We start from the raw sequence: 72,089 nt of genomic DNA on the forward strand, positions 1-72,089 counted from the left end.
ATGGGCAGGTCAGAATTATGAAATTTCTGTGAATAATGGAAAACTGTAAGACGTGAATAACGACGTATCGAAATATATCGATGTAACGCCAGTTAATGGAGTACGATAGATCGCACGAGTCGCTTACGAAAGATGTGGAAGAGAAAGCATTCCAAGCCGAAAAGTTAAACGCCAGCGTGCCCCTACCACGACTCCTTCAAGTTGACGGCAAGTAGCTTTTCGTCCAATCAGAATAATTCGTTGTGAGGGCGTGGTGCGGTCTCCTGCTACCCCCACCACGGGCCTAGGAGGGGCGACGTTGCCGCAGGCTACCGTGCTCCCGGCTCTCCAGCAGTTGCTACTTGTTGCTCGGCGCAGGAAGACGGAAGACGGACCACCAGCTGCCATCGGCTTCACTTTTGGCGTTGGCCTTGACAGCCTCTCGGCCGTTGCTGACTTTCAGCTCGTTTCCTGGGTAAGTTCACCACCTTGTTGGTACGCTAGGCTGAGTATCTTCTGTCAAATATTTTTTATTCAGCTGCAAACAGGAAGTACTGAAAACAGTTTCTGGTGTACAGAAACTGAAGGAGAAAGTCTTCTAGCATTCAGTCGTAGTATAGTGATACGTTTTCTGCGGGTAATGCTTCGAGAAATCTGAAAACGTAGCTTTCTAAACCTTTAGTTATTGTTGTTCTCTGAAAACCCCGAAGGTTTTATAGTAACAGTTTCTTATCCATGACATGTAAAGTGCTAAAAAAATTATGAAAAATATTTGGCTACAGCTCGATCTTTTTATTTGACTACATTTGCTGCTCTAGTCCTAGAATTTAGATACTCTACAGAAGGTATTGTTAATAAAATACGATTTGAAATTTCTCTTCAATTTACAGGTATTCCTAATTTCTTGGTTTACGCCGACCAGCAGCTGCTTAAATACACTTGCATCGGAATATAGAACTGCAAATCTAGACAGCAAGGTGTGTATGCCATGTAGTTTGCATTGTGGGTGTGTTCATTTTTATTGTATGTTTAAGGAGAAAATGTAACGGTGAGTACAAACATTTCAGAATCTTTGAAGAGATCTCAGAAATGTACAGTTTGCTACTTTACACAGTCTTCTTATTGCTAGTTTGTGTTGAGTAAATATTTTATTAACATTTGCTAAGCTCCTCCAGAGAATAATTCCATGGGCAGGAGGGAGTGAATCTATGCAAAACTATCTATCATTGTATAAAGACGAACAGAATGAGTGTCACTTCTATGTTCAGAGCATGCCAATTAACGATTAACTTGATGAATTTGTTAACTTTCCCAAGTATTGACTCGATTTTAACCTTTTTTCTGATAGACGCCATAGAAATTTTTGGCATGGTGCTCTATTTAGTGTGTGGATGTTAATGACCTTTTCTAGTACAAGCAGGTTATTTTTAATCGATTGAAACTAAGACCTAAATTATTTACTATAGACCAAATGTATGGTCGATTAGCTATCGTCTCTACTGCATCTGGTATGTTTGTGTTGTAGTCAGCAAATTTTGCTTCATTTGGGCAAATTAAGGGCATAAAGGAGAGCGGCATCAAAATTTGTGAGGCTTCCTGTTTTAGATTTGTCGTTTTTGGTGTGGCGAATTTCCTTAGCTGACCGTCTTGTCCTCTGTTACACATGTAAGAATGCATCCATGCAAATAGCCCCTTTAATTGTTGACCGGTTTTGTGTCCTGAGTACAGTTTCGTGTTTTATACAGTCTGAAGGATTTGGCAAGATCATGGATTATATCAAAACGAAAATCTTTTAATCTTTTAATTTTGCTAAGAGGTAATATGTGAGCCTTGTATCGTTTTCTTCATGCAGAGCTTTTTCCAAAGACGAAATGAGGGGAAGTGAAAGTGGGTCAATATTTCGCTATAGATATTTTTATCAAAAAGTTTTGAAAAAATAGTGAATTGAAATTTTAAGTACAAGTCATTTGCTCATCAAACTTTTACATCTTTTAGTATTTCATTAAAAATGCTTTGGTCCAGTGATTGATTATAAATGAATCTCAAATATTGTCTCATCCAGCCAATATTAAATTATTGTAGTCTGCTATGAATACCACTTAACTGAACATACTTAAATTGTTGCATACATTTTATTGATTGGAGCAAGTATGCAAGGGTGCAGTTACTGACTGATTATGAAGGAATTTGAAATGTTGTCATATCAAGTCAACAAAAAATTATTGTACTTTGCTAAGAGCACTACCTAATTAAACATAATTAAGTGGTATAATGATTAATAAATGAAACTTAACCCGTTGCCTACATTTCATCTATTGATTGGAGAAAACGTGCAAGGAAGCAGGTGCTGACTAGATAAGCTGAAGCATTTATCAGATCATCATAAAAGTGATACATGAAAGAAAATAATTTACGGATGATGCGAAGTACTTCTGATATATCTTAGAGAAGAATGGATGGATCCCTGTTTTTATCAGGTGCAGATCCTTTTGCAATTGATTGGTATTTTACATCTGCTATTGTACAGGCACTGAAAATGTATGCACAGTACAGTAGCCCATTGTAGTTTTAATAACGTTTCTTTTTACACAAACATTGTTTGTCTTTGGCCGAGTATTATGTGGCACGTGCGCTTTTTCCTGTCGCAGATTTCTACTGCAACTGTTCAGAGTCCAGCTCCACTATTTGACATCTGACCTTGCAGCAGTGTGACTGGTGGCCACTGGCCACTTTGACTGCAGTCATGGAGCAACACCAGCGAAGCCAGTAAGTAGACCAAGCAAATTTCTAAATATTTATTTATATTATTCTTTAATTTAGTATTGTTAATGATTTGTGCTCCAAAATAACTTTTTAAGTTTATATGGATGAATTCTGCACTGACACTTGAATCTTCTCTGAACAGTAGCAGATATGGATTACGTGCATTTCATGTGCACTGCCTTTGCGTGTTTCAGTGAGCAGAATGACTTTAGGTCCATATCTCATAATGAATCTCTGGATAAGCTGCAAGAGAGATGAATGGAGGCTTGTATTCCATGCCTGGCTTCTTATTCAGACAGAAAATTAGTTGTAGATCTTGAACGTTTTGTCTACTTGAAACCAATTTGGCTTTCTGAGGAATGGCTAGAATTGGCCTCTGTATTGCCATTGCTGACTTTTAGGTAGAATATTTTAAATGCAGCGCAACTAACCAAGAATACAGTGGAGAAACACTGTTGCATTGTAATTTTTCACTGGCTCAAATTCAAATAGTCAGTTTCCAGAACCTTCCTGATATCATCTTCATGAGGACAAGGTACCTAAATGAAAAGAAAAACTGCACAAGGACAGAAGATGATGCATGATTAGTGTCAACACTGTGAAAAGGCTAGATACTTGTATGAGGTGCCTAGCCACCACTGTGTGTCTGACAGTTTTTTTTTTTTTTACTTCTGTCGTGTATTAGTAGACCAACTGCACATTCAATAATAAAAGGCATAAACAAGAATATTCAACTTCGTTTCACTTTTTTACGCTCTAGGACTATTGTATCAATGTCAGTGATAATGAATCACATTACTATATTAAATATCTATACACAATAAAGCTAAATATAATAATAATTGGTATAATACGATAATTCAATGGTGGTAATCAACAGAAAGGAACAGATAAAGTGTTGACAATAGCCTGTTGTTAGAAGCCATCATTATCATTTGAATGACTTGGGTAGAAAACTGAAAAATAAACCTTGATGGCTGTCTCACTTAAAAATTCAAGAGTTACTGTTGGAGTCAAAATTTCAGTAATACCAGTCACATTTAAATGGGCACTATTTTGTAATGCATTTGACACACCAATTCCATAACTTATATTTTATTTATAAATATTAGGACCACATAGCACATTCAAATACTTTTTCGATTTGTTTCTGAAAGTTTCATTTTTGACTCACATAGCTGTTTCTCTCAGACTCTCTGACAGAATTACATGACATTAAGAGTATGGAACCACCTTAATACAACTCACCTATGCTGATGATTTCACACATTATATTCTTCTTTGAACTTCAGTGTGACAGTACATATTCTACAGACATAGTTGATTCTTTGAGCCTACCAAATAGCATTTCAATGGACAATGGATGTAGTCTCCCTACTAAAATGTTTTATGCTACTGACTTGATGCACTTCATTTCCTTTGAATTTTATTCTGAGAGTTATGTTCTTACTGACATAGCGAATTCCATCAGCCTCCCTCATAACATTTCTGAAAATGACATTTATAGCCTTTGAAATGAAATATGTTACCGGTAACACACATCTTGGGCTCCTTACAGTTGATTCTCAGAGTTCATTTTGTACTGATTTGGTGGATTCCCTCGACATCAGTAACAGAATTTCTTATGGTGATGATTACTACCTCTGGGAGTTATATATCCATCTCTCACAGCTGCATCTACAAGCCTTCATAATAGCATTTCTTGATAAAATGGACATTTAACACATTCTATTTCCTTTGGATCTGATTTTGAGTTACATTTTCCACCATCAGGTTCTGTAATAGAATTTATTGGGCTGATGGACTTATGTGCTTAAGAAAATGTGTTTTGCCCAGTAATTTTACACATTGCATTCAATTTGAATTTGGTCATTACTTATCAACCTGGTATAGATGATTCTATCAGCGATCCTCAAATAAAGTCTTGGAATGATTGATGTAGCCTTCCTATTGATATGTGTTATCGTAGCGATATGACACAATGCATTCCCTTTAGACTCAATTCTATGAATTCTACTGACCCAGTGGATTCCCTCATCTTCTCTAATGACATTTCTTGTGATGCTGGACATAATTTCCACGAAAAGTGTTAGCCCCACTATCTGACACATATTATTGTCTTTAGATTTATGTCTTGGAGCTACATTTCCTATTGTTATTGGTGATTCTCTCTGTCCCATCAACTGTTTTATCTGAGATGAGAAATATATTTCCTACTGACATTGCGGATTCTCTCAGCCTCAAAACTGCATTTCCTAAGAATATGGCTATTGCCTCTGAAATAAAAATCTATTAAAACCATTGGGCTGCCATATTCTAATACCTTCAGATTCGATTCTGAACTGACACTTCCTTTTGTCATAGCTGACTCTCTTAGCCTTCTTAATAGCATTTCATTGACTGTTGGACATAGTCTTCGTAATATAGTGTATTAAGACACTGATCTGACACATTCTCTTTTCTTTGTGTTTGATTTTGACAGTTACATGTTCTTCTGTCATAGCTGATTGTCTCATCCTTCGTAATATCATTTCTAAAGATGATGGACACAGTCTTCCTGATAAAATCTGTTAAGCCGCAGATTTAATATTTTCCATTCTACTATTAATTTTATTCTGAGAGTTACGATTCTTAATGACATACACGATTCTAAAGACTCTTCTAATAGAATGTATTAAGGTGAAGGAAGTAGATACCTTTCAAAATATGATACTACCACAGATTTTTTTGGACTTGATTCTGAGATTTATATTTCCACTGAGATGGTGATTCCTCTCAGCCTCTCTAACAGTATTCTGTAAAGCGATACACATAGGTTTGAAAATTGTGTTAGCATGACTCAGTGGGCACATACCGTAGTACTTAGATTTTATTATGACAGTTACATAGACAACTGACATATCCAATTCTCTGTCTTCATAATATCATTTCCTGAGATAATGGCCTAGTCCAAATCAAATGTAGTAGGACCACTGATGTGGTACATTTTGTTCCTTTCTTTGAAAAACCATAGGTGGCACACAGCTGCATCTTCACTTGATTAAACAATCAGGTTTAATCATAAACCAACCATTCTCATGTATACTGTGGCATCATAACCAGATGTATGACAAACCATAACTATTAATCAACATCATGCCATAAATGAACATGTTAATCTCTGTACATAAAAGGCTATGTCCTGACTGACTGACTAATCATTGCCCAGCCCAAACCGCTGAAGACACAGACTTGAAATGTGGAGAAGGTGTGGATTTTATACTGTAGGCGTCATTTAAGAAGGGATTTTTGGGAATTCCAACCCTAAGGAGGTGAAATAGGGGATGAAGTGTTCTTCTGAAAAAGTCGCTGTTAAGGCCATTTTGAAGCCAGATGTACGAAAATTGGTATTTGGTTTCTTGGTCAGAAATAAAGAAAAACATGTTTCAGTGTCTTCGGAAATTCTGCCCTATTGGGGTGCAATAGTGGGTAAATCTGCTTTTGAAAATATGTCATTATTAAAAAATTGTTTTTAAAGCTATATCTGTGAACATTGACATTTGACTTCTCGGTTACAAATAAAAAAAAATACTGTTTCAGTGGGTTTGGAAACTGAACCACAATGAGGGTGAAATAGAGCATCAGATTTTTTGGGAAAATATTTTATTATGAAAACATTATTAAAGTAAAATGTATGAAATTTTAAATTTGACTTCTCAGTTAAAAATAAAAAGTATGTGTTTCACTGTTTGTGGAATTTCAACCTCCAATAGGGGTGAAATAGGCCAGACTGATTCACTGACTCATCATCCATCAGCCCAAACCGCTAATGATGGAAACATTCAATTTGGAGAGGGTGTTGATCTCAAGATGTAGGGGTCATTTAACAATGGCTGTTTCGAAATTACACCCCTAAGGGATGAAGTAGGAAAGGAAATGTTTTGTGAAAATGTCGCTATTAAGGCAGTTTTGAAGCCAGTCATACGAAAATAATTGTTTGGTTTCTTGGTCGTAAATAGAGAAATAAGTGATTCAGAATTTTTGAAAATTTAAACCATATTCGTGTGAAATAGTGGGTGGATGTTTTTGAAAATAAATCATTATTACAGAACTAGTAAAGTATTTTTAAAACTACTTCTATGAAAATTGGAATTTGACTTCTTGTCTGTTTTTGGAAATTCAATTCTTATGGGGGTGAAATGAAAGACTTCATTATGGACGCATTTTCAAAGTTAAATCTATGATAATTTGCATTTGGCTTCTCAGTTATAAATAAATAATGATGTGTTACTGTTTTTGAAAATTCAGTCCGTGTGGGGGAGAAATAGGGGCTGAAAGTCTTTTTAGAAATAATTCATTATGCAAGCATTTTTGAAGCTAAAGGAATGAAAATTTGTAATTTGCTTCTTTTTTAGAAATAAAAAGACACTTTTCATCATTTTTGGGAAGTCAACCCCTAATTCGGTGAAACAGAGGATAAAATGTTCAAAGAAAATATTTCACTTTGAAAACATTTTTAAACCTAAATCTCTGAAAGTTGGTATTTGACTTCTTGGTTGGAAATGAAAGAGATACTTATTTAACTGTTTTTGGTAATTCAACCCCTAAGGAGGGTGAAACAGTGCCAGACTGATTCATTGATTCATCAACACCCATTCAAAACCGATAAGGATAGAAACTTGAAGTTTGGAAATTGTGTAAATCTTATACTGTAGGTGTCATTTAAGAAGAGATTGTTCGAAATTAGTGTGCTAAGGGGGTAAAATAGGGCATGATTGACTATTTGAAAAATGTTGCTATTAAGGCAATCTTAGATAGAACTACAAAAATTGCTTTCTGCTTTCCCAGCCAGAAATAAAAGAAATATGTGTTTTAGTATTTTTTGGAAATTCAACCATTTAGGGAATAAAATAGAGGGTGAAGGTTTTTTGGGAATAACTGATTATTAAAGAACTACTCAAGCAGTTTAAAACTATATATATGAAAATTGTTATTTAAATTCCCAGTAAGAAATAAAAATAAGTGTTTCAGTGTTTTTGGAACTTCAGTCCCCTGAGGAAGTGAAATATGTGATGAGGAGTCTTAAGAAATTGTTTAATTAAGAAACCATTATCAAATCAAAAACTATGGAAATGTGTATTTTGCTTCTTCGTTACAAATTTAAAAAAAAACACATGTTTCACTGTTTTTGGAAATTCAACCACCTTATGTGGGGAAATGTGGGTTGAAAATTTTCATATTAAAAAAATATTTGCAGCTAAATCTATGAAAATTTGTATTCCAAATCTCTGTTAGATCTAAAGAAATAAGTGTAAGAGGATGAATGTTCTCATGGAAATATCACCAGAAGAACGTAAAAGGCATGATTAGCAGAAATTTTGGACTGCAGCTTCTAGAATCGGTTTTTGGTCAGAAGTACATTTGGGGAAGACCATGATTCTGTGGTCTTAATTAGAGCAGAAAATTAATAAGGTGTTGCAATTTGTGAACAACACAAAAATTTGATTAAAGAAAAACAAAAAAATTGCCAGATTGACTCATTGATTCAGCATCAACCAGCCGAAACCGCTAAGGATAGAAACTTGAAGTTTGGAGGTCGTGTGAATCTTATACTCGGTGTCGGTTGAGAATAGATTGTTCGAAATTCAAGTGCTAAGGGGGTGAAATAGGACCTGACTGTCTGTTTGAAAAGTGTTGCTATTAAAACAATTTTGAAGATGGAACTACAAAAATTGCTTTCTGGTTTCTCAGTCAGAAATAAAAGAAATATGTGTTTCAGTATTTTTGTTAAATTCAACCATTTGGGGGATGAAAAATACAGACTAAGAGTATGAGGCAGTAGGCACTATGCTAGTTCATCTGTAATCCTGGAGAGATATGGCAAGATGTTTCACCCACATTACATTTGTTTCTGAGAGTTACACTTCGTACTGATACTACAAGTTCTTTTACAGACCTTAATAGCATTTCCTTACATGATAGATGTAACGTTCCAAATAAAACGTCTCAGGGCCACTTACCTGATAATTTCATGTTTAATTGTTCTGACAGGTTACATTTCTCACTGGCATAATGAATTTTCTCTGCTTCTCTAATAGCATTGTTCAGATAATGTGCATACCCTTCCTCATAAAATACGATAGGACCACTCATTTAAGACATTGGATTCTGTTTCTGGCTGATTCCGAGAGTTACATATCCTACTGAAATAATTCCTTCTGTCAGCCTTACTAATCTTGAGATGGTGGACTGAGCCTCCTTAATAAAATGTGTTATTTTAAAATTACGAAACAGAATGTTTTGGGATGTTGACATAGTACCCCTATCTACTTTGACTCTTTACATTCCTTTCATATTTTATTTTAAGTGTTTTATTTTAAGAAATTTGTACTAGCCTGCCTGATGTCTCTTCATTTCAGTGACATAGTTTTCATAAGAAAATATGTGAGGATTACTCTACAATCTCTTAATGTAATTCTTAGTGTTCCACTTCATACTATGACAGCCAATTCTTTGACTCTTGCGAGCTGCATTTCTTGAGACAATGTATGTAACCACCATAATAAATAGTGTAGGGACATTAATATAACACATTTCATTCCTTGAAGTTTTGATCATAAAAAGGAAATCTAGGTATGATTGACGAAACCTCCCTATTGAAATAGACTGAACTACTATGTGGCACATTTGTTCCTTTACATTTCATTCTGATTTTTATTTTTCATTGTGGATTCTCTCACCTTCCCTAACAGCTTCCAAATGTTAGACATAGCCTCTGTAATAAAATGTGTTAGAATCACTGATCATAGACGTTCTATTTCTTGGGATTTTATTCTGAGAGCTACATAGTCTTCTGTTATAGATGGTTCTCTTGGTTTCCCTTACAGAATTTATTCACATGATGGACAAAGCCTCTCTGATAAAATATAACAGGACCACTGATTTACCAAATTCTGCTTTCGTTGTATTTGTTCATTATACATCCAACTGACCAATCTTAGTGTGTGTCTATCTGTAGTAGTATTTAGTGAAAGGAACGACGAATTTCTGCTACTAAACCGTGTTTGTACATCGATTTAACACATTCCATTGTCTTTGGGTTTGATTCTGAGAATTATGAATCTTATTGATATAGCTTACTCTCTCTGCTTCCATAACACCGTTTCTATGGATGATGGGCACAACCTTTCTATAAAAATGTGTTGTGCCACTGACATTTCCCCTTTCACTATCTTTTATTTTGTACAGATAACTTTGTAGACAGGGCAGCAACAGCTATGAGTAATTATCATGGGTATTAATAAACAGCTTCAGCTGTATTTAGTCCTTTATTTTTAGATCACTACCGGTTTCATGGCACTAAAAGCCACATCTTCAGGTGAACACATAACAAATACATTAGAGCTAAAAAGCCTCGAACTTTGTACCCAACATTCATTGTCTTTCAAGGCAAAACACCATGAATTGAAAAAATACAGCTGGATAACAATCCAATCAGGTGGATAAGTCCACTTCTCTGGTCTACACTTATACTGAACAGGGGATGCAGCCATGTGTTGTGTCTTACTTGATGAAGCCTCCCTATTGAAACTGGCTAAACTGCATATTTTGCATATTTATTCCTTTACATTTCATTCTAAGGTTCATTTTCCATAGTGCATTCTCGCAGACTCCCTAAAAGCATATGTATGAACGACATAGTCTCTCTAATAAAATGTGTTGCACAGCACACGACTGTGTCCACTATTTGCAACTGCATATAGTCCAAAGAATAGGACTCATCCACCATAATGGATTGTAATCCAGCTGTTTTCATTCAATAACATACCACCTTCGTTCTGATGGAAAGTGAATGTTGGGTACAAAGTTACAGCTTTTTAACACTAATGTTTTAGTTATATGTTTACCTGAAGTCGTGGCTTTTACTACACGAAACTGGCGATGATCTAAAATTAAAGGACTAAAAACTGCTGAAGCGGTGTATTAATGCCTTTTGTTTTGTTTCTGAAAGTTGTGTTTCCTAAGAATATTGCAGATTCTCTCAGATTCCCTAATAACGCTTCATAGGATCAATACATAGGGTATATCAAAAAGGACTTCACAAATTTCAAAATCTGTATAAACATATGACTTACAGATTTAATGTTGGTGTCATCTTTAAGGAAAATACATCAGATTTTGACTGTTTGGTAAGGAATCTGGGATTTCCTAAGTATCAATTTTCCATATAAATGAACAGACCGAGGTGCGCCAATTGCATGAGCCTCATGTTCACTGACCTGACACCTCTTGAGTTTTTCTTTCGGGGAATCATCAACGGTACCTAATTTGTTCCATTCTTATCACCTATTCTATCAGGTCTTAGAGCTAGAACCTGATTCACAACTGAGCATGTCACCTGATGTGCTGCAGTGAGTTTGTTAAGAAATCGACTTAAGATGGGATGTTCGCCACATAACCAGTCGAAGTCACTTTTAACTTGTTTAAGTAGATACTAAAACACTTACTATATTTTTCTGTAAAATAATATAAAAATAATGTCTGTAAGTTAAATGACTAAGTCAGTGTGAGGTTCCAAAACTGTAACGTCTTTTGATACAATCTCTGTAGATCCCTAAATAAAACTTGTTAGAGCCTCTGCTTTGAAATAATTCATTTCCTTGGAGTATCTTCAGACAGACACATTTTCTATTGACAGTGTGGTTGTATCAGTTTATTAATAGGATTCTTGAGATGATGGACATAGCCTCTAATATAATAAGCCAGAAGCACTGACACATTCCTCTGCGTTACCTAAGAATTCATCATTATGTATGTGATTGATATACCTAGCTCAGTCTCCCAGCCTTCTAATACAATTTGTAGGTATGATTAATACAGATATCTCACGAAATTCACTCATATTTTAACACAGTGTGTTACATTCCTTAATGTCACAGCATTCTGTGTCATTCTCTCAGCATACCTAATATAATTATTGGAGTGCCTGACACAGTGTCAATTTCATATGTATTAATACCAGTGAATGGCAAAAGTCCATTGGTTTAGGATTTGATTAGGAGATTTATATATTCTTCTGTAATAACTTGTACTCCCAGTCTCCCAAAAAGGACTCATTGGATGTATCCTTGATAATAAAATGTCTCAGAACCACTGAATTGAGATATTTTATTTTATTCACTTAGTAAGTGGCCATTATGTGTCCAACTGATGGACCTAAATCTCTCAGCCTCCTAATACAATCCCGAGGAATGACTGACTTACAGACTCAATTGAAACATGTTGAGAATCTAATTTGATACATTCTGTTGCCTTTTAATTTAATTTGAATTGTTACCTTTCCAGCTGTCATAGAGGATTCCCTTATCCTCTCAAACTATCAAGAATAATTTTTTGTGGTGCCTGACATACTTCAGTTGTAAAATGTGCTAGGACTAGTGATATCACGCATTATGTTTTCTTTGATTTGATACAAAGGCTTGCACATTTTGCTATCATATCTGATGAACTCAGTCTCTCTTACAAAATTTCTTGAGTAATTGTCACTATCTCTCTAATAAACTGACAGGATCACTAATTGGACACATTCCATTCTGTTCTCCTAGGATCTGAACATATGTATCCCTGCCAACTAAGATAGACAAACTGTGAAACACATTATAAATCTGGTTTGATACATATTGTTCCCTTTGAATTTGATTCAGTGAGTTACAATCTGTTTCTTGACATGATTGAGGACACTTCACTAGCAAAATGTGTTAGGATCATTGAAGTGGCACATTCTACTTTCTTTGGTTTGATTCAGAGATTTACACATCACTCAGTCATATCTTATGCTCTCAGTCTCCTCAATAGCATTTCTTGAAATACTGGATACAGCCTTTCTAATAAAGTGAATGTGATATGTCACATCGCCTTCTCTTCTCTTTCGAGTTTTGACCATTACTTGTCCAATTCACACAGCTGAATCTCTCAGTCTCATAATACAATTTCTATATATGACCGATATGGATGCCAAACAGAAATGCATTAAAAATCTTGTTTGAAACATTCCATTCCTTCTTTATTTGATTCATGAGGTATGAACCTTAATGCTATAGCCTATTCTTCCAACCTCCCTAATATTATTTTTGAGATGTTTGAGGTAGCTCCAATACAAGAAAAGAGTTAGCAACTATTATGTTGCACATCCTATGTTTTCATTTCATTTGGAGATTAGTATTTGGATCTGTCATACCCAATATGCTAAGTCATCTCAGTAGCATTTGATGAACTGATGGTCATAGCATCTTAAGTAAATTATGTCACAATCACTGATTTCACAGATTGCTCTCTGTTCTCTTAGGACATTCCAATTGACATAGCTGAATATCTTAGCTTTCTGATGCAGTTTATAGGTATTATAGGTGTGACAGTGAACCTAAATGTATTAGGAATCGTCATACCTGCTGAATTGTCATTATGGATAGTGTGAATTGTCATTATGGATAGTGTGAAGCTCTCTAATGGAACTTCTTGACATGACTGATGAAGCTTGAGTAGCAAAATATTTTTGGACCACTTGTACAGCAATTCTGTTTTCTTTGGATCTGAAAAGAATTTTACATGTATTTTTGTCCTACCTCATCCTCTAAAGCTCCCTAATAGCATTCTGTGAGGTGATTGAAAACACCATCTGTATTAAAATTTTTTGAACTTCTGATCTGACATTCCATTGTATTCTATTAGGATTTGACAGTTACATGACCAGGGGACATAGCCTGCTAATATAATTTCTAGGTATGAGTGAAATAGGCGTCAACTGAAATCTGTTGAGTATCTGAATTGATATAATTCATTCCTTTTCTGTTGATTCAGAGTCTTACACTATCTACTGATTTTCTGATTTGGATATTAACATTTACTTTTGCATACCTAAAACTCTCAGCCTCCCCAACACTATTTCTTAAAATGATAGACATAATCTTTTTTTATAAAAAGTATCAGTACTAATCATTTGACAATTGCATTTATGATTTGGCCAATAGTTATTCAGTTGATATGGCTAAATCTCTCAATGTCCTGATATGATTAGGCTTCCCCCATAAAATGTATAAGGACTTCTAACTAGGAACCTTTTTTTTGATTCTATTTCCTTTGAATTTGATTCAGATGTTTACATATACTTATGTCACACTCCATTATCCATTATCTCTAATAGTATTTCTTGAGATGATGGTCATAGCCAGTCTAATAAAATATGTCAGGAACACTGATTTGACACATTGTATTCTACTCTATTAGGATGTAACTGATATCTGACTAGTTGCTATAGCCTCCTAATGTAATTCTAGGAATGATTGACATTGGAACAAAACTGAAGTGTATTAAAAGTCTCATTTGCCACAGTAGATTCCTTTTGAATTTTTTCAGAGTCTTATGTTGCCTAATGTTATAGAGGATTCTGTCAACTTCTCAAATAGAATTTGTTGAGATATATGGTATAACGTCACTAGAAATGATATGTTAGTAACTCCAATGTGGAACATCTTACACCTCTTTATTCCATACTCTCATATTTGGAGTTTTGCAACTTCCCTAATTCAGTTTCTTCAGATTGCTTGAGATACCGTCACTAGCAAACTATTTTACGACTATTGACATTGCACACCCTGTTTTGTTTTTATTGTGATTGGAGCTTTGCATATCCTTCTGTCATATGCTCTTAGTCTATATAAAGGTTTTCTTGAGGTAATGGATGGAGCCTTGCTAACGTTATGTGTCAGAACCAGTGATTTCACATATTCCATTCCATTCTCTTTGGATTTCACAATTATGTGTACAGCTGATATATCTGAATCTCTCAGGCTCATAATAGCATTTCTATTTATGATTGACACTAAAGTAAAATGTGATAAGAATCTGATTCCAGACGTTCCATGCCCTTTGAATTTGATTAACAGAATTACATTTCGTGCAGTCATAGTGGGTTCTCTTATTCTCTCAGCCAGCCTTATAGAATTTCTTGGGATGACCACTGTACTTCACTAGTAAACCGCGTAGGGCTAGTGGCGTCAACTTCACTTGCACAGTGTCATTGCCTGTCTAATAAACTGACAGGATTGCAGATGACACACTTCATTCCCCTCTCCTAGGGTTTGATCATTATGCATCCCATTGACATGGCTATTGAATTAGGCACCATGTGAAGTATGATAAGAATCTGATTCTATGAATACAATTCCCTTTGAATTTGGTCAGAGAGTTACATTTGCTGTTGTGTACATCAATGTGTGATCTCTGTTCTTTCGGGCATATCCGAAAGAACGAACACCGCACAGAATCCGCAGCTGTGATACATTGTATGTAAATCGGAAATGGAGGGAGAAGAGAGAAAAGGAAAGGGATTATTGATGTCAGGTGCATCGTAACTTACGAAGAATCAATGGCGACAAGCGCGTGTGGTGGACAGGGTTTTGAACCCAGTATCTCCTGCTAACTAGGCAGTTGAGTTAACTGCCGCACAACCCAGACACATTTTCGCGGAATATATTGACAATCCTCCCCCGTGCCTCTCAGGCGATACTGGGTTCGAATGCCAGTCTGACACACATTTTCACTCGTCGCTACTGATTCCACGTGAGTTCCGATGCAGCTGACATCATTAATTCTTTTCCTTTATTTTCCTTTCTTCTCCAACCAGATCCGATTCACGTAAAATTTGCTGTTGTCTTAGTGTGTTCTCTCAATATCTGTGATAGAATTTCGTGAGATGACTGAGGAAGTTTCACTAGTAAACATGTTGGGGTCACTGATGTGATACTTTCTAATTTCTTCAGATTTGATTGACAAATTTATATAAATACATTTAGTATCCTGGATAGGATCTCTTGAAGTGTTATAGTCTCTCTCTTAGTATCTGACCGTTACATAACTAACTGTTGCAACCAAATTTCTCAACCTCCTAATATAGTTTCTAGGTATTTGATTGGACATAGAAGAATTTGTTTGGACATAACCTCTGTAATAAAATGTAGCAGGACCTCTTATTCGAGACATTAATTTCTATTCTCTTAGTATTTGACTATTATGTATACAAATGAGGTGGTTGAGTCTCTCAGCCTACTAATACAATATCTAGGTATGAAGTGAAATAGACAGCAAACTGAAATGTATTAAGAATCAGATTTGGCCCAGTCCATTCCCATTTAATTTGATTTGGAAAGCTACAGTTCCTACTTCCATAGTACATCCTTTCCATGTCTTTAATAGTATTTGCTGAGATAATGGACGTAGCCCCATAACAAAAGTGTTAGAACACCTGTCCAGTAAACTGTTTTCTCTTCATACTTTATTTGGAAATTTACAAATCCTTTTGTCATGACTTCATAGGTGAGTATCTGGACCTCCGTGATAGTGTTTCTTGAGAAGAATGATGTTGCTTCCATAATAAAGAGCGTTGGGAACACTGATTTCCCACATTTAATTATTTTAGGATTTGATCATTACATATCTAATGGTAAAAGCTGAACCAGTCTGTGTTGTTAATACAGTTCCTTGTGTTAGGACCTCTAATTTAATACATACCATTTTATTTGGATTTATTCCTGAGAGCTACATTTCCTACAGACATTGCAGTTCTCTCATCTTCTCAAACAGCGTTTCTTGAGATGATGTATACAACCCCTAACATAATATGTTAGGACCACTGATCTGACACATGCTATTTCTTAGGATTGATTATAGTAGTTACATATTATTCCGTTACTGGTGAATCTCTCAGTCTCCCTAATAACATTTCATAATTATATGAGGTGTTCCAGATAAGATTTTTCTCCTTATAACTTACAAAATCAAAGCGAAAGAAATATTTATTTAGATAATTAACTGTAAGAAACATAACTCTTTCACAAATTTATGAATATTCTTTATTAGATATTTTACAATGATTTACAATAACGTATTTTAATTTTTAAATGCAAACTTTTTATATAATGCAGCTGACATATTTTTTCGAAAAATGTAGAAATCATTTGAAATTTCTATCAGTTTTACTTAGAAAGCTAGAAACATTCTAAGCTTTAGGGGAAGATGCAACTTGTTGTATGTAACTTGCCGTTTTCATATGGGTCTTCTAGTGGCGGAATGCTCATTTAAGTGAGGTGTACAAATGAAAGGTATATTTTTTCTGAATGCGCAACTGAATGCACCTTCTAAATTATCTGTGTACGAGGTGTAAGGCTGCTGTGTGAGGAATACGAAACCTTCCTCGATTCTCTGTCTTTAGACATCCCCACAAAAAGAAATTTATTGGAGTTAATCTTGGTAAACGAGAGAGCCCATCTAAACAAATATTTCGTTCTCTTTGGTTTGGGTTCTGAGAATTACTTTGTCAACTGATATTACTGATATTACGGTTTTAACTGGCTTCCTAAGAGCTCTTTTTAAGCTGATGGAGATAGCCTCCCAAACTAAATATTTTAGGACCTCCTACCTGGAACATATAGTTGCCTTTGGAATTGATTTTGTTAGTCAGAACTATATATCCATCTGAGATTTTATTGAGTTGAATGATATAGGCATCCCAATAACATTCGTTAGGAAACACTGTTCTGAGACTTGCGTTATTTTTGGAATCGATCATTATGTATCCGTTTGATATTGCTGAATCTGACTTTCAAATATAGGTTTGTATGCAGCAACGCACGTATCCACACGGACGCTTCGACGATGGCCGGTGAACCACAGTCTGTTAGAATGGCGACCATTGGTTCGTTTTCCCTTGATGTGTCCGCAGAGAGAGACGTAACGACAGCAATGCGTCTAACGACAACAGTAGACACAGGAAAGCCGTCTGTTTCTGCATTCAGCATCACGATGAACTTAAATGTGTGTGTAGACTCTGAGAAGAACGAAAGCTGGCAAACTGCAAGCGTCATCACCATAAGCGCCTAATGTCTGTCGTGATGGAATGGCATTGTGTATATTAAGCGATCACCTCTGGTCCAGACAGATTGCGGTTGGAGTAGCAGTCGTTATATTTCTTATGTGGTAGGGTCGGTGCGTGTGCCTTATGTTCATCGACCCATGGCGTCACATTTCAACAAAATATTTCAAGACCGAATATTGCCAGCGTACCTCAGCACAGAGTGTTTTAGACCTACTGTCATATTCCTCGCTGTTAGGAGTTCTGGGTTCCCGTTCTGCACGAATGCAAGTAGACTTCAGTGGATATTAAGTAAAGTTTTACCTTTTTTCTCGTTGTAGTCGCCTTGTTCTTGGCAGCAAACATTCGGTCATCTTCAGCTGTTTGCTAGTGCTAAAACTTTAAGACTATTGAATTTCACTTAGACCGTGATTGTAGAATTTGTAATTGGTAAATACATTGCCGGAAAAAAATTGTACAGCCTTTTAGAGTTTTCCAATTCACTCAAGGTTTATTGTTGCAACAGTGCATATGAAGTACATGTTCTGAGGTACCAGGTATCGAACTATTGCTGAAACACCCATATTAGTACGTGGTGTAGGGTCCACGGGCGGTGCTGCAAGAATTGACTGTGGCATCCAGTCGATCGTGCAGCTGGTGAACACTGCCCTGGGATACGTTATGTCACGCCTGCTCGTATTGTTCACGTAGTACTGTGAGAGTTGTTAGATAACGAATCACACTTCTCGCCCCATCACATCCCACACATGCTCGATTATAGGCAAGTCCAGAGATAGTGCTGCCCAGGGAGTTTGCTGTACATCTTGCAGAGCACGTTGAGTTTCAAGGCAGTGTGTGGACGAGAATTATCCTCTTGGAACAACACATCAAGAACAGCAAAAGAACGGGTCTAACAACATTCTGCACGTACCGAGCGCTGGTTAGGGTCCCCTCCAGAAACACCATAGCTGAACGAGGGTTGTAGTTTATCGCATCCCAGACCATAAGGCCTGGGACGGGCCCGTGTGTCCTGGACGAATGCACTCTACGAGACAGCGCTTCCCAGGTCAACGTCGTACACGAATACCACCGCTTCTTGCATGCACGCAGAACCAGCTTTCATCACTGAAGACCCCGGCGCGTCATTTCATCTTCCAAACAATCCTCTAGTGGCACGAGTCGAGCCATGCACGTCGATGCTGTCACGTGAGTGGAGGACAGGCTAGACCTGTCCATGCGCGCAGTCCCACTGCTAATAACCGGTTCGCAATAGTACGTATTGACCTGTCTGGGCTCTCAAGCTCTCTTATATGTGCTGTGTTAGCTGAACAATCTGCCACTGCAGACCTTACAGTATCACGTCACTGGCGGGTGCGTGTGCTCTGTGGGTGTGCACAAACCCGTCTACAGGTGTGAGAATGTTCACGTGACCACTGATAGCAGAATCGTGGCATAAATGACGCAGCGCGTTCAGATTAGGTGCCAATACTCCCAATGGACAATTCGGCTACTAGGAAGGGCACGACTTGACCCCTTTCAGACTCGCTGAGTCGGTTGTAGGAAGCACGAGTGCGTCTCTGTGGCAAGGTTGTCTGCTTGCTTTCCACGGGTGCACTAAAATGAGCCTTCTGGCATTCAGCATTCCTGATTAAAAGGTAGACACCAATGATGATCTGGTAGCTATGGCACTACGCTACTTGTTGGCGGATGACGTTGAAACTATTCTCAGTAAGGCGGCCGGAGTGGCCGAGTGGTTCTAGGCGCTACAGTCTGGAACCGTGCTACCGCGACGGTTGCAGGTTCGAATCCTGCCTCGGGCATGGATGTATGTGATGACCTTAGGTTAGTTAGGTTTACTTGGTTCTAAGTTCTAGGGGACTGATGACCTCAGAAGTTAAGTCCCATAGTGCTCAGAGACATTTCAACCAGTTTTTATTTTCTCAGTACGTATATTATCCACCAAGTGGCGTATGCCGTCATTTAATGAAAATCGACGTCGTCTTTCCAGGTGTACTACTTATTTCCAGAAATATAGCAAAAATTCGTACTATCACGTTGTTTGAACGACCATAAAAGCTTCTCACCGTAATAATACGTCGCCTGATGCTAGAGCACGCCGAATAACCGAGAGTGATAACCGGTCTGTAAGCACCGTCTTTTAAAGAAATAAAAGTTAAAAATATTTAATCGAGCAAGGAGGTGCAGTGGTTAGCACACTGGACTCGCATTCGGAAGGACGACGGTTCAAATCCGGGTCCGACCTACCTGATCTAGGTTTTCCGCTTCAGGCAAAAAAGTACACGGCAACTTCTTTCCCCATCCTTAGTTAATGCGATGGGACCGATGACCTCGCTGTTTGGTCCCTTCCTCAAATCAACCAACCAAAAATGTTAATATCAAGACTGAACGATGCTGCACTCATGTCTTTGCATCACTATAAAGTTAAAAATATTTGCTATCTGGGGACGTTATACTTTGCCCTGACTAGCACGTTCTTAGGCATTTCGTCCATTGAAAACGTCTTATAATAGCTTGCTGAGAAACTGACACGCCACACTAGCCAGCCACCATAGTTGAATGACATATCCCTACCTGCCATCCAAGAAGGTTTCGACTCGGTATCCAGCCAGGTGAGAACCACTGTTGCTGTCGAAGTTGCCGGCTGTGTGTACTACATTTTGCTCTCAATATACCCCAATTCACTTATAAATTTAATCACGTATTCTTTGTACTATACTGTATACATATACAGGGTGGTCCATTGATCGTGACCGCGCCAAATATCTCACGAAATAAGCGTCAAACGAAAAAACTACAAAGAACGAAACTTGTCTAGCTTGAAGGGAGAAACCAGATGGCGCTATGGTAGGCCCGCTAGATGGCGCTGCCATAGTTCAAACGGATATCAACTGCGTTTTTAAAAATAGGAACCCCTATTTTTCACTACATATTCGTGTAGTACGTAAAGAAATATGAATGTTTTAGTTGGACCACTTTTTTCACTTTGTGGTACATGGCGCTGTAATAGTCACAAACATATGGCTCACAATTTTAGACGAACAGTTGATAACATGTAGGTTTTTTAAATTAAAAAACAGAGCGTACGTAAGTTTGAACAATTTAATTTCGGTTGTTCCAATGTGCTACATGTACCTTTATGAACTTATCATTTCTGAGAACGCATGCTGTTAAACGTTATTACCTGTAAATACCACATTAATGCAATAAATGCTCAAAATGAAGTCCTTAAACCTCAATGCATTTGGCAATAAATTAACGAATTCCTCTGAACAGCGAGTAGTTCGCCTTCCGTAATGCTCGCACATGCATTGACATTGCGCTGACGCATGTTGTCAGGCGTTGTCGATGGATCACGATTGCGAATATCCTTCAACTTTCCCCACAGAAAGAAATCCGGGGACGTCAGATCCGGTGAACGTGCGGGCCATGGTATGGTGCTTCGACGACCAATCCATCTGTCATGAAATATGCTATTCAATACCGCTTCAACCGCAAGCGAGCTACGTGCCGGACATCCATCATGTTGGAAGTACATCGCCATTCTGTCATGCAGTGAAACATCTTGTAGTAGCATGGGTAGAACATTACGTAGGAAATCAGCATACATTGCACCATTTAGAATGCCATCGATAAAATGGGGGCCAATTATCCTTCCTCCCATAATGCCGCACCATACATTAACCCGCCAAGGTCGCTGACGTTTCACTTGTCGCAGCCATCGTGGATTTTCCGTTGCCCAATAGTGCATATTATGCCGGTTTACGTTACCGCTGTTGGTGAATGACGCTACGTCGCTAAATAGAACGCGTGCAAAAAATCTGTCATCGTCCAGTAATTTTTCTTGTGCCCAGTGACAGAACTGCACACGGCGTTCAGAGTTGTCGCCATGCAATTGCTGCCGCATTGAAATATGGTACGGGTGCAATCGATGTTGGTGTAGCATTCTCAACACCGACGTTTTTGAGGTTCTCGATTCTCGAGCAATTTGTCTGCTACCGATGTGCGGATTAGCTGCGACACCTACTTGGGTATCATCATTTGTTGCAGGTCGTGGTTGACGTTCCACACGTGGCTGAACGCTTCCTGTTTCCTTAAATAACGTAAACATCCGGAGAACGGTCCGGACACTTTGATGATTTCGTCCAGGGTATCGAGCAGCATACGTAGCACACGCCCGTTGGGCATTTTGATCACAATGGCCATACATCAAAACAATATCGACATTTTCCGCAATTGGTAAACGGTCCATTTTAACACGGGTGATGTATCACGGAGCAAATATCGTCCGCACTGGCGGAATGTTAAGTGATACCAAGTACTTATACGTTTGTGACTATTACAGCGGCCACTATCAGAAAGCGAAAAAAGTGGTCCAACTAAAACATTCATATTTCTTTACGTACTACACGAATATGTATTAAAAATGGGGGTTCCGATTAAAAAAAAAAAGAAGAGACGGAGTTAATATCCGTTTGACCTAAGGCAGCGCCATCTAGCGCGCCAGCCATATCGCCATCTGGTTTCCCCCTTGAAGCTTTTTCATTTCATGCTTATTTCGTGAGATATTTTGCTCGGTCACTATCAATGGACCACCCTGTATGAGTAGAATTGCATTATATTCTATCATTCTTGGCGTTCAAGTTTTGATGGCCAACAGTGTATCAGTATTTTCTGTTGGCGACGTATCCATGTGAACTGAATAGCCATCCTGCGTACACAGACAAGCTGCATCTCAGCCGGCCAGCCCTCCATTGCTGTCAACAAGCGCCTGCACTGTCTCTGACGAACATCTGACGACCAGTGAATGGCTGTATGTAGCCCTGTGTGGAGGTGCTGGGAGACTATTCAGTCTGCTGCGACCGCCCGCTCCTCTTCTTCTGTGGTGTCAGGTGTTGCAGCGTGCGGTGTTTTTGCAGGCAGCGATACGAGCGCCTCCTAAGGGAGCGAGCAGCCGCCTCCCTGATGAGAGAGGCTGCCGGTGCCTTGGCACATGTCTCGGGCCACGAGGCGACGTGCGGGGTCACCACCATCCCACAGGGGTGAGTCCAGCTGCTGGCGCTTCTGGGCTACCAGTTAACGCCAGCTCCCATTATAGGCTGCCTCGCGGGAACGTTAGCGGCAGCGGCAGGTATGCCGTGGAAACGCCCTCAATGACACGTTGTGGCAAGCTTCACGTAGTGGTTTGTACATTCTAAACTGACACTGTGCCCTATGCCCCAAGTCCACACCACTAACCACAGAGCGCTGGGTATGAGGTCAGGTGTGCCCTTCTGAGAATTCTCAGTGACCTGCTGGGTGGACATGCTGGCTGCTAAGAAATATATGTACCGGGTGATCAAGAAGTCACTATAAATTTGAAAACTTAATAAACCACGGAGTAATGTAGATAGAGAAGTAAAAATTCACACACATACTTGGAATGACATGGGGTTTTACTAGAACCAAATAAAAACAAAGTTCACAAAATGTCCGACAGATGGCGCTGGACAGCAAAACTGCTACCGTGACGGGTGAGAGGTACGCCGATATGTTACAGAATCGCATCATCCCCAGCTTGGCTGATAAACACCTGCTGGAACGTGCGATGCTTATGCAGGATGGCGCTCCACCCCATATTGCTAGATGCGTGAAAGATCTCTTGTGCGCGTCGTTTGGTGATGATCGTGTGCTCAGCCGCCAATTTCGTCATGCTTGGCCACCCAGGTCCACAGACACCACAGTCCGTGCGATTATTGGCTTTGGCGTTACCTGAAGTCGCAAGTTTATCGTGATCGACCGACATCTCTAGGGAACCTGAAAGACAACATCCGACGTCAATGCCTCACCATAACTCCGGACATGCTTTACAGTGCTGTTCACAACATTATTCCGCGACTACAGCTATTGTTGAGGAATGATGGTGGAGATATTGAGCATTTCCTCTAAAGATCATCATCTTTGCTTTGTCTTACTTTGTTATGCTAATTATTGCTATTCTGATCAGATGAAGCGCCATCTATCGGACATTTTTTGAACTTTTTTTTTGGTTCTAATAAAACCCCATGTCTTTCCAAGCATGTGTGTGAATTTGTACCTTTCTATCTACGGTATTCCGTGATTTGTTCAGTTTTCAAATTATACTGACTTTTTGATCACCCGGTATATACAGGGAGATTTCTCCACCGTGTACAAATTCTAGGAATTGACCGATGAGGGGATACCGAACAAAAGAGGTCTAATGAACTTACGTAGGGAAATGCGTGGTTTCCGTGCTAGAGACCATTCATTCCATCATTCTCTGTTACACAGACTGCGGTCTAATATGTGCTAGACCATGCAGCCACAGTTATAGTATACATTGTTTCCTGCTAGAGGCTGGTACTGTTCTTGATACGTCATGCTCTAGCCCCAATCCTGCCATTGTAATTGGTAATGTTGTGTCCGATTCGCTTCTCTTGCTGGCTCATCTTAAAGTGGATGTGGGACAGCGTTGTTCACAAGGTTCCATATTCGAATCGAGAGCTTTCCGATATGGTGTTTGCTTACCGAAAGGCAAATGGCAACGGGTGGTGGGCAGCAAGGTTGTATCAGGAGACCTATTCCCTCCAAGAACCTCAGCATTCAATGTTTGGAACAGTGTTTCGCCGTTTCTCTGAAACACTGTCGTTTCAGGAAGTAGGAAATCATGAAGGATGTACCTGTGTGATTAATACTGTGTAAGACGACCACTTGATTAACTCTCTACAATAAGTTGATTCCTTAGGATGGATAGGATGTGTGACTGTTGTGTACGGACGCAGGAGGAGCTGGCCACTGTTCGCGAACAGCTGAGCGTGTTGATGGCCACGGTCAGCCGTCTTCAGGCTGCTGCCTCGGAGTGTAGCGGCAATGGGGAGTCTGGTGCGTCGCATGGTACACCCCAGGTGTTACATGCTTCACCCACTGTCCCTGCTGTCGAGACATCTTCGCGTATACCGGGTGCGGTTGGGCCACTCTCTCCCCAAGGGGAGTGGCGGGTTCCCCGCCGTTCGCGGCGCACGAGGCGGAGGGTAAATGTGGAGGCTGGCCGTGTGGCATCGCCCGCTCTGCCTGTGAGTGGACGTGTGTCTGCTCCTTCAGCAAGGTCCGAGCAGGCACACGGGGGGAGGGGTTTATTAGTTATTGAGAGCTCCAACGTTAGGCGGGTGATGGAGCCCCTTAGGGCTTCCCCGACATTCCCAACTAGTGGCATGTATTTGCTGTCTCCGTCCATGTCTTCCATGCTCGCTAATTTTAGGTTCACACCGGAGGTGGAAAGGTATTTTTCATCGGCGCTGAAGGTTGTGGATTCATTGGCCATCAAGGCGAAAAGGCGAATAACCTTGTTAGAAAACTGCTTCGTAAACAACGAAAACTTCGTCTCATATTGAAGAGAAGCAAAAACGAAACTAACCAAAAAAAAAAAAAAAAAAAAAAAATCCTAAACGAAACGAAAGAAAGTGTAACGAGAGCAATGAGAGAAGCGTTCAATGACTCTGAAAGTAAGACTTTGTCAACCGATAGGAGTAAAATCCCTAAGAGGTTTTTGTCGCATGTGAAACTGGTATGTGTGTCAAAATCATGAAGCCATTCACTCAGTGACCATACTGGCACCGAAACGGAAGATAACAAAGACAAGGCCAAAATACTGAGTTCGGTCTTCCGAAATTGTTTCACCTGTTAAGATCGTAACACTCTCCATCCTTTCAGCCGTCCCACGAAAGCCCAAATGACAGATACTGAGATAAACAATCGCGGAACAGAAAAACAACTACAATCGCTTAGTAGTTGAAAGGCGTCAGGACCAGATGAGACACCTATAATATTGTACAAAGATCATCGAAAGAACATACTCCCCTTCTAAAGTAATTTATCGTAGATAGCTTGAGCAACAGAGGGCACCTAGCCACTAGAAGAAGGCGCAGGTCATTCCCGTTTTTAAGAAGAGTCGTAGGGCAGATGTACACAATTATAGACCTATATCGTGACGTTAGTCTGTTGTAGAATTATGGAACATGTTTTATGCCATGAATTATGAAGTTTTTGGAGAAATAAAATTTCCTCTATAAGAGTCAACATGGATTCGGCAAACAGGGATCTTGTGAAATTCAGCTCGCACTGTTCCTCGATGAGATCCATAGAATGCGCGCTCAGGTTGATTCCTTCACACCAGGAAAGCATTTGACGTCTTCCCGCACTGCCGTTCAGTGAAAAAAATACGAGGTTATGGAGTGTCAGAGAAGATTTGCGACTGGATTCAAGACTTCCTTGCAGATAGAACTCAACATGTCGCTCTTAATCTCTTAATGGAACAAATCGACAGATGTAAAGGTAATATCCAGATTGGCACAGGGAAGTGTGATAGGACCATTATGTAAAGGGGTCGGAGAGATATAGTCATAAGCCACATCCAACTAGCTTTGAGATACAGCGACTTTAGAGTTTCATGGAAGTATAAAAACGTTGAAGAGAAAATAGACATTTCATTGCACCAAAGGTGGAAAACTCTTTCTATTCTGGTGTACGTAACTTGATTTCTCTTGTCTTCTTGGTCCTTACGCGATATCTATGTTGGTGGCAGGAGGATCGGTCTTCAGTCTGTCGCAAAAGCCGACTCTCTAAACTTATTTAACAGCATTTCGCGAAAAGAACGTCTTTACCACTCCAAGGATTTCCATCCGAGTTGACGTAGCATTTCCGTAACAGTGCAACGTTGATTGACCTTACCGATAACAAATCTAGCGGCACGCCTCTGAACTGATACGATCTCTCATCTTATAGGACCAGGTGGAGTTCCCAAACACTCAAGCAGTACTCAAGAATGGGTCGCGTAAGTGTTCTGTACACGGTCTCGTTTGTAGATCAGTTACACTTTTCTAGAATTTTCCTAATAAACGGAAGTGGACCTTTCACGCTCCCTATAATCTGCCTCCCGTGCTAGTTAAATTTCATGTCGCTTTCCAGCGTTTCAGCTACACAGTTAATCGACATGACTGGTCAAGCAGCACACCACTAATTCTGTATTCGAACATTGTGGGATTGCTTTTCCTACTCATCTGTATCAACTTTCATTTTTCCACATTTAGTGAAAGTGCCCGATCATCAAACCGAGTAGCAATTCTGTTCAAGTCATCTTAGAACATAGAATATGCTGGAGAACTCAGTCACAAACAGATGTTAAGGATACTGGTCTGTAATTTGCTTGTCTGTTCTTTTACCGTTTTTATACACGGCAGCCACTCGCGTAATTTTCCAGTCGCTTGACACATTCCGGTTTAAAACGATAGACCAGCCCCCCAGCCTCTTACCTCCTTGATAGGTACACTAGCATTTGTTAGAAGAAATGATGGTCTACCTTTAAGATAAGAACTATTTTTCATAAAATCCACTGTTGCAGTTTCCGCTGTGTGGCCATACTGAAGTGGAATGCTGCGAATATTGTCTAGTACTAGGTTTCTTAATGGCCGCGCGGTGCAAACTACAATAGTGGATTTTACGAAATATAGTTTATTATAGTAAACGAAGACCATGCTGTCTTTTTTAAAAAGTTTTCATGACCTTGAACCCCAGCAACGAAAAGTTAATCAGACTATACTTTCCAGAACGCTTCCAGTAGAACTAAGTGTGCCATTCGCCTTCCTCACTACAGATTTCAAGCGTTCATTCTACTTCTTGCTGCTTCATAGGTTTAAACAGTTTAATAGACTGCTAAAGCTTTCCCCTATGTTGTAACTCATAAATAGTTCAAATGACTCTGAGCACTATAGGACTTAACTTCTGAGGTCATCAGTCCCCTAGAACTTAGACCTACTTAAACCTAACTAACCTAAGGACATTACATACGTCCATGCCCGAGGCAGGATTCGAACCTGCGGCCGTAGCAGTCGCGCGGTTTCGGACTGAAGCGCCTGGAACCGCTCGGTCACAGCGTGTGACTCATAGTGTCCAGTTATTTCTCCTGTTTTGATCGCACCTGGCAACGCTTTGTAGTTGTGTTATCTGAATGTGAATCTGGAGTGATTTCTACATGAAAACTGATGTGCGAAGGAACTGATGGATAAAGCATCGTTTCTAGAAGGGGGGCACGCTTTTCAGCAAAAATGGAGATTTTGGGGGGGGGGGGGGTGGGGAGGGGGGCGGGGAGCGAGGATTGAAGCCTTCATTTGGGTTGCGGGATGTTGGGTAGGTTGCATTTGAGAGGACTAATGCATTTCAGAGATCATCCTATAATATCGGACGGAAATGCTCTTAAATTTATCTGGAAAAGAAAACGAAATGCGGGATGTACTGATATACGTACAATGCAACTTACAAAGTGTAGCGGATACAATGGGATATTAAGATTACAGTTTATGAGGGCTGTATGTCAGGCGAACGTATTCTATGTGTTTGAAAAGATGTGGAAACTTAAGGAGGGTTCGAAGAAGGAAAGAATTCCCGGGTTAGTGCCCCGTTGACAAGTAAGTCGTTATAAACGGGGAACAAGTTGCAATTAGTGAAAGAAATCAACAGTGTTCGTTTCAAAGGAACCATCTTCTTAAGTAATTTACGGAAACCAAGGGAAACCTAAAGCCGGCTGGCAAGATGAGGATATAAAGTGCCGTACATCTAATGCGAGTTCAGTGTCTTTCCCAGTGTCCTTCATTGCCCAGTTACAGCTGTTGCTGCGTAGTATAGGTGATGGAGGTCAATTTAGCACAGAGTATGGGGCTGAATGCTCAAACGTTGGTGGAGTGAAGGTCCAACAGGATTTTAGAAAGTGAAAATAGGACGGATTACGGTCATGGAATTTAGTTCGCAGGTACAGCGAGCTAGTAGTCTCATTCTATCATGTACTTTATTTTGTTTGGTTAATAGAACGTAATTCCAAGTTAGAGATACTGATCGAGTATCACTTGCTACCTACGTATGTGAATGATTAATTAAATGAATAGTGTGGTGGTCGGCTGTTAGGCAGAGCTCTCGAGAGCGGCTTTTCTGTTGACAACAGCGCCGGCAGTCCTACTAGACCCGATAAATCATTTGCGTGTATCATCCATGTCATGTCTGACCGAAAGAGTGGCCCCAATCTACAGATGTATTGGTAATGGTAAACAGATATCCATCAGTATTCCTCAGTGCTCCTACTCAGCTAGATCTCATGGCGATTAACTGAGCTCGAGTCGAGGTGGCAACTACCATGCTTTCGCAGGACCGTCACATAAATTTGTAAGTACTCCCAACACTCACTATTCTCACCACTATTTCGTTGAATTCCCACCACCATTCTCTTCAGCTCTCTGAGTACTGTCACCATTATTTTTCCTGCCCAGGAAGTTTTCCCGTCACTATTTCGTTTTGCTCAGGAAGTAACCCAATTACTAATTTGATCTATTCAGTTAGTACTGTCAGCAATATTTTGTTGTGATTGATAAGTACTCCCAGCATTATTTTGCGCTGTTCACTAACTACACTCACCACTACTTTGTTCTGCTCAGTAAGCATTTCCACCGCTATTTTTTCTGCTAAGATAGTATTCCCACCTCTGTTTCTTCTGTGACGAGGAAGTAATCACATCACTATTTTCTTCAGCTCAGTAGATAGTCCCACCACTATTTTTAATACTCTGTGCTTACTTGTCGCCATTGTATTCTGATCACACCATCGAGATCAGGCCTCGATAACTGAGTGGTCAGCGCGGCCAAAAGCTGTGCAAAGGAGCCCGGGTTCGATTCTCGGCTGGATCGGAGATTTTCTCACCTCAGGGACTGGGTGGTGTTTTGTCTTCATCATCATCGTATCATTCCCATCGACTCACAAGTCACCGAAGTGGCGGCAACTCAAAAGACTTCCACCAGACTACCGGTATACCCGACGGGAGCCCCTAGCCACCCGACACTTCATTTCATTTCTTAGTGATCAAGCACTTAATACTGTCTTGCATCGTTTAACTCTCAAATAATAGGTGCATTTCATTACAACATGGTTACCACAAGTACTTGGTATATGAATGACAGGAGCAGTGATGCACCAGATGCCATCGCGTGTCTTAGGACTCCTATAGATTACGAGTAAGTACTTTTGTGCCTCTCTGAGTGGCGCTTCCTGTATCCACTTGAAAGTGTAAACAGTTGGCGAATTTGAGGGCGCGAACAGCGATAGAAGATTCATCTCGAAGAGTAAAATACAGCATGTAATAAAATTAAATGTCGTGATCCTGTCACTTTTATTTGCGAAGGTGTTTTTATTACGAATGACCCACTGTGGAAACTCCTGAAATATTTTTACACAGAGCAGCATAGTTTTGGTCGCAAGGTAAACATGTACAGGTAGGAAACGGTGGATAGGATACATCAGAAAAAGTCGTATGTTTGCATGATATATTCTTTGTCAATGGGTTGTGTCATTTAGATTTGGTAAGTCTAGCGGAGTGCTGCGGTGCTGTGGCACAGAAATTCCAATGTCTAGCATGTATGGAAACACATTCCTGCAAACAAACAGAAACTTAATTACCTAATTTTATTTTTCGAGATGATGATAATAATCTTTTGGGTGAACCTCGTACTCAAGAACAAATCAGCCAAGTGTAAGACGAAGTGGTTTTATCCTATGAAAGGTTTCGTCAACTTGGCGTGTGTGCTATACGTAGGATTCTTGCACAGTTCTGTTTATTCACAATGCAACCCTCTCGGATTTGCTCCATTGTTTCCATCACAAATACACTAGTGGCCATTAAAATTGCTACACCAAGAAGATGACGTGCTACACACGCGAAATTTAACGAACGGGAATAAGATGCTGTGATATGCAAATGATTTGCTTTTTAGAGCATTCACACAAGGTTGGCGCCGGTGGCGACATCTACAACGTGCTGACATGACGAAAGTTTCCAACCGATTTCTCATATATAAACAGCAGTTGGCCGGCGTTGCCTGGTAAAAAGTTGTTGTGATGTCTCGTGTAAAGAGGAGAAATGCGTACTATCACGTTTCCGACTTTGATAAAGGTCGGATTGTAGTCTATCGCGACATTGCCGCTCGCGTTGGTCGAGATCCAATGACTGTTAGCAGAATATGGAATCGGTGAGTTCAGGAGGGTAATACGGAACGCCATGCTGGATCCCAACGGCCTCGTATCACTAGCAGTCGAGATGACAGGTATCTTATCCGCATGGCTGTAACGGATCGTGCAGCCACGTCTCGATCCTTGAGTCAAGAGCTGGGGACGTTTGCAAGACAACAACCATCTGCAAAAACAGTTCGACGACATTTGCAGCAGCATGGACTATCAGCTCGCAGATCATGGCTGCGGTTACCCTTGACGCTGCATCACAGATAGGAGCGCCTGCGATGGTGTACTCAACAACGAACCTGGGTGCACGAATGGCAAAACGTCATTTTTTCGGATGAACCCAGGTTCTGCTTACAGCATCCTGATGGTCGCATCCGTGTATGGCGACATCGCGGTGAACGCACATTGGAAGCATGTATTCGTCATCGCCATACTGGCGTGCCACCCGGCGTGATGGTATGGGGTGCCATTGGTTACACGTCTCGGTCACCTCTTGTTCGCATTGACGGCACTTTGAACAGTAGACGTTACATTTGAGATGTGTTACGACCAGTGTCTCTACCCTTCTTTCGATCCCTGCGAAACCCTACATTTCAGCAGGATAAGGTCCTGTACGGGCCTTTCTGGACACGGAAAATGATCGACTGCTGCCCTGGCCATTGAAAACGTCTGGTTAATGGTGGCCGAGCAACTGGCTCGTCACAATACGCCAGTCACTACTCTTGATGAAATGTGGTATCGTGTTGAAGCTGCATGGGCAGCTGTACCTGTACACGCCATCCGAGCTCTGTTTGACTCAATGGCCAGGCGCATCAAGGCCTTTATTACGGCCAGAGGTGGTTGTTCTGGGTACTGGTTTCTCAGGATCTATGCACCCAAATTGCGTGAAAATGTAATAACATGTCAGTTCTAGTATAAATATATTTGTCCAATGAATACTCGTTTATCATCTGCATTTATTCTTGGTGTAGCAATTTTAATGGCCAGTAGAGTACCTTTACACTGAATGCTTGACATCATCGGGGGTACACAACTACAGTTGTGCATCTGAGGTGATAGTGTGGCAAGGGGAGGGGGGAGTATGTCTGCTCATATACGTTGGCAGAATAGGGGGAGTTTTCATAGGTGCTAATGCTTATGTGTGGCCACTACAGACAGCAGTCGGGTTCACTTGTCGACAACTTGTCTCCACAAAAGTGTGCTGATGCTGTCCAGCTTTACTCAAAACATGACGCACAGAAACAGAACAACACTACTTTCAAACAAGCAACTAAAGGGACGCCACTGCTAGTGGCATACTGGAGAGGCACTGGAGTTGCACGTATGAACAGCCAGGTTTCCGTGGCGTCGCTTGTGTGGGAGGATTTTCTACAATTCCACTACGAGTTAAAGTGGCTTTACTTAGGGTCGACGCAAGCCTTCACCACCTGTTAAGTACCGCAATTGGACTGCCCCCCATTGATAGTATTTGGGATAATCAGCTCTCTGCCGCAGATTTGATTGCGTATTTGATAATTACTGAAAAAGGTTAACAAAGTTGTTGGCAGTTGCAATTCCACAGCTGGAACGATAGAAATAGCGACTTCATATTGTTGCTTAATTTCTGTATTGTAGTTTGAGGGACCAGCCACTGCAGGAATTGTGGACAGTATGTGGGAAAAAGCAGCCAAGAGTGATGTGACGGAGGCAAAAGTAAAAATCAGAAGTATTTTTACTGCCTCCATTAACGAATATAATAGAACTGGAAAAGGACTGTCCGCAGCTTGTGGTCGTGCGGTAGCGTTCTCGCTTTCCGGCGGGGTTAGGGATTTTCTCTGCCTCGTGGTGACTGGGTGTTGTGTGATGTCCTTAGGTTAGTTAGGTTTAAGTAGTTCTAAGTTCCAGGGGACTGACGACCATAGATGTTAAGTCCCATAGTGCTCAGAGCCATTTGAACCATTCTGAAAAGGAGTGGTGCATTTCCAGATGATATCTGCAAGCCATGTGTGGAAATGAAACGTGGACGATAAATAGTTTATACAAAAAGAGAATAGAAGCTTTCGTAATATGGTGCTACAGAAGAATGCTGAAAATTAGATGGGTAGATCACATAACTAATGAGGAGGTATTGAATAGATTTGTGGAGAAGACTAAAAGAAGGGATCGGTTGGTAGGACATATTCTGAGGCATAAAGGGATCACCAATTTAGTATTGGATGGCAGCACGGAGGGTAAAAATCGTAGAGGGAGACCAAGAGAGGAATACACTAAACAGATTCAGAAGGATGTAGGTTGCAGTAGGTACTGGGATATGTAGAAGCTTGAACAGGTTACAGTAGCATGGAGAGTTGCATCAAACCAGTCTCTGGACTGAAGACCACAACAACAACATCTGCAAGCCAGGTCTGCTGCAGTAGACTACATTTTCATCCTCGAATATTATTTCTTTGTTTGTTGCGTTTGTTACCCCAGATTTATTCCTGTCTCGGCTGTAATGTCAAACTCTCCAACATAAGGATAACACTAAACCAGCTTATCTCAACTGACACCATATTGTAACTGTGCTACTGAAGGGAATTTTTGGTGTCCTATGTGGCACTGCAGTATGCAACGAGTTGTTGCATCCCTTCGGTTGTGTTTCTGAACGCAGTGTTCGGTGACCTCGTGGGAAACTCCATACCTGGCCATCATTACAACGTGACACACACAGTAGTGAAGTCAAGCAATGGTGATTTCGTTTGCTACCACCAATTTTTGTCACAGCTGCCACCATTGAGAAATGTTAATGTTTTCAAGCTGACTGACTTGCTGTTGGTGGGTAGGGCTCCCCAGCCGGCGCACCAGGCTGCCGATGCCATGCCAGGTGCCGGAGCTCACTATGAGGCGGCAGCACCAGCGCCAGCAGCTGCTGCGTCATCATCAGCAGGCAGGCATCCGCAATCCCAGCCGCTCGACCTGTAAGTAGGCCCACCAATACCATACACTAGCTGTGTCCGGTAGCACTTCTCACTTCTCTCTGTTAGAGCTACGCACTCATCAGACAGCTCTAACCAATCAGAGTTCCCCACAGCACCCTCTACTGATACTGAAGTTGGCTTAACTGCTTGACTCAGTCCTAATATTCAGAAGACTAATTGATAAGATTTAACGTACATAAGACCCCGTATTTTTGAAGTATTCCTGCTAATGTCACTAATTTCAATATGGATATCATTTTCAATACTGATTAAAGATAAACTGGTTTGTATGTTTTCCAATGACATCGAGCTGGTATGACATTGTTAATTTTAACTGACAAAACGATGTTTCTGTGAGGTACTCTGACTGGTAACCTTAAGTTTGTTGATAAGTACGGAAATATAGAAATTAAATACAGAAAATAAATAATTCAGTATGTCTAAGGCAATTGTGCAGTTACCATGGCAGATTGATTAAATTTCTGCATCATTAAAGAGATTGTTTTCATCAATTAATTGTGAAACATTTAATATAAATAAATAAATCAATGAATCAACATTTGCCCTGAAAAACAAACATCGATTATACATTAATTTAGATTGTATCTAGTAAAAAATAATGAATATTATTTTTGTTTTTTCGTCTTCTATGTGTTCCTATATTATTGATCCGATTATGATGTTATTGTGTGCACGTACCTGAAGGTTTATGTGTTACTACCACCTCTCCAGAGGTGGTGCTAAGGTTTGGATGCAGAATCCACAATAGGTAAAAGTATTCGATGAAGGCAGATATTAGCATCGAATTAATAATTTTTGGGGATACTAGGGTTATTGATAATAGTCCTTATGACGTTACACTCCTGGGGTGGGGGAGAGGCGCAAGAGCTGGAAAGACAGTAACATATTGGCGTATTTTTGTAACGCCTCGTGCGTTTTCTACCAAACTTGGCAGACAGATGACTTGCTATATCGAAAAAAATTACTTTGACAGACACCCAAAGCAGCCCTATGGCAAAGGGCATGTGTCAGGAGGCTGAGTGGAAGATATTGCTCAGGAACTGTAGGAGCAATTTCAACCCATTTTGCTACATACGTCGCTCATTATGTAAATAAAAATACTGTGGCAGTAAGAAACCCTTCTGTCACTAGGGGTGGAGATGGGGATGAAAGGGGGTGACCTGTAAAAATGTTTGACAGCCACCTGTCAGTATTTACTTCTTGTTCTTAGGCCTGTACTTAGGTGACGTGCAATAATATACATATATATTATGCCATGTGACCTGATACCACAATTACGTTTAATGTTCTCTTGGAGCTGTATGGTATAAAACAATGGAGAACCAAGATTTAGATGAAACTGCAGGGAGAAATTCGCTAAGAATATAAACGAAATATGTGAACAAACATGTCTGAAATAAATTAAATGTGCAAAGTAAATGTCTATGTGAAATATAGCTGATGTGTATGAATGCACGTGAATTTGTCGACAAAAATCAGTAGTTTATAATTATTGTTCCTTCCTGAGAGGTTCGTCACCTTCAGATCTTCCATATTGGTTTTATTTCTCTGATGAAATATAGCTGTTTGCTTCCAGAATATGTAGCTATTTGTAACCTAAACTACAAGTTATGCTTTTTAACTATTCATCTCCTATTGTACATGCATCAAAAAAGTTTTACATCACTTCGGTTCCAAGAGTTCCGAAACCTGAATGGAGATCAACATAAACATCATTTCCGGCCATTTTACTGCTCATGAAAACCACACATTGCATGTTGTACCACCATACAACGACACCTTCAGAGGTGGTGTTCCAGACTGCTGTGTACACTGGTACCTCTAATACCCAGTGGCACGCCCTCTTACGTTGATGCATGCCTGTATTCGTCGTGGCATACTATCTGCAAGTTCATCAAGGCACTGTTGGTCCAGATTGTCCCACTCCTCAACTGCGATTCGGCGTAGATTCCTCAGAGCGGTTGGTGGGTCACTTCGTTCATAAACAGCCCTTTTCAGTCTATTCCAGGCATGTTCGATAGGGCTCATGTCTGAAGAACATGCTGGTCACTCTATTCGAGCGATGTCATTAATCTGAAGGAACTCTTTCACAAAATGTGCACGATGGGGGTGCGAGTTGTCGTCCATGAAGACGAATGCCTCGCCAATATGCTACCAATATGATTGGACTATCGGTTGGAGGTTGGCATTCACGTGTCATACAGCCATTGCGGCGCCTTCCATGACCACCAGCGGCGTACGTCGGCCCCTCCTAATGCCACCCCAAAACAGCAGGGAGCCTCCACCTTGCTACACTCACTGAACAGTGTGTCTAAGGCGTGCAGCCTGGCGGGGTTGCCTTCAAACAAGTCATCGACGATTGTCTGGTTGAAGGCATATGCGATACTCATCGGTGAAGAGAACGTGATGCTAATCATGTGCGGTCCATTCGGCATGTTGCTGGGCCCGTCTGTACCGCACTGCATGGTGTCGTGGTTGCAAAGATGGACCTGGCCGTGGAGGTTGGGAGTGCGGTTGTGCATCATGCAGCCTATTGCGCACAGTGTGAGTCGTAACACGACCTCCTGTGGCTGCACGAAAAGCATTATTCAACATGGTGGCGTTGCTGTCAGTGTTCCTCTGAGCCATAGTTCGTACGTATCAGTTATCCACTGCAGTAGTAGCTCTTGGGCGGCCTGAGCGAGGCATGTCATCGATAGTTCCTGTCTTTCTGTATCGCCTCCACGTCCGAACAACATCGCTTTGGTTCACTCCGAGATGTCTGGACACTTCCCTTGTTGAGAGCCTTTCCTGGCACAAAGCAACAATTCGGACGCGATCGAATAGCGGTATTGACTGCCTATGGTTGAACTATAGACAACACGAGCCGTGTACCTGCTTCCGGATGGAATGACTGGAACTGATCGGCTGTCGTACCCCTCCGTCTAATAGGCGCTGCTCATGCTTGGTTGTTTACATCTCTGGGTGGGTTTAGTAACGTCTCTGGACAGTCAAAGTGACTGTGTCTGTGATACAATCTCCGCGGTCAACGTCTGTTCTGAGAACTGAGGTGATGCCATTTTTTTTACGTCTTTTCTGAGAACTGAGGTGATGCCATTTTTTTTTTTTTGATTTGTGCATATTACATAAATGACATTGTAATATTGTCATAATATAATTTATGAAAGTTGTATCTTTACACTGACGCTCAGTCTCAAAGTATTATTTCTGTATATCAATGCTTGATAATGAGGCAGTAAACCAAAAGTGAACTGGAAATGAACAAAAATTGGGTGACTGTGGAGTTGCTATTTTCAAAAAGGAAAGGCTGATATGTGATTATTCTTGTCTGATAAGAGCATATTATTCTGCCCAAACACTGTACATCTTCCACTACATGGTGTGCAGCCTATTAAACATTTGATACAAATGTTTGTGGCAGTACATCAGTTTTCCATGGGCTGGAAGCAAAATATAAGTTAACAGATTGGAAAAGACGTGGCACTTTCTCTAGTACGCATTCAATAGATAACAGCGACACAGCACATACTACACCAATAAGTAATGCAACCCATTCATTTGGCGCCAATTCATGCTGTCATTATTCCATACAATATCCGTTCAGTGTGCTTAGATTTCAAATCCTTGCATGCAGGTCACGTCAGACATCACATCAATGGAGACCAGCTGGAGCATCTGGTGAAGGCGGTGCAACTGTCAGAGGTGCACCCCACGCTCACAGTGCTCCTGCTGTTGGAAGCTCTACTACGTATGCACCAGCTGCCATAGCATTCACAGCTTATGTACCAGTTGTTGGATCCTCTGCTTTCTATGCTCAAGCTACTGGATTTCCTGCTACATACTCTCAAGCTCCCAGAGCTTCTGCTATGTATGGTCAAGCTACAGGACTCTCCACTTCTCAAGCTCAACAAGCTGGGCACTCTGCTACGTATGCTCATATCGCTGGACAGCCACCCACCTACAAGACAGCACAGAGGTAAGGCCACCTCATGCAAATGTGACATATCTTTAATTCTAATGAACCTATTATGAAGTTCATGAATGAAACGATGGATCAAAATTCATGACAATTTATTGGGGTCTCTTGGACGACAGCACCATGTTGTAAGACAGTAACACTAGACCCTTCTCGTGAGTATCATGCTGTCCATGGCACTCATAAACTGTATGTTGAAAATAATTTAGACAGCCAGCTGAAACTGTAGCTGTTCATAGGCCTATCTGGAGAAATAATGTAGAAACATAATTCATGCATTAACTGATAGCTGAGCACAGATAACCAATTTTTAGATCCTTTTACTCGCTGATATTGCACTGTAAGCTATGGTCGTTTAGCCACTGGTCATTGCACTTCCAAACTTCAGGACTGTGTGGATGGACATCCAACTAAAACTAAAATCATTCAGAAGCCCACCTCAAGAGATATAGGTTTAGCCAAAATGCTTGACTCAGAATGGATTGACCCCATCTTTAGAGTTTATTAATATTTCTGCCATTGTAGGAATGCTTGCTCTTATGTGGCTAGAGATGTACTGGAAACGGTTTGTGAGGCCCCTGATGTCACATTCTAAATCGTTTATTTTCTCTAGTTCCCACTGCAGAACCCTCAACCACATCACACGACCTCACAACACTGATGAACGATTCATCCTAAATGTTCCCAGTATTAAAACATTATTTATATTGATATGCTTTTACATATGAGTTTTTTCGCTCAGAAACAGGCAGTTTGAGCAATGTGTGATGCAATTTCGTGAATCTCTTGTCGACTGCTGTTCACAAATCTGGGAATTCTGACATTGGCCTCTCAATGTATATATTCTTTAACCTTATTTGCTGTTAATGAAGAGGGTTTCTTCAAATTTTTGGGTGATTCATTTTCTGAGAACCACTTCAGAATTCTATAGAAAACATCGTTTATCACATCTTCTGTTGTTTTTTGTCTAATGGTATTTATTATAATACTAGTACCATCTGCAAAAAGCACGAATTTCGCTTCTTGAATGTTAAGTGGAAGGTCAGTAACATATATAAGGAAAGGGAGTGGACTGAAAATTGAGCCCTGTGGGACTCCTCTAGTGACTTTTTTTTCATGCTCAAATAGAAATATATCCATTGCATTTTAAGACTTATTTCTCAAACTAGATCATTACCTACACTTTAGCTAAATATCATCATCATAAGAATCATAATTAGCTATTTCACATCCACTGCTAGATAAAGGCCTCCTCTGCCATATTCTATGCATTATCTACTTCAGCTTTGTGCGTCCATGTTTTTTGCCCAACTTTCATAAAATTATAGTCTAGGTCTTTTGTTATGTCTAATAATCGAGCAAAGAACTTCCTCACTCCATTTGGCATTCGTTCCCCTCGATTTGTCTCCTAGCACCACTCAATTTTCATTAGTTATAATTACATCTTTCATTCCACTCTGTTTCCTACTCCAAATTTGTTTCTTTTCTTATTGCTTCTACTAATTCCCAACACGCCGGTCACGATTGCCATCTGAACAACTCATAAGTTATTTTATGGCTCCCACAATAAAAGCACATGCCCTATTGGTGTCAAGTTAAATCTTTTAATACGGACTGATATAAAACTTTGCATTTAACATGCACTGGAAACTTAGTTTTGAATACCACATTTACATAGGCGTCCGCAGCGAGTATGCATGTTTCTTTTGGGGGTGGGGGTGGGGGGGGGGAGGTGGAATAACTACAACAAGGTGCACTGAATATCAACCCCCACCCTCCACCCCCTCTGAGAAACCAGACATCAGAGTTTTAAAACTTAAATTGAGTATAAATCTACGAATTCTCTGGTATATAACAAGTTTTTGCGTCATCTACGAAATTTAATTTTTGTGGCGTGGTAAACCTCATTTATTTCAAAAATGGCAATTTTAGTGTCTTGACGCCCGACCCCCCCCCCCCCCACCCCCCCTCCCTCCTTGGGAAAATTTCTGCGAAGGTCCGTGCCTATTCACTTTACTAAAAGCACACCAGGCCATTTTAATGTTTCATCTACATCTACATATACTAGATTACTCTGCAATTTACAAGAGTAAAATTCGGTAAGTCAGAGATATTGTTTCATACTTCACGATCGTAATAGCTCACGCCTAGGAACGCTCGTATCTGCTGTAAGCTCTCAGTGTGAGAATCTTTGCTTAAAACTTCATACTATCCGTCCACCCTTTGAAAATTAACTCTCGAAGCGTTTTGAAACTAAATAATAGTTTTTTCATTATATATGCTCACTCCTATTAATCGCCGTACAACTTTTCTTCATAACAGTCTCCCATCACTACCAGAGATAGGACGATGTTTTTTTTTTTTTAAAAAAAAGAAAAACTTTATAAGAGCAGCTTTTTTACCTTATTTATTTTATTTTTAATCAAAGGAATAGCCTGGGAATGGCTTACGTAAAACATCGTGGGACCTCGCTTGCCGCCGGTTGGACTGCTATTTCGTCCATCTAACTCCGACGCCCCTAGCCGGTTGGAGCACCTTGTCATCTTTCACGATAGATCTGAAACAGTTGAAGCACATACACTAAATCGGTACAACAACTGCAGTAAAATTAATAGTGTAGTTACAGAAAGACATAATCAATTCTTAGCTGGCGCCTTTCTTAGCGGAAATTTTATACTTAATGTTCCATGAAGGAACAACAGACGGCCTAAACACTTCCTTATGGAACACCAGATGTCAATTCTGTTTTAATCAATGACTTTCCCTCCATTATTGCGAATTGTGACATTTCTGATGAGCAAGTCTTCTTTTTATTTCTTGCGCCGTCCCGGCCTACCACTGAATTCAACTGATGCAAATACGGCTTCATTGTACTATTTACTTTGAGTTTCATGTCAGTACCTATTTCGGTTTATGTCAATTTTTTTAGGTCTACCGAAAAGTCCAGCACCTAGTTATTCTGATAGGTAGACTACCACTGCACAATTTCCTAATAGAGTTGTTAATTTTTTTGTTTTTGTTTTTTTGAAAGATTTCTCTATGCTCTGTCATGTTTGAGTCTAGCTATTACAATACCTGAAAATTCAAGGATATCTCAACATCCTGAATTTCGGAGTGAAGTAGCGCCTTGCTTGAGTTTATTCTTGCTGTCTCCAATGATGTTAGGAATTATCAGTAGCATTTTAAAACTTGGTTACTTCAACAACAGTGTAGGCAGGCTGCCTCATTTGATGCAATCACTTGTTTCAAACCATTTCTCGTCCACACCGAAAACGTGTGGTCACAACAGTTTCGGTCACACAGCCTGTCGATTGTGTACCTTCTGTCTAAACGATGATTAAACTCTTGAGTTTGCTTTATATGTGCCCAGATGGCCTTTGCGGATAGAGGAAGACTTTGTTTTCATATCAAGTGTTTTGAAATCGTATTCGTTTGTTGCAGATTGTTACTTGAACATAGGTTTGTGTTTTAATAATACTGTTACATTGTCTGCGCTCGAAACTTTCAAATATGAGTAATAAAAGTGTGTGTTGTCATGTTGTGTTAGTGTTTATTTCAGTCAGCAAAATAAAAACAATAATTCAGTTTATTTGTTTAATTATATTAATATCTACATATTAATATTTAACAGATTTTTTACCCACCATGCCCTTACGATTGGCGTAATTTTGTCATTGGCATAGAGTAAAGCTATCGTCAACCTAAAGATTGGTTTGAACAACGCAGTGCTTCATTGGGCTTAGGTGTGCTGGGGTTGTATGACTTGGCCTTTCCCTGACTGTTGAACTGATTTATCCAGCAGTTATAGGCTGACCTTGAGTTGTAATATGGTCTCTGAACCATGGTGTAGCATGGCAGTTTTTCACTTTAACAAACAGTGCTAGAGATGAAAGTAGTGCCATGTTGTGGTCTTTACTCCGGAAACGAGTTTGATGCAACTCTCTGTGCTAGTCTATCTGTGAAACTTTTTTCTTCTCTACGTAAATACCACAACCTACTCCCAGTTGAACCTACATGCTGTAGTCAGCCCTAGGTTTCCCTGCACAATTTACATCCTTCACACTTCTGTCTATTACCAAACTGACCATTTATTGATGCCTCTGGATGAATTCTACCAATCAATTAAGCTCTATCATAGACTCCTCTTCTTCCCAATTCGATTCAGTACCTCCTCATTAGCTGTTTGATCTACCCATACTATCTACATTCTCATGTGGAACTACATTTCAAACGATTCAGTTCTCTTCTTGTCTGTTCCATTTAGTGCCCGTGTTTCACTTCCATACATGGCCACCCTGCACACAAATACTTCCACAAATGTCTTTCTGACAGTTACGTTTTCATTTGATTTTAAAATGTTTCTCCTTTCAAGAAATCATTTCCTAATATAATTCTCTCAGCGTTGCGTGATTCACTTAGACTATATTACAGTACCTGTTTTCAAGAGAGTTGGTTTGGGTTGTTTGCGGAAGAGGCCCAACAGCGAGGTCATCGGTCTCATCAGATTAGGGAAGGACGGGGGAAGAAGTCAGCCATGCCCTTTCAAAGGAACCATCCCGACATTTGCCTGGAGCGATTTAGGGAAATCACGGAAAACCTAAATCAGGATGGCCGGATTCGGGATTGAACCGTCCTCCTCCCGAATGCGAGTCCAGTGTGCAAATCACTGCACCAACTCACGCGGTGTTTGCAAGACATAAACATTCTGTCCAAGTGATGTTCTAAATCCTTCGCCTTCTCTTGCTGACGATAATGCCCTTGGCATAACCGAAGTTTATATGTCTTCTCCCTGAACTTTAATTCCCCTTCCAAATTCTCTCAACTGCTTGCTCAGTGTGCAGATTGAATAACAAAGGGGTAGGATACAACTCTGTCTGACTCCCTTCTCAATAACTCCCTTTCATGCCATTCGACTCCCGTAATTTCAGTCTGGTTTCTCTGACAAAATGAAATCCTAGGATAACCAGGGATCAAATGCTCGACATTTGTATTTGTCGCACTTCATATTCACTGGACCATCAAGTCACATATTATAAATTCAAAATGTGTTTATTTGTGTTCCTCTCGTGAAAATATATTTTAAAGAGTTACAGAATAGAATTAAAAATCATCAGATTAATTTTAACATTGTTTCATGGTTGTGATTCAGTCATTATCGTATCTGTAGTATCTAGCTTTGCAGGGTCAATTAGCAGGACCCCAGACCTACGATGTGGTTGTATCTTTGCAGGAAAGAACATAAGATGCAGCCGATCTCCTTTGCTATCCATCAGTCTCCAGCTTCCAGCTCTTACTATTACACTGACCCTCAGTCAACATCTACACTGCGTCACGGTTACTATGCACCACGGATGGCGGCCAGTCCCAGTCACCAGTGCCCTCTCGTCACCTCCGGATCTGGTGAGAGGATTTATCCTCAGGCGGGGTATCCTCCAGCACCGTCCTCCGTTGCCATGCCCAGCCAATTCCAGACTGTCCCATGCTACACAATCGGTGGACCACAGGCTTATCCTCCGACCATAGTGTATCAGCAGTACTGGCCAGCCACAAGCAATCCTCAGCCAGCATCGACTCATGGCCACCAGCCAGAACCCTCTCGCCAAAAGCCAACAAAGAGGGCTGTCCCCTCCTCTGGTCGGTCCTCGCCTTTCCTGGAGCCTCGTTATCACCGGCCAGTAACACCGAGCACTCCACCACCTCTGGTACAAGAGGGCGCAGTCTCATCTGCAGGTCAGCCTCCGTCACACGAGCCTGTCGAAGCAACTTCTGAGGCTCACTCAAATGCGATGAAGTCAGATCCTGTCAAGTCTGAAGTCAAACCTCTAGAAATGATATCAGTGGAAGTGAAACAGGAAGACCAAGGATTTGACATACCAATAAAGAAAGAACCAGACGAAGAAATCAAAGACGTTAATTTTGGGGAAGATAAGGAAGGCGTCAAACCAACGACAGAAATTAATCCAGAGGCAAATGTCGAACCAGTAGTGGGTGTTGATCTGAAGGAAGACCCATATGGAGAAGTAGAAGAAGATATCGATTTGGAGGAATATGAGACAGGGCAAGAGGAAGATGCCAAAGCAGGAGAGGAGTCGAACTGTGCAGATGGAGAGGATGACCAGCCAGGTGATGCAACAACAAGTCAACAGGTAAGTGAAGATAATGTACAACATAAATGTTTTTTGTTCAAGGATCATAAAGAACGAAACTTTAATTTGCCCTCAGCACTGAGTCTGTGATAGGTTTGCTGTAATATGACTTACTAACCACTACTAATCGAAGTATGTCTAAGGTTGCTGAGTTCAGTTTGACCTGGGGAAAATGGGGTGGACAGCGCTCTGGTGTGTGGAGTGAGATCAGTCACTCAACCAGTCTGGGCAGAACTGAGCTCAATCCACGAACATCTTGTGTGCTCTTGATTTCCTTCCATTGTCAATGGGTCACATGACGCTACTATTGTATCACTGAAGTAGATCCATCAAGCAGGGAACACAAAGTGACTAGCGATCTCCGGCACTGCTGCATACACCTATTGAAAACAGCTGTACTTTTATATCTGTGCTGGGTTCACAATTCGAACTGAAATAAGAGCGGTGAGGTCATAGAGAAATGGACTTTGGAGTTCTTGGGACAGCTCCCAAGAAGATCTCATTGGTGTTGATAATGCACATGGTCATCTCGAAATTAAGGGTAATTTATGCCCAGCCAAAGACGCTGAAGACTCGGTGTTTATGGTGTTTACGATGTACCAAGTGAATATGAGAATTTCATTAGTGACGAAAATCGACACACTGACTGCAAAGAAACATCTCTGTAATGGGGGTTTAGCCTCAATTATTCTACTGTCTAATTAATGTGGTTAGTCAGTATTTTAATGTTAGAAGCTTGTACTATCATATAGAGTGTGCAAGTCACTGTAGTAGAGGCAGTCACTACTGCTTGTGTGTCAAAATGACACATTCAACTGCAAGGCTTCAAAAATGCTGTCTGTGGTACTAAAGTATATTTCAAGTATTTAAAAAATACAAAGGTAAATGGAGGTCCGAAATCAAATGAAATTCTACAGGAGACAGCAGATACCTAATTCCAGATTACTCAGAAAACGTCACTGAACGTCAGAAATTTTGTGGGTGGAGTTCAACTTGACTTGGTATTTATGGAGAAATTATAGCCATACTAAGTGTTGTGTATATAGTTCCGCGTAGTCAGCACATACACAAATTTCCCACTAGAGCGCGCCCTGCTAAGCACAACAGCACAGGAGCAGCGCTCGTCTGTCTCCGCACTACGAGATGGCGCTGCCTTAGAGACGGACCAAATTCTACTTCCGCCGATCCGCGTATTAATATGTAATGCAGCCAATAAGATTGCTGCTAACATAGAACCTTTTCTCGTCACGGATCACACTCGCGCAGTGATACATGAACGTGCGAGGTATTATAATGAGTGTACAGATCTCTGATTACTCAGTCTGCATTTGTCTGCACCAGTCTGCACCAGTCTACATTTGTCTGTACCAGCCTATAGTCAAGTTTCAGTCTTCGCCTAATAAGATTACCATATTCCTGTACATAACCATGAAGAGAAATGTATAGACACTTTCTAAAGTATCAAAGATATGTGAGAGTAAGATTAACGTACTAAGACCAAAGGAACTTGAGATTGTCAATTGTTAACAGCATCCAGAATCAAGTTACATAATGTCTATGCTTTTTGTTATTTTAATAAATGTGTGTTAAAGTTAATCAAGTTCTGATTAAAGTTGGTCACCGTCAATCTGCTACTGTAAGCGTGCAAGTGGCATTTCTATCGTCTGACCTAATGGCAGAAGATAAACATGCCACGATAAGACCACGAGACATATTGCTGACACTCGCTTACTTCGTTAGAGTGACAAGTCAAATAATCTGATGGTGTGTGTACCGAAGGTCTTACGGTACGCACACCACACTAAGTACCTGATATCCAACGGCAGTGCGACAATGGATACATTGGTTCACAAGAAATCACCAAACTTAAGCACTGCCAGGCGTAGATGGCGAATGCATGGGAGACTGTTCTGGCTGAAACGTGCTGTTGACCTACTGGGGCCAACTCAACCTCGTGATGGGGATGCACCTTCAGCACTCTGTCGATAACCACTCCCTCCCCTCTTGTAAGTGCTTTGCTGGACTAATTGCTTGTTCCTCTTGCCCTCCCCATGTTCGCTTGCGTAGAGAGGCCTAGGAGTAGCGGAATGTGGTGTACGGCTCGTGCTGTTCTTGGGGCAGGTGCCGCTGCCTCCCTCAGCCCCGTGGGCGACGGTGGGCGGCGCCGGTCCCCTCCGCGGACCTCGCCGCAACGCCTGCAGGCAGTGCGGTCGCGCCTCCATTCGTGGCCTGCTCTGCTACAGCTGCTGCTGGTAAGTCCACTTTGCATCACTGCTCTACTCACCTGTGTGTCCTTTATGCCACTACAATTGCTCCACATTACTTTAAGGAAGCAATCGTTTACAGCGTCTGTGCACCCAGATACAGTTACGCATGTTAGCACACCAATTCCAGGATTTGAACAGGTGTGCCAGCTCTGGATCGAATTCGACCAGTGGACTGCTGAGGACCCGTGTTCTGTGCAAGCTGGAAGTAGTTTTTAGGCTGTATCCTACATCCCACTAGGTGAATACTGGGCTGGTACCCACATCCCGCCTCAGTTGCACAACCTGCGAATATTTGGAAATCATTTATGCTCTTTCACATGGGTAACACTACAGCCACCCATTGGGATACAGCCCTTAGGTCGGGAGGGGCGGAGGGGGGGTAGAGGACGAAGGGCAGCAAGGGCAACCACACTGCCACTTCTGGTAATAACCATGTCGACCCCGTGCAGGAACCGGATAACGCAAACGAAGAAGAAGAATCATTTACAACTTTTAAAATGTGTTTTAAAATTCATGATTTGACACATTATTTTTGTCTCACTTTATTAAAACTACCAATTTTGGTCAAACAATACATCAGCCTCAGAGAGAAAAAAGTGACTTCAATTTCAAGACATGCACCCAATCATGATCATTTGCATCTATATCATCATTTTACATCTTTTGCGTCAAAATTTAGAATTCCGGAAAGTACACATTTAACATACGCAACTGGCCATCATCTGCATTTCTTCTTGGTGTAGCAGTTTTAAACGGGTATTCATTGGACAAATATATTATAGTAGAACTGACATGTGATTACATTTTCACGCAAATTGGGTGCATAGATCCTGAGAAATCAGTACCCAGAACAACCACCTCTGGCCGTAATAACGGCCTTGATACGCCTGGGCATTGAGTCAAACAGAGCTTGGATGGCGTGTACAGGTACAGCTGCCCATGAAGCTTCAACTTGATATCACAGTTCATCAAAAGTAGCAATTGACGTATTGTGACGAGCCAGTTGCTCGGCCACCATTGACCAGACGTTTTCAATTGGTGAGAGAATGTGCTGGCCAGGGCAGCAGTCGAACATTTTCTCATGCAGAAAGGCCCCTACAGGACCTGCAACATGCGGTAGTGCATTATACTACTGAAATGTAGGATTTCGCAGGGATCGAATGAAGGGTAGAGCCACAGGTGGTAACACATCTGAAATGTAACGTGCACTGTTCAGAGTGCCGCCAATGCGAACAAGAGGTGAAAGAGACGTGTAACCAATGCCACGCCATACCACCACGCCAGGTGATACGCCAGTATGGCTATGACGAATACACGCTTCCAATGTGCGTTCACCGTGATGTCGCCAAACACGGATGGGACCATCATGATGCTGTAAACAGAACCTGGATTCATCCGAAAAGATGACGTTTTGCCATTCGCACAGCCAGGTTCGTCGTTGAGTACACCATCGCAGGTGCTCCTGTCTGTGATGCAGCGTCAAGGGTAACCGTAGCCATGGCCTCCGAGCTGATAGTCCACGCTGCTGCAAACGTCATCGAATTGTCGTGCAGATGGTTGTTGTCTTGAAAACGTCCCCATCTGTTGATTGAAAGATCGAGAAGTGGCTGCACGATCCGTTACAGCGATTCGGATAAGATGACTGTCATGTCGGCTGCTAGTGATACGAGGCCGTTGGGATACAGTACAGCGTTCCTTATTACCCTCCTGAACCCACCGATTCCATATTCTGCTAACAGTCATTGGATCTCGACCAAGGCGAACAGCAATGTCGCGATACGATAAACCGCAATCATGATAGGGTACAATCTGACCTTTATCAAAGTCGGAAACGGGATGGTACGCATTTCTCCTCGTTACACGAGGCATCACAACAACGTTTCACCAGGCAACGCCGGTCAACTGCTGTTTGTGTATGAGGAATCGGTTTGAAATTTTCCTCATGTCAGCATGCTGTAGGTGATGCCACCGGCGCCAACCTTGTGTGAATGTTCTGGAAAGCTAATCATTTGCATATCACATCATCTTCTTCCTGTCAGTTAAATTTCGCGTCTGTAGCACGTCATCTTCGTGGTGTAGAGATTTTAATGACCAGTAGTGTATTAGGAAATATGTCAATAGTTCCCCTAGCCTTGTGCTCCGCATGGTTAACAGCTCGCTTCACGTACCACTGGAGTACTTTGCTGTTGTATAGAGTTCTGACCTCCAGTCAGCTAATGCCCAGTGTCTGTGTTGTTTGGCCGACTGAAGGATGGCAGTTTTACGTGCTGCTGTGAGAAACGGCCTACTGCGCGTAGCCTGGCTCGAAAAGTGCACTGCATGCAGTTCTGTGCCCAATGTTCGCTCGAGTGTCGGTTGAGATGGACCTGCGTTCAACGACAGCAGCTACTGGTGTCGGCTTTGAAACCGACTGTCATTGACAAGGCACTCGCCTCCGACCGCTGTCGGTCAGGATTTTTTTACAACAGTGTTTCTTATACCGATTCACGTGACTGCGGGAGGTATTCCATGTTGAGTTAGGTAACAAAGCAGGCAACTCCATTCACAGTGAAGTCATTAGCACATCTGAATACGATAACTCGATTCTTCTATTTGCCACCTATACACGTCGATCCGTTTCAGTGTTCTGACCCCATATGACCGACTGGCACATACACAACACTTCGCTGCCGTGACTTACGTCACTGGCTGAGCGTCGTATGACGTCATGGTACCAGTTGTACGCCGTATACAGCGCTGCGAAGCGACCAGTGCCCTTTTTTGTGTTAAATGGATGACTGGTACTTTGTTTGCTGAGCACAAAATGTATACATAGCCTGAAAACTGACACATTCCACACAATTTTTCCAAACATTGTGCAAATGATTCTCGCTTAGGGAAGATATAAGTGACTAAGTAAAAAGTCAGGCCTTCATGTGTTTGCAGGAAGCCCACACCGGCAGATGGACTCGCTGTGACAGCGTGTGATCGCTTTCAGAGTCTGATTTTCTTGCCCAGGTGAGAAGCAACGTTTTGAAAATTTTTATTCATTGATTTATGGTGGTGTTACCGTACAGTCATCCATAGTTTACACATACGAGGGACAGTTATGACGTTTTAATTATCGTAGCGAAAAAAGTAGTTATATAATTAACGTGTCTGTTATCATATACTTGCAGTGGTGGCAGACACCGAAATCCCCACACCACACTATCGTAGCACGTCCCCAGTGGAGCCAAAACAAAATTACCTGCTGGTCTACATCTTATCAGTGGAGTACACCATTTTGTTTTGGCTGCCCTGGTGGTGTACTACGGTATTGTGGCATGCGGATTTCAGTGTCTATAGCACTGCATGTACCTGTATACAAACAAGTTAATTACGCAACTTTACTGTTTTCGAGTGGATAATTGAACCCTTGTGACCACCCTTCATTCAAAGAAAAGTGATCTGTTTTGAGAGCATAAAAGAAAATTAGCAAACCTAATACGAGACACCACATACACACACACACACACACAAACACATACACACACATACACAGAGAGAGAGAGAGAGAGAGAGAGAGAGAGAGAGAGAGAGAGAGAGAGAGACGCTTTACTTGATTGTTTTCTAAGTACTTACCTCATAAAATTCAGAAGAATCATCAACGGAGCAGCAGTGTTCAGTTTGTACTATCTGTTGAGTGTGTGGTGCTGGCCTGTTTTTATGTTACAGTGGCTCGCTGCCTCAGACCTGTGTGGCTTTCAGACGCCCAGTACCCGCCACCAGAAACCAATCTGGACAGCCAAGGTGACTAGACCCCAACCAGTGTCTTCCATCACTCTCGTACTATATTGCACTACTGGCCATTAAAATTGATACACCACGAAGATGAAATGCTACAGACGCGAAATTTAACTGACAGGAAGAAGATGCTGTGATATGCAAATGATTGCCTTTCCAGAGCATTCACACAAGTTTGGCGCAGGTGGCGACACCTACAACGTGCTTACATGAGGAAAGTTTCCAACAGCAGCTGACCGGCGTTGCCTGGTGAAATGTTGTTGTGATGCCTCGTGTAAGGAGAAGAAATGCGTACCATCACGTTTCCGATTGCGGTTCATCGTCTCGCGACATTTCTGTTCGCCTTGGTCGAGATCCAATGACTGTTAGCAGAATATGGAATCGGTGGGTTCAGGAGGGTAATACGGAACGCCGTGCTGTATCCCAACGGGCTCGTATCACTAGCAGTCGAGATGACAGTCATCTTATCCGAATGGCTGTAACGGATCGTGCAGCCACTTCTCGATCTTTCAATGAAGAGATGGGCACGTTTACAAGACAACAACCATTTGCACGACAATTAGATGACGTTTGCAGCAGCGTGGACTATCAGCTCGGAGGCCATGGCTGCGGTTACCCTTGACGCTGCATCACAGACAGGAGCGCCTGCGATGGTGTACTCAACGACGAACCTGGCTGTACGAATGGCAAAACGTCATCTTTTCGGATGAATCCAGGTTCTGTTTACAGCATCATGATGGTCCCATCCGTGTTTGGCGACATCGCCGTGAACGCACATTGGAAGCGTGTATTCGTCATAGCCATACTGGCGTATCACCCGGCGTGTTGTATGGCGTGGCATTGGTTACACGTCTCTTTCACCTCTTGTTCGCATTGGCGGCACTCTGAACAGTGCACGTTACATTTCAGATGTGTTACCACTTGTGGCTCTACCCTTCATTCGATCCCTGCGAAATCCTACATTTCAGTAGTATAATGCACGACCGCATGTTGCAGGTCCTGTACGGGCCTTTCTGCATCAGAAAATGTTCGACTGCTGCCCTGGCCAGAACGTTCTCTCACCACTTGAAAACGTCTGGTCAATCGTGGCCGAGCAACTGGCTCGTCACAATACGTCAGTCACCACTTTTGATGAACTGTGACATCAAGTTGAAGCTTCATGGGCAGCTGTACCTGTACACGCTATCGAAGCTCTGTTTGACTCAATGCCCAGGCGTATCAAGGCCGTTATTACGGCCAGAGGTGGTTGTTCTGGGTACTGATTTCTCAGGATCTATGCACCCAATTTGCGTGAAAATGTAATCACATGTCAGTTTTAGTAAAATATATTTGTCCAATGAATATCCGTTTATCATCTGCATTTCTTCTTGGTGTAGCAAGTTTAATGGTCATTAGTGTACGTTTTATGACAGTCGTGGATACTGCACACGAAAACTAAGTTGACCCTCCGTGCAGTAACTGATTGGAGAGACCGTAAAGGTATTTTCGATTTACGGCCGCTCCCATTAGTCACTGCGCCGAGTGTCAACTTAGTTTGTGCGAATGATATGGGCTACTGGGATGTGCTGTCTGCTCATAGAATTTCGCGGTGAAACTGTGCATTTGTTTTGTTGCACGTGTCCGTATCCTTCTCAGAGACTATCTTCTTGTTGCAGTCCTTTTCAGCGACAAGCACCAGCGACTGTGGGAGGAACAGGATGTGGCGTCGCCAGAGGATCGGGAAGCGCTCGAGGAGCAGGAACCACAGCCGGCAGACAACGCGCAGAGAAGAGGCGAGTAGCCCCAACATTCTCACTCCTTTTCCACATTAGTTATGTACTTGTAGTCCAGTCTCAGTAAACCACTTTGTGTTTTCTTTAATGATGGGTTTTAAACGTTTTCTGTACGATTAAATATAAGCTCGGTCTTTTTTTCATCCTTTTGTGCCTCCTATGACCACTGTTTACAGTTTTTTCATTCTTCGAAATAAATGTACAGTGGTTCTGTTGCATTTTATCTGAGATCGCACTATCGTTGAAATTTTTGAACGACAGTGTTATCGACACTGACTTCATGTACAGATCGTAAATTTCACAATTGCAATTCCAGTTGTAAGCCATTATCCAGTGATTCAGTTGCAAAAACACTGCCGCGCTGTCTAAGGGGCACACACACACACACACACACACACACACACACACACACACACACACATCAACTGTCAGCAGCATTCGTTGTATAGATTATTGATCAAAAGTATCCGGACATCAATATGTGATACGAAATTGACCACTGCATGTGAAGAGAGTTGAACACGCAAATATAAAGAAATAGAGAGTCTTGTGTTGTCAGAAGAGAAGTTGCAATAGCATAATGGGTCAATTAGGGTAGCTCAGTGACTTAGAATGTGGACAAATCATTGGATGTCACATGAGTAACAAATCCATCAGGCACTTTTCAACCCTTCTAAAGCTGCCCCAAGTCAACTGTTGGTGACGTGACTGGGAAATGGAAACGCGACGGAACAACCAAAGATAAACTGAGAGAGGCAGATTTCATTTATTGACCGTAGAGCATTGTGGATGGTGGTTGTAAAAAAGTAGCTTGAAATCAGCGGGAGGGATGACTCGTGAGTTAGAAATGCTGCCAGCAGTTCAGGTAGCACAATAACTGTGTGTAAGGAGTTAAAAATAATGGGGTACAGTGGTCGAACTGATTCTCATAAGCAACACATTTCTGTAGGCAATGTTAAGTGACGGCTTAGATAGTGCAGAAAGTGATGCCACTGGACAATGGATGACTGGAAATAGCAGTGACGAATCACGCTTTATTCTGTGAAATCTTATGAAAGGGTTTGGGTTTGCAACTGCCTGTAGAGCGATACTTGACACCATTGTAGTGCCAACAGTAAAGTGCAGAAGGGGTGGGGTTAGTATGTGGGGATATTTTTCATGATTTGGTTGTCAGCATTTCATTAAGCTTAAGAAAAGGCTAAACGCGGAATGATATGAACACATTTTATAGCACTGTGTGGTGTGATCAGGTCGGATAGGAAGATTGTCTGTATCAGCATCAAAATGTACACTGCTTTAAAGCAGAATCTCTTTGGGAATTTTTTGTGGTCAGTAACGTTCCTGAAATGGGCTGTCCTGTCCAGAGTTCCGACATGGACGATGTTCCAGTCCTCAGCATCCAGCATCACTACATTCTCTGGATGAGCAAAAATGGGATGACATTCAAACAGCTCGCTGAAACTGTCTCCAGCAGAACTCAGGCAGTCAGACGATGGGCTTTCCTCATATTAATGTCCACTATTAGGTGTCCGGAACTTTTCATCAAGTAGTGTGTATAATAGGTATATAACAGTTGGATGATATCGTGGTGTCTACACATGCCAGTATCGTTTATCGTACTCATGTAATGAGCATGCTGTTTATTTGTATCTTTTCCTTACAGCCAAAAGGGCTATTTTCTTCATGAAACTAAGCATTGGAATCTACTTCCTGTACTTGCACAAAGTGTCAGGATCATTAGCGCAAAGACTGTGCACTGGATTTTCCTTTGTGTAAAGCTTATGGAAAAATATAGCCCATACAGCCTTTTTCATGTTTTCTAAATTCCCTACACTTCTTCTTATGACCAAGCCATAATAATTCTGTAATATATCTATTTTAACATTTGTCAGGCGACTTTTACCACCTATTTCCTTACCATGTTCCAATACCATTTTTTACTTTTCTTTCAATAATCTTCTCAACCTGGACCCCATTCTCTTCTGGACATGTCCAGTGCACTCTGTTTTAGAAATTGTTGCATTAGGATCATAGGGTAGTTTTGCACATATTCGGTCATAAGCCTTGCTGTCACCCATTCCAGAACGCACAGAGCGTCAGGAAAACCATCATATCTCGCGAAAAAATTGTCATATTTATATAACACAAAAATTTATTCACGCAGGAAAGACCAGACATTTCAAATAAGCTAAAATCTAAAAATCGATTTTGTCTCCCGTTAAGCAGCAGCGGTAGCAGCTGCAACCCTGCGTTATCCGTTTCTTAACGCGATTTTATTTTTCGTGACCATCCATTTTTATTAATTTCTGTTGGGCTTTATAGAAATTGTTGACTATTCGTATGTTCTATGCCTTTAGACCCTGTCTTCTAAGGCTGTTGTTGTTGTGGTTGCAGTCTTTTATACATACGCAGTCTTTAGTTTGATGCAGCTCTCCATGCTAGTCTGTTCTGTGTAGTTCTCTTCACCCACGAATAACTACTGCAGTCCACATCCATTCGACTTGCTCACTATATTCAAGGTTTGGTATCCCCATATAGTTTTTACTCTCCTGACATTTCCCTCTCTTACCAAACTGACTGTTCTTTGATGCCTTGGGAATAGGACTATTGGCCTATCTCTTATTTTACTGAAGATAAGCCATAAATTTATTTTCTCCTAAATTCCATTCAGTATCCCTTCATCTAATCTACCCATATAATCTTCAGCATTTTCCTGTAGCATCACATTCAAAAGTTTCTATTGTATTCTTGGCTGAACTATTTATCGTCCATGTTTCACTTCTGCACAACGCTACATTGTACAGAATATCTTCAGAAAAGGCTTCCTAATATTTAAATTTGTATTCTACTATCTTAGCGGCCGCTGCTTCTCTCGCATTGAATGTATGGTGTGACAGATTTTTTTTCTTTAATCAAATGTGTATGTCGTTACACCAGTTGCTCATGTGTATATCTAAACACTGTGCAAACAGTGTATCTATTCTAAGCAAACTAAGCTGGAGATAGGTATTAAAATTTAATAAAGCAGTTCTTCATATAAGATTTGCACATTTTTTTAAAAGAAAACTTAGTTACATTTATGTATTGTTATGCACATTGTTCTGCAAAGTAGAGACAGTCATCTTAACCTGATATTCCTGCACACAGAGTTTCATTTAAACATGCTATCTACGTTTTCATCAGTAATGGTTAATTTTCCCAGTAATTAAACAAGAATAGTTTAATCAACATATATTATGTCTACGAAAAAATTAATGTATTAAAAATCCGTTTCCGTTTCTCTGCTAAAACTGATTTGTTGTGGTGACTGTTAAAGATCTTTTGATTTAGTTCACGAATTGCAACATCTTCTAAACTTTTCACCCTAATTAAGGCCACAGAAGCTTGGTATTTCCCGAATACACTTCTGACCGAAACGCAGTTCTCGAAGTTGGAGTCGGAGGTTTGTGTTAATCCTTCCTTCTGAGTTCTAGAGATATTTCCACAGCCGCTTCCAACCCTAACACATAATTTTTAATTTCAAACCAAGAAGTCAAACACCAGTTTTCATAAGTGTTGCCTTAAATATGCTTTAATAGTTCTTTATTAATGATTTACCTTTTCCACCCACTTAGTGGCTGAATTTTCAAAAAACGTATTTTTTTATTTTTGAAGCAGAATTCAAATACAAGTTATCGTAGTTCTAGTTTCAAAACTGTCCTAGTAGCGACGTATTCTCAAGAAAACTTTGATCTCTCTTTCACCCCTTTAGTGGTTGAATTTCGAAAAATCCCTTCTTGAACGGTGTCTACAGAATGAAATCTACACATTCTCCATATCTGAAGTATGAGTTCTTAGCGGTTCGGGCTGGGCGATGATGAGTTACTCAGGATATTTTCTTTTATATGCAGAGATGATTCAAATTTCTGTCTTCAGAAGCGTTTTTCTTGTTATTGCCAGTGCATATGTTGTATCATTTCTAATTTGATCATCGTCTGTTATGATAGTGCCCAAATAATAGGTCACATCTGTTGCTTTTAGTGTCTCATTTCCCAATGTAATTCTTCCAGCAATGCTGATGGCATTCGACAATATTACATTTCTTTTGTTTGACTTTTGTTGAAATTTACTTCATAACTTCTTTCCAAGACACTATCTGTTCCGTCCGAGTTATCTTCTAACAGAATTACAATGTCATCGACAAACATCAAAGTTTTCATTTTTCTCCATGTTTCATTACCTTTCTAAACTTATCTTTGCTTCCCTATAATCACTGCTCTTTGTACACTTTGACCGACATCAAGGATGATTATGAGCATCGTATTCCTCGATGTATACAGGTTGTCCAATTAACTTGACCACCCCAGATCTCTTTTTGTCCAGAAGCAAAATTAAAAAATGTGTCATACCAAAGTGTTTTAGTTACCAGGGAGACATGAGTCGGCATGATTGCCCTTGTTATAACTTTGTTCTTACAAAGATATGAACAGCAGTACTTCTTTTTTAAATAGCTTTTTTTACTGTGGCAGACCACGTCCACTCCTTAAGATGTGTTCAAAAATGTGACACAGTGCATCATTTACGTAAACACGACGTTATTAGAAACGCAACACGGAACTGACTTTGACTTTCCTGTGCCAGCACACATTGCGAGTACCTGGGATAACTTAACTCCTCCACTTGCTGGAAATGCCAGTAAGCAAATTGGAACACGAGGAGAATGTTTGTAGACTGAAGCTCCCAGTGAAAACTGTGACGAGGCCAGGAATCGAACCTGGATCTCCTGCTTACAGGCAGGTCCGTTAGCCACTAAGATATCTTGGCAGTGCGGTTTTTAGAATTGCACAGATTACTCAGGTACGCCTCCCTCCTAGATCCAGATTTCACTGTAGCCGCAGTCTACTTTAAATTGCCTCTTACACACTAACAGAATTGCCGAGACTGCCCATGTTCTGGAATAGCATCTCGGCATCGAACATAAATGGAAGATGCAGCCTGAAAGCCATGTGCAGATACACATACAAATAACATGACACAGTTTCAGAAACTTTACTGGTCTCGTACTGATACGTTCAATGCTGGGGTGGTATTCCAGAACATGGCGAGCCTTGGCAGTTCTGTTTGTTTGTAAACTGGAAAAATAAAGCAGACTAGGGCAGCAGTGAGAATTTGAGTGGAGGACGGAGGCGCGCCAAGGTAATCCGTTTAGTACTGTGAAATTCTGTACCTAGGTGGCTCAGTGGCTAAAGCACGTGCCTAGTAAGCAGGAGACATGGGTTCGGTCCCAGGCTTGGAACAAATTTTCACTAGCCGCCTCGGTCTACATGTATAAAATCATATTTGTCTGAGACCAGTAAAGCCTCTGAAATTGTGTCATTTCATTTGTACAAGGAAAATGCACATCAGTTATTACTGGTCTGTCGACTTCCACTCTCCATACAACATTTCTACCTTCTCGCTGATGTACACAAACCATATAGTGAAGATGATTTACTACATAACTCATGTGCGTTTTCCTTGTGTTTGCTATTAACTCTGTCAATTGGATGAGTTACAAGTTATTTCATTCCATCTTGGCGTGGTGGTACAGCAACCTTCTATTGCTGCTATTTAAAAAATAGTCGTAGGTAGCAGAATGTTCTTTATTAACTCAAGAACTAAGCGTTTCGCCTGGATAGGGCATCATCAGCTTATATTAAAAAATGATGCCCTATCCGAGTGAATGACGTCGTTCTTGAGTTAATGAAAACAATGTGCAAGCTACGTTTTTGTTAAATAGCTGATAAGTTACATGACCCTGGATATTTTGACATGCGCTGGTACAGAAGAGCCAAAGTCAGGTTTATAGTAACATCATTTTTAGATAACTATGTGGTACGTTTTGAATAGGTTTTAATGAGAGGAAACGAATTACTGAATAAAGAATAGAAGATGCTGTTTAAAAAAGACACACTGCTGTTCGTGTCTTGGTAACTAACAAAGTTACAAGAAAGGCAGTCATTCCGGATAATGTCTCCCAAAAAACCTAACATTTCCAGAAGCAAAAGTGATCCGTGTGTGTGACTGCTATGCGAAGGAACGGGGTTCGATCCCCGATACTATCAGGGTTTATCCAGGGTGGGAAGACTTGAACTGGCTGCTGTCAGCCTCGTTATGTGAACTGAGGATCTACTTGAATGAGAAGTAGCTGCTCCAAGGACAATAAAGCTGACAATTGCTGACCCTCTACCTCTCCTTACTGTATCCGTATGATGCTAATGGCTGAGAATGACACAGTAGTCAGTTGATCTGGACTGGACTACCTATGCTAGAATGCAGAGCTTAACATTGCTTCTTTGTGGACGTAACGTAATTTAGGGTGTTCGAGATACATGTTACTCCCTGTATATCCAGACGGATTTTTGTGGAATTCCCTTGTCACATGAATGTATTTGTATGTCTGCAGGACCACTGACTCGAGCGTGCAGGTAAACATGGAGTCAGAGTCGGAGGGCGAATCGTACAGCACTGAAAGCGCCGAAGAAATGGAAGAAGAAGGCGTTGAGGAGGAAGAAAATGGCGAGGAGGAGGAGGAGGAACAAGCGGATGTGGAAGAAGAGGAAGAGCTGAAGGATGGGTTGGAGAACGAGGCAGTGAAGCAATGCAGGAAACCACATGAAGTGCCACCTCAGGATGTGGCTCGTGGAGCCTCAGCTGCACCAGAGGACTGTGAGGAGTACAAGCATGAGGGGCAAGGAGTCGAGGAGAGCAGGCGTTAGTGGGGAGGGGCGCCAGCCGTGGGGCCATGTGCTGTCACCCAGCAACTCACGCGTATCGCGCATCCCACGAGATACGTTATATTCCAGACTCTAGCAGTGAGAGACCGCTGTTTCTTTAATGTTGCAGGAATGTTTAATAGATTATTTAACCATTAATTATAGCTAGATTAGTCATACTTTCGTCTACAAGCTATTAGGGTTTAGCTCTGTTGACATTGTCAGGTGTGTGGTTCAGGGCTAAAACCTACAACGTTGAAGGTCTTGGTGTTTCTCTAGAAGTTTTTTGATGGTGCTTCATAAGTGTGAAGGTCAGATTTCGGGTGCCTCTTTGTGCGCGAGAGCCACACTGCCTTCCTTCTAATTTGTTTCCGTCATTCTTCCTCTATGTTCTTGAGTAGACCACCCCATCTACCGAGAGCAGTAACAATATCTCTATGGATTGCCTTATAACAATTCCAGAATACGGTGCGATCAAAGGACTAAGATCCACGACCATTCCTCAAAAATATTAGGAACACACCTGTGACTCTAATGGCGAACTAGTTGTCTAGTGTACGAAGTGTTCCATCTAATTTCAGATCCCCTAACATCTGATCAGGTGTTAGAAACATCGAAACAAAGTTATCGATCAATGATGATACATGAAAGTGTAAGAGCATAGTATTACGATATTTCATTAATTCCGCATCGAAACTTCCAAAACTTCACACAAAAAAGGCATATTAGTTGTACAAATTTATATTGGGGACAGAGAACACCAGGCAAAACTAATTTAGAGAGGAACAAAGCTTATGATACAAAAACGATTCATGTTCTGCCATATTGTGTCAAGTTCGCAAAAAGTGACCAATTTGCAAACTTTAGAAACTAAAGACCACAAAATGTAATATAATAAGTGTCCAAACGTACGATCAGTACCGTAATTACGATCAAAGTTTAATATCAATGTTTGTCGAACTCCTTTGCGGTAATTTCAGTGCCGATAGAAATTATAGCATTGAGTTTGCTTGCTGGATGAGTGTGTGTGCCATTAAAGAAGTGTTTCAAGTGATCATAAGTGTCCAAACGTACGATCAGAACCGTAATTATGATCAAAGTTTGATGTCAATGTTTGTCGAACTTCTTTGAGGTAATTTCAGTGCCGATAGAAATTATAGCGTTGAGTTTGCGTGCTGGATGAGTGCGTGTGCCATTAAAGAAGCGTTTCAAGTCTCGAAGAAATGCGGACAATTTTAGTGGCCAGCTAATCGATCCAGCCATCAGTTCCCAGAATTGTCAAGCAGGTGATTTCTTGCCTACTAGACAATTATCGGTGGGCGTACCGAATTCGCTCACCATTCCCAGAGACACTACTTTTGTAAAAGTATGGACATTATAATTCCTTTTTAGATTTCGTTTTACCCACACATCAGGACTCTGAAGCTCTTTATCATCAAAAATATGGCAATGAATCTCTCTAATTTGACAGAAGATTAAAAACAGATTCCATCACTGAACGGGTAGACCATTAGCTCTGCTTCATGTCAAGTGTGAGTTAAACCTGGCCTCTCGTCTTTTAGTTTCTATATTCTCTAGGTGAAACTCTTGTGAGACCAAGAACTTGTCAATATATGGACACTTTAAACTATCTAGTGCCTCAGTTGTCTGCCTTTGATGCAAACTGTATTTTGCCATGTATATCTATCTGTATTCTCAGCACAAAAGCTGAAATCCTTCAAGCTGTCAGTTTTCATCACCTGGTGACGTTATTCATCATGTGCTGATGTCCTTATATTGGGAATTAAATCCATGCAACTTGCATTACTGACATGATGGCAAACGAATCCATCATACAGTGCGTTTCTACAGCCTGAGCACCTGCAGTTGCATCAGTGCAGTGTGTCATGTGAAAAAAAACTGAAGAGCAGGGAGTGTGGAAATGAACCATGAATATAAACATGTATTAAGAATTGGAAAAATAGTTCTAGTGTATTAATAATTGTAGATTTGTAGTGCTAGTAGTTGTACTATTAGTAGAAGAAAGAAATCTTACTATAGGCAGTAGTCTTAGACATAGCTATAATTTTATTGGTAGCGGCATAATATAATAATAATTTGCAATATAAGCTGCTATTCTCCAAATGAGAGTTCGAGTTAGATCTGTGAGCCTTGATTTACTGACATACTGATTATCCAGGTCCTTTCTGCAATGTATTTCTACAGTCTGAGCAACTCCTAAAGTAGCTACAAAGCTCTTCCAGTGCATGTCCATGTGTTATACATCTAATTTACTCTTTTTAAAAAAATTTCCAGTGGGGCTTTAGGGATCTAGATGTCTTCTAATTCCAACTGAAGGATTTTTTTCCAAAGTTATACAAATAATCTGGCAGTGACAACAGAGCTCTAAAACTCAGTATTCTGAAAAGTATCAGTATGCTCTCATTGCAACAGAAAAAAACTCTAAATAATGTTGTACATGGACTTTTAGACATAAAGAAACATGTTCCCTGAATGGAACAAAGGCAACATAAATATATTGCTAACTATTACAATAGTAATAATAGTAGGAATAATACTTACTGTAATGGTTGTTGATGCTGTAAAAGCAGTAGCACAAGATGTTTTTGTTATTGTAGTAGGAGCAGTCTAGCATAACAATAGCAGTAGAAGTAGGAGTAGTGGTAATACTACTGATAAGCAGATTCCATATTTGAATGGTAGTAGTAATATTTTAGTACTAGTTGCACTATTATTATTATTATTATTATTATTATTATTATTATTATTATTATTATTATTATTATTAGTAGTAGTAGTAGTAGTAGTAGTAGTAGTAGTAGTAGTGTTGGTGGTAGTAGTAGTAGTAGTAGTAGCAGTAGTAGTAGTAGTAGCAGCTATTGTTGTCATTCAATAGCATTGGTAGTAATATTTTTATTATTAGTAGTAGTAGTAGCGGTAGTAGCTGTAGTATTAGTAGTAGTAGTAGTTGCTATTCTTGTAGTTATTAAAGTAGAAGTAATAGCAGGTCTATAAGTAGTTCTACTGTTAGTTCTTCTAGTGGTAGTAATTATTATTCTAGTATCATTAGTAGTAATAGTAGTAGTCACAGTAGGTAGTAGTCACACTAGTAGTAGCCACTGTAGTAGTAGTAGTAGTAGTAGTAGTAGTAGTAGTAGTAGTAGTCGCTATTGTAATAATAGTAGTAGAAGTAGAAGTAGTAGAATAAATTGACCTAAACTGGGCCCCATTTTTGTTTTTCATATAAAAATCAGAAAATAGCAAAAAATGTTTTAAAAGGATAAATATGTACCTTATAATATCATGTACTATTTACATTTTACTGTATGGAAAATAACACTAACTGCTTTTATAAGAAAAAACATTATTTTCAAAATCCTTGAGTTGCTGAAAGTGGACCCCTTCTAAAAATAAGCTAAACAACACTAAACAAAATTAGAACACTGTGTTAAATTAGAAAAAAAATGTAATATAGTTTCTGAGAGGGACAATACTGAATCAGTTCTTCTTCAAGGTGTTACCAAACATTTTAGATCTGCCTATTTCATTGTTTCTGCTACCTATGGTGTACCATACTTCATGATGGAGTATTTTGTAAGTGTTATTTTCAAATATTAGACTGTTTACTGCCCTCCTTCCAATGCAGCTTCATTTTCTTATCAGCATCAACATCATTAGTCATTTTACTTTGGACTCCTGTTTCTTTTATCAATCTTTCCCATAACAATTTTTTCCATTACAATATTTGACATGCAATAAATTCTAAGGGAATAAGTGTGTATCAATACAGGCAGACTGTAAATATCAAAAAGCAATGTGTAAGTTACTGAAGGGGGTCTAGTTTATGCAAATACAGCTTACATGTTAGTTACCAAATAATTTTTTAACCAAACATCTAAATGAAGGTGTTTTTTCACAAACATTAAACCTCAAAGCTACTTTTCAAGTCAACATATAAGTTGAAAAGCTTACCTGCCAATATCTATGGGAAATCATGAAAAATTTAACACAGTTTAAAAACTTTTTCCATTATCAAAACATATTTGTCGCAAATTAATAAGTGGGTGATTTGTGCACTCCTCTACAGAGTAGCAGAAGTCTAAACTTCTAAACAATTGTTTCCTCCAGTGTTTAGGAGAGTGGAGAGCAAGATAAGAAGGTCCAGTTTATGGAGGGGAAGGAAGTGGGGAAGTCCAATTTAGACATTTTCTCTGATAATACCAATAGTAGTGATGGTGGTGGTAATAGTAGAAATAGAATTATTATTAGATTATTATAGTTGTACTTAAGGATATTGTTATTATTATAATTATTATTGGTAGTAGTAGTATAAGCAGTAGCATTATTATTAGGAATAATAGTACTTTTAGTAGTATGGTAGTATGCTACTAGTCATAGCTATAACTAGTAACCTAATTCTAAAATATAATGAAAGCAATGTTATTGGAATCTAGAACTGCTAGTTGTTCAAATCACTTTCTAAAGGGTTACAGAATACAACAGCAACAATTATAAGAAACCATTAAATTGTTTCTAAAATATAATCTGAGGTAATCAAATTTAAAGTAAGAGGACACAGGAGAAACAAGTCAATGCACTTCAGATAACTCCAGCATTACAATGATGCTAATGCAAAACCTACTCAAAAATTATAATTCAAATAAATGTCATTAACAGACCTGGATTTAGTAATAATTTGCTATTGTTTTTATCTGAATATTTCATTTCTATCATCAAGAAGTAAATAAAGTTGTTTTCTGCTTGTGATTAACAGATCTGGATTTTGTAATAATTTGTTATTGTTTTTATCTGAATATTTCATTTGTATCATCAAGAAGTAAATGAAGTTGTTTTCTGCCTGTTGTAAATATTCACTTGCATTTGGACATCAATAAATTTTTGCCACTATTGCTTTCATTAACATAAATTTGTTTCATTCTTTCTTGAAAAAATACTCAGTTGTCGCTTATATTCCTGTTTCTAACAAATTAACTTATATGTGAGATTTTAAATTGTGTACAAATATTCATGACATTTTCCTAATTCTAGGTATTTGGCAAAATAATATTATGAAATAACAATGACAGTAGGAAATGTAAGACACTTCTGTTTAGATCATGTTTAACAAAAGTTGTGTTTTTATCTAACATAAATTTCATCTCATGTGTCACGTTACTAGAATATTTTTATACAATAATAAAACAAAACATACCAGAGTGCCATTGCAAGGAGTTTCTAACCTTTGCAGATACAAAGAACTTTACATGACATAGATATTTCTAGATGAAATGAAACTTAATTTGTGTACACACAATTTCATAAATAGTGACACGCGCACAGAGTCCTGCTAATATAACACATGGAAATGTAATATATTGAGGAATCTCAGAACATAACAAGTTGGTGGAATTTTCTTGTATGACTATGAAAATTGCTGAGATCATAGATTTGATTAAATTATGTAAGTGTATATGTACATGTATACTATTATTATAGCAGTATCAAAGCACTATCAAAGTTTCAAAACAATTTAGAAATTGGGATAAATGTCAGTACGTAATGTTGTGCTCACAAAGAAAGAAGAAAACAACAACAAAAAAGAAAATTTGAATGTATGTAGGTATCCCTACATAACAAACAACTCACTTCCTTTGAAATGTTATTCTACACATCACACTTTAGACATAATATTTTAAAAACAGTTATTAATGCAGTAGGCAAAATTACATCCTTTAATAGTAAACATTACCATTTTCTCCACACTATGAGTATTGTACTTAGTCTAAAGATTCAGTTTTCTTCACGTTGATGTCACAGTCCAATACAATACGGGACTCATATGAGTTGTCTTCAAATTAAATTCCTTTGATCATGTGCTTTCTCACTGGACCACAAGAAATACCTGTCCTGTTGGAAACAGTACCTGAATAACTTTCCTAGTGTACAGTCTGTGCATAATTATCCACAGTGCAAATATTTACTTAACAGTGGCGTTGGTGTTGAAATATATAATCGGATGCAGAAAGAACATATTTATTAAACTGCAGTTTAGTTGTCAATCTGAATTCCAATTTCAATAGTCAATGGTTGTGGTGATATTCCCACACTCTAAAGCGTTACTGCACTAAGCAGAAAGAGCAATATCAGCATAATAAACTTTTGAATTTATACACACTAAGTCTGAAACTAGTTTTTCTAATTTTTCACAGAGAAAACGATCTTAATTAGCAACCATGACATGATTAAATTCAATTTAGTATCTGCAACTAAATCAAGTGTTTTTTTAAATAAACTTTGTTAAATGTGATAGTTCTAACAATCAAATAATAGATGATAATGGTGGTTTGGCAGTCAGTTATAATTTTTTTTAACACTATGTAGTGCACTTTTTGCTGAAAACACTTGGATACTCTCATCATTGTCATTATCATTTTAAAAAATCGGAAATTTGTCTCTGGAAATTTTCCAGTACTGCTATCTTCCATTAATTATTAAAGTTTACAATTCAGTGAGAGGACAACAAAATTGGTGCACTTTATGCTGTAGTCAGTGTAATGAAACGAAGGTGTTGCAGAACTAACTAAAACTGCATGTTACTGAATTAGATATTTTTAGCCAATAAAACTGCAGATATAATTCCAAAATAAGTACCAGAAAATTATAGTCCTCAGTTTGGCTTTATTAATGTACTTCATTCTTTTTTCCTCTTATAAGTGTCAACTAAAACCAAAACATACTGCAACACTCAGAAGATCATAGACTGCTGTCAACACTATGTGTGTGATAAACACGAGAAAAATCAAAACATCAGAACCAAATCCTAGCCAAGATTCTTTGAAGCTGGTAAATAAATATGCGTAGGAGATACAACAAAATCCATCAGGACACAGAATATCACAAAAAATTGTAAACAGATAATGATTTCTTAAATGAAAAAATTGCAGTATCGTCATACCTCCCAAAGTCAGTTTCTATTTTATTAGTTTTTTCTTTATTCTCCTAAATCGAGAACACATGACTGCTCGGAATATTGGTGCAATAACATTGTTGACTTGTCAGCTTCATTTAAATAAGTGACGTTATCACAGGCTAATACAAAATACCATTTAATGCTGAACAATGAATGAAAGATGATGGCAGAGTGCACCTTTCCCTAATATAAATATATGAAAAACATAGGTTACATGAGAAAGGCTATGGAATATATTTATGCCCTCACGTAGTGTTTAAAGAGCATCAAAGCGAAGAGAAAAGGAAGGTAACTGATTTAGGATATTTTTGAATGTAGATTTCAGACATTGAGCGTAGAGAAGACGTAATTATACTGATGTGGGAAGTTGAGTGCTTATTCTTTGTACAGCTTTACGTTTAGCGCATTAGATCACAAGACTTTGAGATGAAAAAATTATAGCATAACCCTATAGAAGATTCTTGATGGCTCTGTTAAATTTTTTTGTAGAAGCTGTGCAATAACAAGCCTTGGACAGGTACAACGGCCAGTATGAGTGTGATGTTTTAACCAAGGAGGTTAACAATTCGTTATGTATATTGTTTAACGTTCATTCACGCAGTACTGCACAATGGGTTGATCGATTTTAATGATTCTGGGTATGTTTGACAGAAGATGCATCCAGCATGAGCGTATATCACCGTGAGCTGTGGTACCGAATTACTACAAATAAAAGACCATATGTGAACTGTCCACTCCTGTATTAAGCGCCTTGTAAGCACTGAGAGACAGTAGCAATGTGGAATACCTGCTTGCCGCATTGTAGGCACCGTGGTTCGGCGGTTGTGAACGACTGAAGATTTGATCAAGGCGCTGAGAATTACTCAACTCAGTACCTTTCTAATGATTTATTATACGTCTACATAGCAGTCTCCAAGGTTTTGTCAACGAGATTCTAAAGCTAGCGGAGTGAACAGACAGCTGGGCGTCGTCATGGCACACGGCAGACACTTTTGTAAGACGTAGTGTTATAACACTCGAACTTCGTTTGGCTTAATTAATTTTAACTGTGGTTCTGTCAACCTACTACCTCAGCAAGGTACCAATTCCGAAGTGTGTTAACCAGAACGAAACGAGAAAGCTTACAATCAATCACTTGAATGGAGATTTCATGCTATTTATGTAAAACTTAAAGAACTTGTAATTATGAAGTCCAATTCATTTTAAGACAAAGTTTCAGAAGACAATGAAAGGATCGAAGACAACGTGAGCCAAAGACAGTATTTATTTTGCTTAGTGGTTGTAACGAAATCAGGTCGTCGAAAAGTCGAACAAGCGACTCAGACATTCAAAATAAAAATGTTATGGAAAACAAACATTTCCCTAATCGAGGGGCTATCTTTTGGCTGAGCGCTATGGGATTTAACTTCCGAGGTCATCAGTCCCCTAGAACTTAGAGCTACTTCAACCTAACTAACCTAAGGACATGCCCCCGGTAACTGAATGGTCAGCGTGACGGATTGTCAATCCTCTGGGCCCGGGTTCGATTCCCGGCTAGGTCGGGGAATTTTCTCCGCCCAGGGACTGGGTGTTGTGCTGTCCTCATCATCATTCTATCATCCTCATCGACTGCAGGTCACCGAAGTGGTGTCAAATTGAAAGACTGGCACCCGGCGTACGGTCTGCCCGAGGGGGACCCTAGCCATACCATTAAATACCTAAGGACATCACACACATATATGCTCGAGGCAGGATTCGAACCTGCGACCGTAGCGGTCATGGGGTTCGACTGTGTGTGAAATCTTATGGAACTTAACTGCTAACCCTAAGGACAAACACACACACCCATGCCCGAGGGAGGACTCGAACCTCCGCCGGGACCTGCCGCAATGTCCATGACGGCAGCGCTTTTGACCGCTCAGCTAATCCCGCGCGGCGTGGTCATGCGGTTCCAGACTGTAGCGCCCAGACCCGCTCGGTCACTGCGGCCGGCAAGGGTTTCAAATTCAAATTGTGTGCGTTGCCAAACATTCGACCAATTAGAAGTGCCTATGAGATGAGGCCGACCGACGTGATACGGAGCAAATGGGTGCACATATTTTGCGACGACTGGCAGGATGCCGCACACACGGCGAAATAAACATCGTATGAAACAGAGCCGTGTGTCGCACCACATTTACCCGTCCGAGACCTGCTGCGACCGACCGTTCTTCCCTTTTGTCCGCCAAGCGGGTAGTTGACCTCAGCAGTACCGGCATCGGAGTGCGTTGGCCGCGATGCGTCGAAGAGGCCCGCAGCTCTTCAGGTACCCGGCCGAGCCCGGGTGCCAACAGCGACCGGCCGGTTTGGCCGAGCGGTTGTAGGCGCTTCAGTCTGGAACCGCGCGACCGCTACGGTCGCGGGTTCGAATCCTGCCTCGGACATGGATGTGAGTGGTGTCCTTATTGTAGTTAGGTTTAAGTAGTTTAAAGTTCTAGGGGACGGATGACCTCAGATGTTAAGTCCCATAGTGCTCAGAGCCATTTGTCAACAGGGGTGGGTGCAACATGGAAACAGCCAGCGCTGCGAAGGCGGGATTGCTTGGCCACACACGTGCGGAATTGCTTTCTGAATTCTCTCTACTCCTTTGAGAATCGTGAATGTTTGATATCCTAAAAACAGGGCGTTCTTGATCCTTTACATTGAAAAACAAAGCGTAATATAAAATGATGCGTGTAACACAAGTAATTGTATTCTAAGCAGATGTTTTAAGTAAGCTTATTCATTACGGATGTTACAGAACCCATTGACAGTTTACTCAATGTAATTACACTGAAGAGCCAGCCTAATATCATTTAGGGCCCCCTCGAACACGCAAAAGTGCCAGCAGCATGGCTTGGCAGGGTCTCGAATAAAATCTGACGTAATGCTGGAGGGAACTGACACAATGAATCCTGCAGGGCTGTACTCGAACTCGTAACAATACTAGGGGATGGAGGTCTTTTCTGAACTGCACGTTGCAAGGCATCCCGGATATGGGTAAATAATGTTCATGTCTGGGGTGTTTTGTGGCCAGTTGTAGTGGTTAAACTCAGAAGAGAGTCCATGGAGCCACTCTGCAGCAATCCTGGACGTGTGGGGTGTCGCATTGTCCTGCTGGAATTGCCCAAGTCCGTCGGAAGGCACAATGGACATGAATGGATGCAGGTGATCAGACAGGATGCTTACGCACGTGTCACCTGTCAGAGTCGTATCTAGAGGTATCAGGGGTACCATATCACGCCAACTGCACACGTTCCACACCTGTACGGAACGTACACCAGCTTGAACCGTCCCCTGCTGGCAAGCAGGGTCCATGGATTCGTGAGGTTGTCTCCACACCCGTACACATCCATCCGCTCTATACAATCTGAAAGGACACTCGTCCGACCAGGCAACATGTTTCCCGTCATTAACAGTCCAATGTCAGCGTTGACGGCGCCAGCCGCGGTGGTCTCGCGGTTCTAGGCGCGCAGTCCGGAACCGTGCGACTGCTACGGTCGCAGGTTCGAATCCTGCCTCGGGCATGGATGTGTGTGATGTCCTTAGGTTAGTTAGGTTTAAGTAGTTCTAAGTTCTAGGGGACTGATGACCACAGCAGTTGAGTCCCATAGTGCTCAGAGCCATTTGAACCATTCAGCGTTGACGGCACAACTTTGTGTCGTGTGGTCCTTCGGATCCGAAAACCAGTATCGATGATGTTTCGTTGAATGGTTCGCACGCCGACACTTAATGATGGCCCAGCATTGAAATCTGCAACAATTTGCGGAAAGGTTGCACTTCTGTCACGTTGAAAGATTCTCTTCAGTCTTCGTTGGTCTCGTTCTTGCAGTATATTTTTCCAGCCTCAGCTATGTAGGAGATTTGATGTTTTACCGTAGCCTTTGCCGACCGCAGCGCCGTGTTCTGCCTGTTTACGTATCTCCGAATTTGAATACGCATGCCTATATCACTTTCTTTGGCGCTTCAGTGTACATAAAACTGCAACCAGTTACTATTTTGAAACAGTTATTTACTCACTCCATGAACCGGTCTTCGAACCTTTTCAGGCTCATCTTCAGGTGGTGTACAGGACTTTACATAGCTATTTCAAGCACGATGCTGGATGCTGGCTCTGTGACAAGAAGATGTAACATGCTTTAATGCACCGTTATGAGTGTTATTTATCTGAGGCAGATAAAGAACTCTCAGTCGATGCATGAAAGCATGTTACATCTTCTCACAGAGACAGCACGCAGCATAATACTTGAAATAGTTATGTAACGTTCTGTACACCATCTGAAGATGAGCCTGAAAAGCAACGAAAATCGGATCATGGACTATAACTATTTCAAAAATGCGACTGGTTGCAGTTTTATGTATTTACCAGTGGGTTAACAGCCCTAATGCTTTTATAATGCTTTAAATTTCACATGTACCATATGGAAAGGGATGAAGAAACTTCTACGCAAGGGGTAGGTCTAGTTCGTAATATTAAACTATTTCACTCTTTTCTGGTAATCTAAAATTTTGGTTATTGAACTGAGTGGCTCAACCCTTCCTCGGATTTCGTTGTGGAAGGTCGACCTGCTTTTCATATGGCATAACTTTGAAATCAGAACCCACAGAAGGTAAAGACCATCTCAGATTGCTTTCACTCTGAAGTTCGTTCCTGCATTTGTTTTTTATATACATATAAGAAGGAAAATACTGTCCGCACAGATAGATGTTACCGCTTTATTTGATAACGTTGGAAACTTCCTCTTTAAGCTTAATGAGAACCTTATCGTGACGAAGACTAATTTTCTGTAAGTTAGTCACTCGAAGTTATGAGTAGCTGCTCGTTTCAATTTACACTTTATGTGGATTCCAAAAGTATTGTATTTTCCAAGCGGTTGCGTATCTGATTGCTATTACTAGATGGAGTGAAAAATCGTTTCTGAAATTTTTCAAAAGCCCTTCAAATGTTCCTTGATTTTATTCGTGACATTTTCGTCCTAAGAAAGATGAATTTGTACTAGGAAATTGTGAAGGGTATCGAATAACTCAATTTGATAGGAATTTAGACAGATTGCCCAAACAACAAGACTTTTAATGAACGACTCGTATAGTCTTGCACATTACACAGGTTGTGTTTGGTCTGTGAAGTAATAAATTTCAACTGTTGATTTAAAAAAAAAAAGTTAAGCAAGCTGTTGTTGGAAGCGAGGCTTCGTCTAAGGAAAAGTGTGCGTCGTGAGAAAAAATAAATGTCATACAACACGAGAACATCTTACATCTGTGTTAGTCAATAAAAACTGTTAGATACTTAGGCTATTACTGTGAAAATTAGCTAATTAGTAGGATGACCATTAATAAAATTAACTATTTTGAGTGACAGGATGGTTCCTTTCAAAGGGCACGGCCGACTTCCTTCCCCATCCTTCACAAAACCGATGGGATCGATGACCTCGCAGTTTGCTCCCCTCCCCACCAAATCGCTCAGCCAACTATTTTCACTACATCGTAAGTTACAGATGTTTTTCACGTGAACCTAACAGTAAGCTGATTTAATAATTACAAGCAACCGTGAAGATTTGAGTAACCACCTTTATGCTAATGTTACAGTCATCAGTTATTTTAATATAAGACCGCAGGTGAAGTACTGTGTCGGTAAATACTGTACGAAGTAAAAAAAATGCTTGAAAATGGGCCACAGAGATTACGTTTCTTAGCCGCAACAGTGTGATGCCTGGTGGGTGCGCGACTTGAGGAGCAGCCGGGCCACAAAGGTGGCCGGGCGGACTCAGGTTTTGGCGGAGCATCACACTACAGGGCGGGCTCAGGTGCAGCTCGGCCGGCTCACCGGATAGCGGGAGTCTTACAGTGATTTAGTGTAAGTTTATTTTTTGCAAGCCGTGTACTTATGTCATGAAACCCGCCAGGTTAGCCGAGAGCGCTAATGCGCTGCTTTCTGGACTCGGGTAGGCGCACCGGCCCCTGATCGAATCCGCTCGGCGGACTACCGCCGTCGGTCGTTCTGCCACCCAGCCTGGATGTGGTTTTTAGGCGGTTTTCCACATCCCGCTAGGTGAATACCGGGCTGGTCCCAACGTTCCGCCTCAGTTCCACGACTCGCACTATTCCATTAACTGCACTCGACGCAGACAGCAGGGGTACGCTAATTCCGACCCCGGGGGAGGGGGGGGGGGGGTGTACAGGGTAGCGGCAGGAAGGGCATCCGGCCACCTCTTTCCACTAACCTTGTCAAATCCGTTCCTAGCAATGCCGACCCTGCGTCAGCGCGGGATATGGCACCAGTTAAAGGAAGAAAGAAGTACTTATGCCATGAACTGCACTATTTGAAACCGTGTCAATGTTCCCCATAACATTCTTTACTACCAAGCTATTGTCATCAGCAAGCAGAAATAGTTTAGAGTTACCCGTAATTCTCTCTCTTTCTCTCTCCTGTATACTCTCATTAAATTGGGTTAGCAAATGCTCATCCCTTTCTTCTAATTGTCCTTGCATATTTTCGTTAAATTGGGCAAGCAAAAGCTGATCCCTTTGCTTCCTCTTCTCCTGCAGAATCCTATCTCTTTCTTCCTGTTGTTCTGCGAACTTAATCGGAAACAGATTAACAAAATTACCCCCCAGTATACTGGTTGCTGATATATTTGTCAGAATAGACTCGCATTCGACCTCAGTACAGGTAGAAGCTTCTGTATTTGCTGCATTACCTAATACATACGTTTCGTTTTCCGGTACTATCTGTTGTATATTACACTACTGGCCATTAAAATTGCTACACCACGAAGATGACGTGCTACAGACGCTAAATGTAACCGCCAGG

General features: G+C 40.7%; 1 protein-coding gene across 1 annotated transcript; it reads left to right on the forward strand.

Annotated features, from left to right (window-relative positions):
• Positions 1-2,722: 2,722 nt before the first annotated feature.
• On the forward strand, positions 2,723-51,585 carry LOC126335722 (uncharacterized). Its single transcript, XM_049999177.1, has 8 exons — positions 2,723-2,745; positions 22,564-22,686; positions 33,496-33,630; positions 37,286-37,627; positions 42,858-43,773; positions 45,841-46,025; positions 48,966-49,037; positions 51,441-51,585. The coding sequence occupies exons 1-8, from the start codon at positions 2,723-2,725 to the stop codon at positions 51,583-51,585; spliced, it is 1,941 nt and encodes a 646-aa protein (XP_049855134.1).
• The last annotated feature ends 20,504 nt before the right edge of the window (positions 51,586-72,089 follow it).

The sequence above is a fragment of the Schistocerca gregaria genome, chromosome 2 (assembly GCF_023897955.1).
Source record: "Schistocerca gregaria isolate iqSchGreg1 chromosome 2, iqSchGreg1.2, whole genome shotgun sequence".
NCBI lineage: Eukaryota > Metazoa > Arthropoda > Insecta > Orthoptera > Acrididae > Schistocerca > Schistocerca gregaria.

What these genes read in the sequence shown, in the direction of transcription:
- LOC126335722 (XM_049999177.1), top strand. Translation starts at nt 2,723, where the DNA reads ATGGAGCAACACCAGCGAAGCCA. An exon ending in ACCTACAAGACAGCACAGAG is followed by an intron (nt 37,628 to 42,857) that starts GTAAGGCCACCT and finishes GTATCTTTGCAG; the next exon opens with GAAAGAACATAAGATGCAGC. An exon ending in ATGCAACAACAAGTCAACAG is followed by an intron (nt 43,774 to 45,840) that starts GTAAGTGAAGAT and finishes TCGCTTGCGTAG; the next exon opens with AGAGGCCTAGGAGTAGCGGA.